Source organism: Zalophus californianus, chromosome 9 (assembly GCF_009762305.2).
Source record: "Zalophus californianus isolate mZalCal1 chromosome 9, mZalCal1.pri.v2, whole genome shotgun sequence".
Lineage (NCBI taxonomy): Eukaryota > Metazoa > Chordata > Mammalia > Carnivora > Otariidae > Zalophus > Zalophus californianus.
The window spans coordinates 97,583,971-97,656,059 of record NC_045603.1 but is presented as its reverse complement, the minus strand read 5'-3'; the positions used below and the strand labels follow the sequence as shown (position 1 = coordinate 97,656,059).

General features: G+C 38.7%; 1 protein-coding gene across 1 annotated transcript; it reads right to left on the bottom strand.

The window, feature by feature from the left end:
- Positions 1-24,236: 24,236 nt before the first annotated feature.
- On the bottom strand, positions 24,237-65,423 carry CD163 (CD163 molecule). Its single transcript, XM_027593900.2, is given in 18 exon segments — positions 24,237-24,449; positions 27,280-27,340; positions 27,343-27,414; positions 28,239-28,349; positions 29,621-29,728; positions 30,149-30,184; positions 30,546-30,854; positions 32,018-32,338; positions 33,488-33,802; positions 34,146-34,238; positions 34,627-34,941; positions 35,040-35,354; positions 45,979-46,299; positions 47,046-47,366; positions 59,262-59,582; positions 62,516-62,836; positions 63,809-63,895; positions 65,266-65,423. Coding segments are annotated over 18 exon segments (3,480 nt in total). The 5' UTR covers positions 65,297-65,423; the 3' UTR covers positions 24,237-24,427.
- Positions 65,424-72,089: the final 6,666 nt, after the last annotated feature.

Genomic DNA, 72,089 nt, shown 5'->3' with positions numbered 1-72,089 from the left:
AGGGAACGTTGGAAGTATCCCCTTTAAATCACAAACAGGAGGGGTGCCTAGGTGATTCAGTCAATTAAGCGTCTGCCTTTGGCTCAGGTCTCAATCTCAGGGTTCTGGGATGGAGCCCCACATCAGGCTCCCTGCTTCTCCCTCTCTCTCTGCTTGCTTCTCTCTCTTCCTCTGCCTGCTAGTCCCCCTGCTTGTGCTCTCTGTCTCTGTCAAATAATAAATAAAATCTTTAAAAAAAAATATCAGAAACACGAAAAAAAGTCTGTTTTCATTGTTTCTATGTAACATTATACTGGAAATTCTGGCCAGTGCAATAAACCAAGAAAAATAAATTAAAAGCTTAAGAATTGCAGAGAAAGAAACTGAATTATCTTTATTTCAGTTAATTTTTTACTTACAAATATATGTCCAACACATTTTTAGATATAATAAGAAAGGCCGTGTGTGGGGCTGGCTAGAATCAATATACCAAAATAAAAATAATAACAACAATTGCATTTCTCTGTTTTAGTATCAGTCAGTGAATATAATTGAAAATAGATACCACTTATAATAGCAATACAACTATTGATACCAAGGAATTAATCTAACAAAAGAAAGATCCACATCCAAAGAATTACATAACATATGGCATATTCAGTAACAAAAAAGTATCCAAATATAATTCTTCCCCAGCTAGCCTATAAATTCAGTATCAGTGAAAATACCAACATGTGATTTTAGGAATTTGTCAAGCAGATTTTAACATTTATGCGGAAAAGTAAGAGTAAGCATTGGCAAGACGTTTCTAAATAAAAAGAATAAATAAAAATATGCAATTAATAAAAAGAATTAATATATACCTAGCCTAGTATATATGAAAACTTATTAGAAAGTGAGAGTAATTAAAACAGTGGAGTATTGATGTAGGGATAGACAACTGGCTAACTGGAAGAAAATGGACTGCCTCTAAAAGTCTCACACTATATGAAACCACAATATATAATATAGATAACATTTCAAGTTAACATGAAAAAGATTCTGTGCAATAAATTATGTGGAGAAAATTGATTACTTACTTGAAAAAATGAAATTAGATCAGTTTTTATTTCATGAGTTAAAAAATCTAATTTGGGGGGGCACCTGGGTGGCACAGTCATTTAAGTGTCTGACTCTTGGTTTTAGCTCAGATTGTGATCTCAGGGTCATGAGATTGAGCCCCGAGTTGGACTCCATTCTCAGCACAGAGTCTGCTTGAGATTCCCTCTCCCTCTGCCCCTCCGCCCTCCCGTTCATGCTCTTTCTCTAAAATAAATAAATCTTTAAAAAAAAACTAACTTGGGGGCCCCTGGGTGGCTCAGTCATTAAGTGTCTGCCTTCGGCTCAGGTCATGATCCCAGGGTCCTGGGACTGAGCCCCACATTGGGCTCCCTGCTCTGTGGGAAGCCTGCTTCTCCCTCTCCCACTCCCCCTGCTTGTGTTCCTTCCCTCGCTTTGTCTCTCTCTGTCAAATAAATAAATAAAAATCTTAAAAAAAAACCAAAACTAATTTGGAAGTTCGCAGACATGTGAAAAGCAATACTTTATAACATTTAGAGGATTAAAAAGCAATATTCATTTGACTTGGGTAAATAACTTTTTCTTAAGCAAGATGCAAAGAGTTCTAATTATTAAAATGATTGATAAACTGGGACACCTGGGTGGCTCAGTCGGTTAAGCATCTGCCTTTGGCTCAGCTCATGATCTCAGGGTCCTGGGATCGAGCCCCATGTCAGGCTCTCTGCTCAGCAGGGGAATCTCCCTCTGACCTTCCCCCCTGCTTGTGCTCTCTCTCACTCTCTCTCTAAATAAAATCTTTAAAATAAATGATTGATAAACTAAGAACTGCTCTTCAAAAGATATCATTTAAAAAGTGAAAAGAAAAGTCACAAACTTGAATATATTTGTAGCGTAAGTTATGATTATGGACTAGTATGTAGATTATATTTTTAAAATACATATATTTATAAAAATATGCAAAATGAGCAAGTGACTTAAACTGACACCTCACAGAAGAGAACAAAAGACCTGACCATTCATATGTGAGAAGATGTTTAAAATCTTTAATATTTAAGAAACTGAGAATTAAGATAACATTATACAGTTTTATGTTCTCCTGATTGGCAAAATAAAGAACCCTGAATATTTCAATGTTAGAGAGGATGTGGATCATTGGAAACACATATACATTGCTGGTGGAATTCATCCTACCTGGAAGGTCGAAGACATATACATCCTAACATCTGTTAATTTCACTCTTACCTGTAGATTTTAGATAAACTTTTACAAATATACACCAGAGACATGTTTGTACCAGCATATTTGTATTTAGAATATTTATACCATCATATTTCATAACAGTAATAATCCAAGTGACTATTGACAAGATAATGTATAAATTCACTGGGGAATATTTATTTATACAAGAAAATATATTTTACATGAGTGAAGACTAAATTAACTATAGCTTTTGTAATGACAGAAATGGAGTTTAGAAATACAAAACTGAAAGAGAAAAGCAATCTCAGAACACTAAATGCAGTTTGATATTTTATAAAGCTTAAAAACAAGCTAAACTAACACATTATTATATATATTATGCATCTATATCTATATATTTTATATTAGTAGACAAGGTAATGAGAAACACACAATTCTGAAGAGAAGTCACCTCTGGAGGTGGTGACAGATGGAAGAGAAGAGGAAAACAGGTAGAAAAAAGAGGTTGCTAAAGATCCAGTTTCCTCGTTGAATGGTAGGTTTATGTACCTTCAGGTTAATAAATTGTGTATATGTAATGAACATTTTTGTCTAATGAAATATATTAAATAAAGGAATTTAAAGCATTTTTAAAAACAAATTAGTGAAATATTTGCAACATATATGACAAGAAGCAATACTAATTTGAAATAAATATAAAGATCTCACACTATTCTAATGTAAAACAAATATTAAAAATGAATGAACTAAGCATTTAATTAAAGTAAATAAGCATTTGAATACCAGGATTCAATGTCAATACATTTAAAATGTTAATTTAAAACAATAAAATGCCATTCAGTCTAAAAGTTTGGCATTAATTAAAATTATCAAAAATATGAAAAATATAGGGGCGTCTCAGTGGGTCAGGTGGTTAAGTGTCTGCCTTTGGCTCAGGTCACGATCTCAGGGTCCTGGGGTGGAGCCCCACTTCAGGCTCCCTGCTCAGTGGGGAGCCTGCTTCTCCCTCTCCCTCTTCAGCTCCCCTTGCTTGTGCTCTCTCATTCTCTCTATCTGTCTCTGTCAAATAAATAAGTAAAATCTTTTAAAAATATGAAAAATATAGAAAAAAGATAATTTCTGTATCAGATTTATAAAAAACAATTTTATTGCAAAATTATTAAAGTAATTACAATATAAAAATTAAATAACTTCAATAATCACTCCTAGAGTCTTATCTAAATCTCTTTGAATGTTTCTAAGTGATGGAAACATACACAGCCAATAAAATTGTGTATCATAAGTGATTATGTGATGTAATAAAAATGTTAAAGAACTATACAGGTAATAACCTGTAACATAGTATAATACTAATTTCCTTTAAAATATTATATTTTAAAGATTTTATTTATTTATTTGAGAGAGAGAGAGAAAACACCAGCGAGGGGGAGGGGCCAAGGGAGAGGGAGAAGCAGACTCCCCACTGAGCAGGGAGCCCACGGGAGGACTCGATCCCAGGACTCTGGGATCATGACCTGAGCTGAAGGCAGGTGCTTAACCAACTGAGCCACCCAGGTGCCCCTAAAATATTATATATTAATATAAAAATATATCACAAATTGGTTTTCAAATTCTTAGGGTGTGTTTATCTCTTGGTGTTAATATTACATACGTTTCTTTATCATGTTCTTCTCTTTGATTTCTGTATTTGTTTTATTAACTTTTTCTAATTTTAAAAATACACTGGGTTCAAATATGCATATTTTTTTCAATGAGACCCTCCAAATTACACATGTTCTATTGACCTCAAAATAATTGTTTTGGGTAGTGATCGGGGGAAGGGGGGGTGAGGGACTGTAGGCCCAAAAGTAATCATCCTATAGAACTCATTAAAACAGCTGGTGAGAAAACAGGAATTCAGGAGCAGGCTATAAATGACCACAGTGGGCAAAAGATTCTGTTGAGCCTTGCATCTGGCAAAATCTGTAGAAACACAATATAGCAAGATGGAATTCCATGCCTCTCTGGGATATGCTAGATGACTTCAGTGATTTAAACACATAACAAGGGAGAAGCAATAAAGAATATTTTACAAAGGAAATGGCACAAAACTTCTTTTATCCTAGGAAAATGTCATAGGATTAGATCTTGTGATGGAAACCACCAAAGGGTTCAGGATATTTTAGCATATGACGTTAAAAGTTTGCCTATGTGTCCAAATTTATTTTGAGGTTTTCAGGGGTGGTTTAATTAGTATTTTCAGGACTACTTATTCTTATGTCTCAACTCCTTGGTCTACTTTCTCTCCAGTTTTATTACCATGCTTCTCCTCCGGTCTTTATCACCCTGCTTTGTTTATTCATTTACTCATTTATTGAGTAGGAGGTATGCACCAGATTTGCTGCTTAATTGTTATGGGCAAAAAAGGAAATAAGTGTTGTTCCCTGCATTCTACTGGGTGGTTTCTGACCGGAAGGTACAAGCAACCCAACCTTTGTAGTTCACTGTAATGAGAACTACTGATGGACATCATGATTATTTACCAAAGTTAGCCGCTTTGCTTGCATCTCACTATTTCTTTTTAATTTAATAACTGCTATTTCTTTCTTCCATTCTTCCTTCCTTTCTTTCCCTCCCTCCTTTCTTTCTTTTCCTTCCTTCCTTCCCTCCTTCCCTTCTCCTTCCTTCCTTCCTTCTCCTTCTTTCTCTTTCTTTCTTCTTTCTTTCTTTCTTTCTTTCTTTCTTTCTTTCTTTCTTTCTTTCTTTCTTTCTTTCTTTCTTTCTTTCTTTCTTTCTTTCTTTCTTTCTTTCTTCCTTTTTTCTTTCTTTCCTTCCTTCCTTCCTTCCTTCCTTCCTTCCTTCCTTCCTTCTTTCTTTCTTTTTCTTTCTCTAAGGATTTTTTAGATGAATAAATTCAGGTCTAACTAGTTAATACTATACTATACATTTGAAATTGGGAAGAGTGTAGATCTTAAATGTTCTCACCCCAAAAAAGAAATGATAACTATATGACATGAGAGAGGTGTTAGCTAATGTTATGGTAGTAATCATTTTGCCATAGATAATTGTATCAAATCAGCAGTTGTACACCTTAAACTTACATGATATGTCAATTGTAGCTCAAAGGAGCATCTCACTATTTCATCTGCAGAATCTGTCACTTTCCTCACTTCTCTCTCCCTTTCCAGTTTGTTCTCAGTTCTGCAACTAGTAAAATTTACATCAGTGTATGCGAAAAGAATAAGTTGAAATAGGCAGAAACAACATACAACTAAAAGGGTCAAGACCTTATTCTGTGAGTCATTTGGAGACTTTAAATAATTTAATCAGGGTATGCTCTATGAAATTAGCATTTTAGAAAGATTATTTTAAATGCAGATCGGAGAGGCGCCTGGGTGGCCCAGTGGTTAAGTGCCTGCCTTCGGCTCAGGTCATGATCCCAGGGTCCTGGGATGGAGCTTGGTGTTGGGCTCCCTGCTCAGTGGGAAGTCTGCTCCCGCCCACTTGTGCTCTCTCATTCTTGCTCTCTCTCAAATAAATAAATAAATAAAATCTTTAAAAAATAAAATAAATGCAGATGGGAGGATTAATGATAGGGATTTATAGGAATAGATGTAAATTTATAAGGGTAATGCACAACAGTGCAGAAGGAGGCTACTTAGCAAGCTGATACCAACATGCAAGAACCGAGAAGTGAACAAATAGCGCAGTAATGAAGACTAGATAGGAGGGACAACTAGTAAAGTATTTTAGCCAGACCTTGTGATCCTCCCTAGACCTAAAGCCATCCTACCAAATTCAACATTTTCAGCTTCCTTGTTCATTTTCTAAAATACATGGCACACAGCATGTTACAGTTTAAATAAAATAATCCTTTAAGTAACACACATGAACTGGGAAGGACTGGAATTCATTAAAGTTGAACTTTGCTAGATAGGAGCTGGCCGTGGCTCTTGAACTATAGTAAGTCTTTCTCAAAAAGATGTCTTTTTTAAAAAGTCAGACATTCTGCTGATTTTCTAGAAACTTGCTGGTCTTCAGGTATAAGCCAAATAGTCACAAAATATTAAATTGACTTGTAGCAATGGCACACTGAGGTATGGTGTGGACACAGCACCAACAGAAGTAATATTACATTTTCAAAAGCCTTGCACAGTTTGGGCCTCAAGTCTCAGATACAGCAGAAAATCCTTCCAGTCCCGGGACCCTTTGCCATTCCTTCTTTCCACTAAATGTCTATGACATGTAACTTCCAAGGTTATCACTAATTTCAAATGTGCTCTGAAATACTTCCTAGCCATATTTTCCTTTGTCCATTTTTACTCTGTAGAGTCCATTAAAGACATGCTCTTTGTTTTCTGCCTTAGAATTTATTTTTACTTTTCTTTACTAAAATTTATAGCAGAAAATTCAAGGGTTTGGACTTAGATGGTCCTGGGTTTAAATTACATTTTGGAATTTACTATATGACCTACATAAATCAGATAGTCTTTATAAACGTTCGTTTTCCATTTAACAATAGGAATGATAATACCTACATTTCAGTTTACTTATGAGAATTAAATTGAAATGATGTAAAGCATTTACTATAGCACTTAGCATTTGGTAACAATAAATATGTGTCTCTCATTTAAACCTCATTTTCATTTTTACAACTTCATATCTTTGTATGACTTCTAATCCACAGCTTTTGTCATTTATTTTTCTTGACTTTATTAGTGATTTTCTCTTTTCTTGGATTCAAATTCTGCCTCCAATATTGCTGTTTCACTAAGTACCACAAAACTTCCAATATTTTTTATATTTTTCATTTCCTCTCGATTTTTGTCCTTACCGCATAATATTTATATCTCTGTGTTGACATACAAACTCCTACCATACCTACTCTCTTCCAAATGGCAGAGCAAAATAAAAGCAAACCCTTACCAATGTGCCAAGAGTTTTGAGGTTGCATCGTTATGAGACTATCTCTTCCTGAGTCTTAAGTAATAATTCCTGGGCACATCTGGGTGGCTTAGTCAGTTAAGTCTCTGACTCTTAATTTCGGCTCAGTCATGATCTCAGGGTCGTGGGATAGAGACCAGGCTCTGTGCTCAGTGCGGAGTCTGCTTGTCCCTCCCCCCTACCCCCCGCCACCACTCTCTCTCTCTCTCTCTCAAATAAATACATAAAATCTTTTTCAAAAATTTTTAAATACATAAAAAAAGACATAATTCCTGGATCCTCTTATGCCTCAGAAGTATACTAATGATGTAAAAACAGATTTGTTCATCGAAAATAAGAAGACTGTAAGATTAAGTTACTGGTACTTGAAAGAAGAAGTCATTATAAAAGCTGAGGTTGTGTTTCCCTTGTTACTTCCTTGTCATGTTAGGATATGGGACAGAAAAGGAAGTTAAAGAATCTGCCTGAAAGCTCTCACAGAGTAAGGGGAACTATACACTGCCAATCTAAACTTTCAGAAAGATTCATATTTTGCGTGAAAATATTTATGTGGATTTTACTTAAAAGGTAAACTATGTCCCCAGGTTTGTTTACTTTAGCATACATATTACAACTGGCTATGGTAAAGAGCTCAGATGGAAATTACAAGACTCACAGCCAGATTTTCTTTCTTTCTTTCTTTTTAAGATTTTATTTGTTTATTTGAGAGAGAGAGTGCACGTGTGAGTACAATTGGGGGGGGTGAAGAAGCAGAGGGAGAAGCAGACTCCCCACTGAGCAGGGAGCCTGACATGGGGCTCGATCTCAGGACCCTGAGATCATGACCTGAGCCAAAGGCAGACACTTCACCGACTGAGCCACCCAGGTGCCCACAGCTGGATTTTCTATGAAAGTTTTGCTGATGTCAACATGAGAATGGATAAACACATTTGAAAATATCCTATAATCTATGAACATGTTTAAAATGGAGTCCTTGGAAAATTAATGTTAATGATCATGGGCCAGAAAATAAAGTTTAGTCATCAAATGAGTTTGGAAAATATGAATTTAAATTATTTAAAACATTTGGTAGAAACTAGCAAAAGTAGCTTCTCAGCTCATAGTGATTGTTATATGTTCTAATGGGCTTATACATGCTTGTTGGGGAAAATTTCTTTTTCTCCCTCATGTTCAATATGTTAATAGAACTCACATCTTCTTATAAGCCCATGTCTCCCTGATTATAGTGACAGGTCCAAGGAAAAGCCAACAAGCCCATCAGTGTACTTGTCTGGATTTTTCATACCATACTTCTATATGGAGTAGGCTGATTAATAAAAATGAAGCTAGGGCCATCTGGGTGGCACAGTTGGCTAAGCATCTGACTCTTGGTTTCAGCTCAGGTCATGATCTCAGAGTCCTGGGATCGAGCCCTGCATTAGGCTCCACACTCAGCCCAGAGTCTGCTTAATATTCTCTCTCTCTCCTTCTGCCCTTCCTCCTCGTGCTGTCTCTCTCTCTCTCTAAATATAAAATAAATAAATCTTTAAAAAAATGAAGCTAACGTAAAGAAATTAAAATGAGACATAAGAAAACAAAGACTTTAAATAACTTAGCCCTTAGAAATTTCCAGTGCTAAATTCAAAAGCTTTGTCCTTCCTTGTTCCTTCCTTGTCAGCCTAGATACATGGCAGACCACATAACAAAGACTAAATAAAATTATGCTACAATGGGGTGCCTGGCTGGTTTAGTCAGTTAAGCATCTGACTCTTTTTTTAAGATTTTATTTATTTATTTGAGAGAGAGAGAGAGTGAGAGAGAGCAAGAGTAGGGTGAGGGGCAGAGGGAGAAACAGACTCCCCGCTGAGCAGGGAGCCCATTGCAGGGCTAGATGCCAAGATTCCGGGATCATGACCTAAGCAGAAGGCAGACGCTTAACTGACTGAGCCACCCAGACACCCCTAAGCATATGACTCTTTATCTCAACTCAGGTCTTGGTCTCAGGGTTGCAAATTCAAGCCCTCCTTTGGGCTCCAGACTGGGCATAGAGCCTACTTAAAAGAAGAAGAAGAAGAAGAAGAAGAAAAGAGGAAGTCTAATTAAATCTCAGTGCTCGCTAGGTAGGAGACAGTTACACCTCTGACATTGTCTCTTTTTCTCTTCTCAGGGCAGAGGTAAATGCCCAAGCCAGAAACAGAAGAAAAACAGGGAGAACCTTTTCTGGAAAAGCTGGAAATGAAACAAGTATTGGAGAAATATAATTTATGGTCCAGCACGAGATCATATGATTGAGATAATGGAGGATACAAAGGGAGGGTACTGAAACTTGGTCTGGTACCTTGTTTCTCAGCCACAACTTCCTGAAATTTTCAAAAGACAGGATAACTGGAAACATTTTCACTTCTTTGACATTTTCATGCTGACACAATCCAGAGTAAACTATTGCTGGTAAATGAGTGAACTTTGATCTTACAGAAGTGAGAACTAAAAACATAGAACAATGAAAACCTGGTTATTGCTATTCTTTGACAAAACATATGTACTGATACTTGCCTTCACAACAAATCTGCTACTGTTTTGGGCTTCCTCCATTTCCAGTCTCCCAAAGTCATCTCCCTCTGATGCACGGTAGCAGTTCCTGATCTAAAGGTTTGAGTCTCTTTCTCACCTTTACAATGAGCAGGTACAATGAATGGGACAAACTTCTCCTTTGGCAGTAGCTGGATATTCTGCCTTAAGGTCTCTCATAAGGCTGTAATCCAGTTGTCAACTGGGGCCATGGTTTCACTTAAAGATTTGACTGAGGAAAGATCTGCTTCCATGGCCACTGTTGTGGACTGAATTGTGTCTCCCCAAAATTTATAGGTTGAAGCTCCAACCCAAAATGTGACTGCATTTGGAGGGCCTTTAGGGAGATAATTAAGGTTAAATGAGGTTATAAGGGTGGGGCCCAGAACCAATAGGATTGGTGTCCCTATACGAAGAGGAGGAGACACCAGAGAGCTGTCTTTTTTGCATGCACACAGAGGAAAGCCTGTATGAGAACTTGATGAGAAGGTAACCATCTGCAAGGCAGGAAGAGCTCTCACCACACACCAGATTTGCCAACACCTTTATCACGGACTTCAGTCTCCTGAAATGTGAGAAAATAAATTTCAGTTGTTTAAGGCACCTGATCTATGGGATTTTTTTATGCAGCCCAAGCAGACTAACATAGTCACTAATAAGGTTGTCAGGAGGATTCAGTGTGTTATGGGATGTTGTATTTGAGGCACACTTTTTCTTGCTCAGACAGAGGTTACATTTAGTTCCTTGCCATATTGACCTCTCCATAGAGAGAGAGAGTCTGAACTCTTACAATGAGAAAGAGAGAATACTAGAAAGATGGAATCACAGTTATTTATAACCTAATCTTCAAAGTGACATCTCAGCATTTTTGCCTTATTTTATTCATTAGAAGCAAGTCCTTAGGTCCAGCCCACCCACAAGGGGACGGGATTACATAAGGCATGATTACTTGAGGACATAATTGGGGAACATTTGGGGAAGAATCTACAACAAAGACTGAACAAAGATAGAACACGACATCCAAAAGCTGTGGGACAATATGTAAGAGTGCAACATACTTGTAATTGGAATACCAGGAGGAAAATGGTGATGGAATGGGGCAGAAGAAATGATGGTCAAGAATTAATGATAGAGGGGGCGGAGCAAGATGGCGGAGGAGTAGGAGACCTGGATTTCGTCTGGTCTCAGGAATTCAGCTGAATAGGGATCAAACCATTCTGAACACCTACGAACTCAACAGGAGATCGATGAGAAGAATAGCAACAACTCTCTGAACAGAAAAGCGACCACTTACTGGAAGGTAGGACGTGCGGAGAAGTGAATCCGAGGCGATATTCGGGAGGATAGACGGCGGGGGAGGGGGCCTCCGTCGGCCGCTTCTGGCAAGTGATAGAGCCGCGGGGCACAAAATCGGAACTTTTAAGAAGTCGGCTCCGCTGAGGGACGTCGCTCCAGTGGCTAAGCTGGGGGTGGAACCCTTGTGGGACAGTGTGGTCTCAGGACCCTCAGGGTCACAGAAAGACTGGGGGTGCCTGAGTGCAGCAGAGCTCCCAGGTATCGGAGCGGGGAAGCCGGCTGCAGAGACGGAGCCGAGATGCGGGCTCTCAGCTCGGGGTTGCCATAAACTGTGATCCACGGCCCAGTCGGGGCACTGCGCCTCCAGCAGGGACCCAACAAGTGGCAGAGCCGGGGAGACTCCCCTCCCTCCCCTGGGAGGAGCGGCGCGGGAGCGCACCGCAGGGATCTGCTGGGTTTGGAGACTCCACACGGGGTCGGGAGCCAGACATAGAAACGCTCGGTCACAGGCCGGGTGAGCACGGAGTGCGGCCGGAGACCGGGGAGATGGGAGTGACTGCTTTTCTCTGGGGGTGCACTGAGGAGCGGGGCCCCGAGTTCTTGGCTCCTCCAGGTGAAGATTGGGAGGCCACCATTTTCACTCTCGTCCTCCAAAGCTGTACCGAGAGCTTGCAGGGAACAAAAGCTCCTGAGAGCAAACCCGAACAGCTTGCTTAGCCCAGACCGACAAGGGTGGGGCAATTCCGCCTCCGGCAAAGACCTTTGGGAACCACGGCAACAGGCCCCTCCCCCAGAAGATCAGCACGAACAGCCAGCCAAGACCAAGTTCACCGGTCAATGAGAACGGGAGAACTCCAGCACTAGGGCAATACTGCACATAGAATTCATGGCTTTTTTACCATGATTCATTAGTTTTTCAAAGTTAATTTTTTTAACTGTTTTTTTTTTTTTGGAATTTTTCTTTTTCCCTTTTTCAACCAACATCTTATCAATCCCTTTTTGAAAAAAAAAACATTTTATTTTTCATTTTTAGAGTCATATTCTATCCCTTCAGAGTAGATACCCTTATTTTTGGCATATATATATAAGTTGTTCTCTCTTTAAAATTTTGAGATACAGTTTCTTCTAACAGATCAAAATATACCCCAAATCACTAGTGTATGGCTTTGTTCTAGTCTCCTACCTGATCACATTCTCTCCCTTTTTTTTTCATTTTTTTAAAATCTTCTTCTTTCTTTTTTCAAACAACTTCTTATCTTATCCTTTTATAATTTTCATCTTTACAGTCATCTTCCATCCCTTCATTGTATCAACCCTTATTTTGTACATATATCTTTCTTTCTTTAAAATTTTAAGAGGCACTTTCTTCTAACAGACCAAAATACACCCAAAATCTAGTGTGTGGCACTCATCTATGCACTAGCCTGATCATATTTGATCATATTCTGGTTTTGTTTTGTTTTGTTCTGTTTTTGTTTGTTTTTATCGTTTTCTTTTTCTTTTTTTCCCCTCTTTCTTTTTTCTTTCTTTCCCTTTCTTTTCCCCTGGTTTCAGGTCTTTTCTGATTTGTTTAGAGTATATTTGCTGGGGACGTTGTTAACCTGTTAGCATTTTGTTCTCTCATTCATCTATTCTCCTCTGGACAAAATGACAAGATGAGAAAAATTACCTCAGCAAAAAGAACAAGAGGTAGTACCGTCTGCCAAGGACCTACTCAAAACGGACATTAGTACGATGTCGGACCTAGAGTTCAGAATCATGATTTTAAAGATACTAGCTGGGCTTGAAAAAAGCATGGACGTTATTAGAGAAACCCTTCCTGGAGAAATAAAAGAACTAAAATCTAACCAAATCGGTATCAAAAAGGCTATTAATGAAGTGCAATAAAAAATGGGGGCACTAACTGCTGGGATAAATGAGGCAGAAGAGAGAATTAGTGATATAGAAGACCAAATGATGGAAAATAAAGAAGCTGAGAAAAAGAGAGATAAACAACTACTGGATCACGAGGGCAGAATTCGAGAGATAAGCGATATGATAAGAAGAAACAACATTAGAAGAATTGGGATCCCAGAAGAAGAAGAAAGAGAGAGAGGGGCAGAAGGTATATTGGAGCAAATCATAGCAGAGAACTTCCCTAATGTGGGGAAGGAAACAGGCATCAAAATCCAGGAGGCACAGAGAACCCCTCTCAAAATCAATAAAAAGAGGACAACACCCTGACATCTAATAGTAAAACTTACATGTCTCAGAGACAAAGAGAAAATCTTGAAAGCAGCTCAGGAGAAGAGATATGTAACCGATAATGGTAGAAACATTAGATTGGCAACAGACCTAGCCACAGAGACCTGGCAGGCCAGAAAGGACTGGCATGATATATTCAGAGCACTAAACGAGAAAAATATGCAGACAAGAATACTATATCCAGCTAGGCTGTCATTGGAAATTGAAGGAGAGATAAAAAGCTTCCAGGACAGACAACAACTAAAGGAATTTGCAAACACGAAACCAGCTCTACAAGAAATATTGAAAGGGGTCCTCTAAGCAAAGAGAGAGCCTAAAAGCAGCATAGACCAGAAAGGAATACAGACAATACACAGTAACAGTCACCTTACAGGCAATACAATGGCATGAAATTCATATCTTTCAATAGTTACCCTGAACGTAAATGGGCTCAATGCCCCATTCAAAAGACACAGACTATCAGATTGGATTAAAAAATAAGACCCATCAATACGCTGTCTGCAAGAGACTCATTTTAGACCCAAAGACACCCCCAGATTGAAAGTGAGGGAGTGGAAAACCATTTACCATGTTAATGGACACCAAAAGAAACCTGCGGTGGCAATCCTTATATCAGACAAATTAGATTTTAAACCAAAAACTATAAGAGATGAGGAAGGACATGATATCCTACTTAAAGGGTCTATCCAACAAGATCTAACAATTGTAAATATCTATGCCCCGAACATGGGAGCAGCCAATTATATAAGGCAATTAATAACAAAAGCAAAGAAACACATTGACAACAATACAATAATAGTGGGGGACTTTAACACCCCCCTGACTGAAATGGACAGATCATCTAAGCAAAAGATCAACAAGGAAATAAAGACTTTAAATGACACACTGGACCAAATGGACTTCACGGACGTATTCAGAACATTCCATCCCAAAGCAACGGAATACACATTCTTCTCTAGTGCCCATGGAACATTCTCCAGAATAGATCACATCCTAGGTCACAAATCAGGTCTCAACTGGTACCAAAAGATTGGGATTATTCCCTGCATATTTTCAGACCACAGTGCTTTGAAACTAGAACTCAATCACAAGAGGAAAGTCGGAAAGAACTCAAATACATGGAGGCTAAAGAGCATCCTACTAAAGAATGAATGGGTCGACCAGGAATTTAAAGAAGAATTAAAAAAATTCATGGAAACAAATGAAAATGAAAACACAACTGTGCAAAATCTTTGGGATGCAGCAAAGGCAGTCCTGAGAGGAAAGTATATAGCACTACAAGCCTTTCTCAAGGAACAAGAAAGGTCTCAAATACACAACCTAAACCTACACCAAAAGGAGCTAGAGGAAAAACAGCAAATAAAGTCTAAACCCAGCAGGAGAAGAGAAATAATAAAGATCAGAGCAGAAATCAATGAAATAGAAACCAAAAGAACAGTAGAACAGATCAACGAAACTAGGAGCTGGTTCTTTGAAAGAATTAACAAGATTGATAAGCCCCTGGCCAGACTTATCAAAAAGAAAAGAGAAATGACCCAAATCAACAAAATCATGAATGAAAGAGGAGAGATCACAACCAACACCAAAGACATACAAACAATTATAAGAACATATTATGAGCAACTATATGCCAGCAAATTAGATAATCTGGAAGAAATGGATGCATTCCTAGAGCTGTATCAACTACCAAAACTGAACCAGGAAGAAATAGAAAACCTGAACAGACCAATAACCACTAAGGAAATGGAAGCAGTCATCAAAAATCTCCCAACAAACAAAAGCCCAGGGCCAGACGGCTTCCCAGGGGAATTCCACCAAACATTTCAAGAAGAATTAATACCTATTCTCCTGAAACTGTTCCAAAAAATAGAAATGGAAGGAAAACTTCCAAACTCATTTTATGAGGCCACCATTACCTTGATCCCCAAACCAGACAAAGACCCCATCAAAAAGGAGAATTACAGACCAATATCCTTGATGAACATGGATGCAAAAATTCTCACCAAAATACTAGCCAATAGGATCCAACAGTACATTAAAAGGATTTTTCACCACGACCAAGTGGGATTTATCCCTGGGCTGCAAGGTTGGTTCAACATCCACAAATCAATCAACCTGATACAGTATATTAACAAAAGAAAGAACAAGAAGCATATGATCCTCTCAATAGATGCAGAAAAAGCATTTGACAAATAACAGCATCCTTTCTTGATCAAAACTCTTCAGAGTATAGGGATAGAGGGTACATACCTCAATATCATAAAAGCCATCTATGAAAAACCTACAGTGAATTGAATATCATTTTCAATGGGGAAAAGCTGAGAGCTTTCCCCCTAAGGTCAGGAACGGGGCAGGGATGTCCACTATCACCACTGCTATTCAACATAGTATTAGAAGTCCTAACCACAGCAATCAGACAACAAAAAGAAATGAAAGGCATCCAAATTGGCAAAGAGGAAGTCAAACTTTCACTGTTTGCAGATGATATGATACTTTATGTGGAAAACCCAGAAGACTCCTCCCCAAAACTGCTAGAACTCATACAGGCATTCAGTAAAGTGGCAGGATATAAAATCAATGCACAGAAATCAGTGGCATTCCTATACACCAACAACAAGACAGAAGAGAGAGAAATTAAGGAGTCGATCCCATTTACAATTGCACCCCAAACCATAAGATACCTAAGAATAAATCTAACCAAAGAGGCAAAGGAGCTGTACTCAGAAAACTATAAAATACTCATGAAAGAAATTGAGGAAGACACAAAGAAATGGAAAAACGTTCCATGCTCATGGATTGGAAGAACAAACATTGTGAAGATGTCAATGCTACCTAGAGCAATCTACACAGTCAATGCAATCCCCATCAAAATACCATCCACTTTTTTCAAAGAAATGGAACAAATAATCCTAAAATTTGTATGGAACCAGAAGACACCCCAAATAGCCAGAGGAATGTTGGAAAAGAAAAGCAAAGCTGGTGGCATCACAATTCCGGACTTCCAGCTCTATTACAAAGCTGTCATCATCAAGACAATATGGTGCTGCACAAAAACAGACACATAGATCAATGGAACAGAATAGAGAGCCCAGAAATGGACCCTCAACTCTATGGTCAACTCATCTTTGACAAAGCAGGAAAGCATGTCCAATGGAAAAAAGACAGTGTCTTCAACAAATGGTGTTGGGAAAATTGGACAGCCACATGCAGAAGAATGAAACTGGACCATTTCCTTACACCACACACAAAAATAGACTCCAAATGGTTGAAAGACCTAAACGCGAGACAGGAGTCCATCAAAATCCTAAAGGAGAACACAGGCAGCGACCTCTTCGACCTCAGCCACAGCAACTTCTTCCTAGAAACATCGCCAAAAGCAAGGGAAGCAAGGGCAAAAATGAACTATTGGGGTTTCATCAAGACAAAAAGCTTTTGCACAGCAAAAGAAACAGTCCACAAAACCAAAAGGCAACCGACAGAATGGGAGAAAATATTTGCAAATGACATATCAGATAAAGGCTAGTATCCCAAATCTATAAAGAACTTATCAAACTCAACACCCAAAGAACAAATAATCCAATCAAGAAATGGGCAGAAGACACGAACAGACATTTTTCCAAAGAAGACAGTCAAATGGCCAACAGACACATGAGAAAGTGCTCAACATCGCTCAGCATCAGGGAAATCCAAATCAAACCTCAATGAGATACCACCTCACACCAGTCAGAATGGATAAAATTAAGAAGTAAGGAAACGACAGATGTTGGCGGGGATGTGGAGAAAGGGGAACCCTTCTACACTGTTGGTGGGAATGCAAGTTGGTGCAACTACTCTGGAAAACAGTATGGGCCTTCCTCAAACAGTTGAAAATAGAGCTACCATATGATCCAGCAATTGCACTACTGGGTATTTACCACAAAGATACAAATGTAGGGATTCGAAGGGGTATGTGCACCCCAATGTTTATAGCAACAATGTCCACAATAGCCAAACTGTGGAAGGAGCCAAGATGTCCATCGACAGATGAATGGCTAAAGAAGAGGTGGTATATATACACAATGGAATATTATGCAGCCATCAAAAGGAATGAGATCTTGCCATTTGCAACGATGTGGATGAAACTGGAGGGTGTTATGCTGAGTGAAATAAGTCAATCAGAGAAAGACATGTTAAATATGACCTCACTGATATGAGGAATTCTTAATCTCAGGAAAGAAACTGAGGGTTGCTGGGGTGGTGTGGGGTGGGAGGGGTGGGGTGGCTGGGTGATAGACATTGGGGAGGGTATGTGCTATGGCGAGTGCTGTGAATTGTGCAAGACTGTTGAATCACAGATCTGTACCTCTGAAACAAATAATGCAATATATGTTAAGAAAAAAAAAGAAGAAGAAGATAGCAGGAAGGGAAGAATAAAGGGGGTAAATCGGAGGGGGAGACGAACCATGAGAGATGATGGACTCTGAAAAACAAACAGGGTTCTAGAGGGGAGGGGGGTGGGGGGATGGGTTAGCCTGGTGATGGGTATTAAAGAGGGCACGTTTTGCGTGGAGCACTGGGTGTTATGCACAAACAATGACTCATGGAACACTACATCCAAAACTAATGATGTAATGTATGGTGATTAACATAACAATAAAAAATAAAAAAAAAAAGAATTAATGATAGACACCAAACCGCAGGTCCGACATACTTAAAGAACACCAAACAAGATGGGAACACACACACAGACACACACGCACACACACACACACACAACTGTATCTTTTATACTATGTTCAATTGCGAAAGGAGGGGGGGTGAGAAAGTTGAAGTCAGGTGTAGAAAAAGTCACATGAATTAGTGTTTCCCTATTCTTTGGGTATATACCCATTAGTGGAATTACTGGATTAAATGGTAGTTCTATTTTTAATTTTTTGAGGAATCTCCATATTGTTTTCACAGTGGCTGCACCAGTTTGCATTCTCACCAACAGTGCAGGAGCGTTCCTTTTTCTCCACATCCTCGCCAACACTTTTTCTTGTATTTTTTATTTTAGCCATTCTGACAGGCATGAGGTGATATCTCATTGTGGTTTTGATTTGCATTTCCCAGATGATGAATGATGTTGAGCATCTGTTCAGGTGTCTGTTGGCCATCTGTATGTCTTCTTTGGAAAAATGTCTGTTTATGTTTTCTGCCCATTTTTAATTGGATTATCCATTTTTGTGCATCTGTTGAGTTGTATAAGTTCTTTAAATATTTTGGATACTAATCCTTATCAGATATGTCTTTTTCAAATATATTCTCCCATTCAGTAAGTTGTCTTTTAGTTTTCTTGATTATTTCCTTTGTTATGCAGAAACTTTTTATTTTGATGTAGTCTCAATAATTTATTTTTGCTTTTGTTTCCCTTGCCTCAGGAGATATATCTAGAAAAATGTTGGTTTGGTTGATGTCAGAGAAATTACTGCCTGTTCTCTCTTCTAGGATTTTTATGGTTTCAGGTCTCACATTAAATGGTCTTTAATCCAGTTTGAGTTTATTTTTGTGTGTGGTGTAAGAAAGTGGTCCAGTTTCATTCTTTTGCACATAGCTTTCCAGTTTTCCCAAGACCGTTTGCTGAAGACACTTTTTCCCATTGCATATTCTTGCCTCCTTTGTCAAATATTAATTGACCATATAATTATGGGCTTATTTCTGGGCTCTCTATTCTGTTCCATTGATCTACGGGTCTGTTCTTGTGCCAGAACCATACTGTTTGAATTACGATGGCTTTGCAGTGTATCTTGAGATCTGGAATTGTGATACCTCTAGTTTGTCCTTTTAAAGATTGCTTTGGTTATTTGGGGTCTTTTGTGGTTCCATACAAATTTGAAGAGTATTTGTTCTAGCTCTGTAAAAAATGCTGGTGGTATTTTGATAGGGATTGCAGTAAATGTGTAGATTGCTTTGGGTAGTATGGACATTTTAACAATATTTGTTCTTCAATCCATTAGCATGGAACATCTTTCCATTTCTTTGTGTCATCTTCAATTTCTTTCATCAATGTTTTATAGTTTTAAGAGTGCAGGTCTTTCATTTCCTTGGTTAAGTTTATTCCTAGGTATTTTATCATTTTTGGTGCAATTGTAATTGAGATGTTTTATTATTTTCTCTTTTTGCTACTTCATTATTAGTGTATAAAATGCAACAGATTTCTGTATATTGATTTTGTATCCTGAGACCTTACCGAATTTATTTATCAGTTCTAGTAGGTTTTTTTTTTGGTAGAGTCTTTAGTTTTCAATATGTGGTATAATGTCATCTGCAAATAGTGGAAGTTTTATTTCTTCCTCATCAATTTGGATGCCTTTTATTTCTTTATGTTGTCTGATTGCTGTGGCTAGGACTTCCAGTACTATGTTGAATAAAAGTGGTGAGAATGGACATCCTCGTCTTGTTACTAGTCTTAGAGGAAAAGCTCTCAGCTTTTCACCATTGAGTATGATGTTAGCTGTGATTTTTTTCATATTTTATTACGTCGATATATGTTCCCTCTAAACTTACTTTGTTGATGGTTTTTATCATCAATGGATGTTTTAGTTTGTCCCATACTTTTTTGTATCTATTGAGATGATCATGATTTTTATCCTTTGTCTTGTTGATGTGATATATCACGTTGATTGATTTGCAAATATTGAACCACACTTTCATCCTGGAAATAAATCCCACTTGATCACGGCAAATGGTTTTTTAAATGTATTGTTGGATTCGGTTTGCTAGTATTTTGTTGAGAATTTTTGCATCTATGTTCATCAGAGATACTGGCCTGTAGTTCTCTTTTTTTGGTGGGTTCTTTACATGGCTTTGGTGTCAGGATAATGCTGGCCTCAAAGAATGAATTTGGAAAATTTTCTTTATCTTCTATTTTTTGGAAAAATTTAAGAAGGATAGGTATTAACTCTTCTTTAGATGTTTGGTAGAATTTGCCTGTGAAGCTATCTGGTCTTGGACTTTTGTTTGTTGGGAGTTTTTTTGATTACTGATTCAACTTCATTGCTGGTAATTAGTCTGTTCAAATTTTCTATTTCTTCTTGATTTAGTTTTGGGAAGTTTCCAGGAATTGATCCATTTCTTCTAAGTTGTGCAGTTTGCTGGCATATAATTTTTCATAATATTCTCATAATCTTTTGTATTTCTGTGGCATCAGTGGTCATTTCTCCCCTTTCAGTTCTGATTTTGTTTATTGAGTCCTCTCTCTCTGTTTTTTTTAAAGATGAATCTGGCCAAAGGTTTATTGATTTTTTTGATCTTTTCAAAGAACCAGGTTTCATTGATCTGTTCTATTGATTTTTTTTTGTTTGTTTCCATTTCATTTCTTTCTGATCTGATCTTTATTATTTTCTTTCTTCTACTGGTTTTGGGTTTGGTTCATTCCTTTTCTAGCTCCTTTAGGTATAAAGTTAGATTTTTTTAATTTGAGATTTTTCTTGTTTCTTGAGGTAGGCTCATATTGCTATAAATTTCTCTCTTAGAACAGCTTTTGCTGCATTCCAAAGATTTTGAACTGTTGTGTTTTCATTTTTATTTGTCTCCATGTATTTTTTTTATTTCCTCTTTGACTTTTTGGTTTACCCACTCATTGTTTAGTAGCATGTTTTTAACCTCCATGCATTTGTAGTTCTTTCCAGATTTTTTTTCTTGTGGTTGATTTCTAGTTTTATGGCATTGTGGTCAGAAAAAATGCATAGTATGACTTCAACCTTTTTGAGACTCGTTTTGTGGCCTAATATGTGATCTGTTCTGGGGAATGTTTCACATGCACTTGAAAAGAATGTGTATTCTGCTGTTTGGGGAATGAATTCTTCTGAAGATACCTGTTAGATCCATTTGGTTCAATGTGTTATTAAAAGCTACTGTTTCCTTGTTGATTTTCTGTTTGGATATTCCATCCATTAATGTAAGTGGGATGTTAAAATCCCCTACTATTATTGTATTACTATCAGTTACTTCCTTTATGCTTGTTATTAGCTGCTTTATGTTTTTCAGTGCTCCCATGTCCAGTGCATAAATATTTGCAATTGTTATATCTTCCTGTTGGATTGCCCTTTTATGATTATGTAGTGTCCCTCTTTGTCTCTTGTTACAGCCTGTTTTAAAGTCTATTTTGTCCAATATAAATATTGCTACCTCAGTTTTCTTTTCACTTCCACTTGCATGATAAATGCTTTTCCATTCTTTCACTTTCAATCTGCCTGTGTCTTTAGGTCTGAAATGAGTCTCTTGTAGGCAGGTTATAGATGTGTCTTTTTTTCTTTTATCCATTTCATCACCCTATGTCTTTTGATTGGAGCACTTAGTCCATTTACATTCAAACTAATCATTGATAGGTATGTTCTTATTGTGATTTGTTACTTGTTTTGTGGTTGTTTTTGTAGTTCTCTGTTTCTTTGTTCTCTTGCTCTCTTCTCTCATGGTTTGCTAGTTATCTTTAGTGATAGACTTGGATTCCTTTCACTTTGTTTTTTGCATATCTGTTACTGGTTTTTGATTTGTGGTTACCACTCAGTTTGCATAAAACATCTTATGCATATAGCAGTCTATATTAAGTTGATGGTCACTTAAGTTTGAACCCATTCTTTACTCCTCTACCCACATGTTTTAGGTGTATGGTGTCATACTTTACATCATTTTATTTTGTGAATCTCTTGACTGATTTTTGTAAGTATACTTAATTTTACTACTTTTGTGCTTCCTGCTTTTCTTACTCCTACTTATGGCCTTTCTTTTCCACTTAAAGAGTCCCCTTTAACATTTCTTGTAGGGCTAGATTAGTGGTGATGAATTCCTTTAGCTTTTGTTTGTCTGGAAAACTCTTTATCTCTTCTTCTATTCTGAATGATAGCCTTGTTGCATAAAGTATTTTGGGCTGTAGATTTTTTCCTTTCAGCGCTTAGAATATATCATGCCACTCTCTTCGGGCCTGCAAAGTTTGTGCTGAAAAATCAGCTGATAGACTTATGGGGTTTCCCTTGTAGATAACTGCTGTCTTTTCTCTTGCTGCTTTTAAAATTCAAAGAATATTATTTTTTAACTAGGTGATTAAAGTGGCCAAGTAATATAGACTTGAAAAATGAGAGCATTTGAGCATCTTGAGAAAGCTAGACTTGGAGCAGAGAGACATAGGCAAAAGTTGAGAGGACAATTTGCTAATATAGATTTGGTCCTTTTCTCTGTTGAGGTGGCCCATACCCTATTCTTGCCCTGTTTCATCAAAGCAAACAGGTTCTCTACAAACAGTATCAGTATCACAAATTACACTTAAGTGGGTATAAGACAATGAAAGTTGGAAATGTCTTCATCCCATATATTTTCACTTTGAAAATTGGTATATATCATATGATGGTTAAGAGCATGGACTCTAGAACCAGAGTATCTGGCCTCAAATTTCAGCTCTGTCACTAACTAGTTGCATTCTTTTTAGGCAAGTTATTTAACTTCTCTGTCCTTCAGTTTTTCCAAATCTAAAATGGGTATTACAACCCATTTCAAATTATTATGAGTATTTACTTGTTAACACATATAAAACATTTAAAGTAGTCTCTGGTGCATAGTAAGTACCATATGGTAACTATTATTACATGGAGTAGAATTTCACCATCCAGGGGACATGTTGAGCAACAGAAGAGGGAGGGTGCATTACTATTAATATTCTCTCAAAAAATTGTGAAAATTCTGAAAGTACCATCACAATTTCCATTTACCTCCTACTAGTGTATTAATAAGAAAGTGTTGTAACAGTTGATGTCTCATACATAATTTGGGTAAAATAAATCTAAATATAAGTAGGAATTCTATTCATATTATATATTACTTTAAAACATGTACATAAATATTTATGTTAAGTGGGGTTCCTACAAGTGTATCCTATAATGATACATATTATATATATACACACATATATGGTACCTGACCTGTAATTAGGAAAATAGTGCATGGCATATAATTGGGTATTTAATGTGCAATGCCTGACAAATAGTAGGTGCTTAGTAAATATTATTGAATAAAAGAGTAAATGATTTAATTAATTTATGTCAAAGATATGTCTAAAATTGACAAGAGGAAGGAAAGAAATGGGAAGTGAGCCAAATTTCATGGTTCTACAAGATAATGGCTTTGAAGCCCTAAATGCCAGAAAAGAGTGTAGGCAATACCAGAATACTGAGAAAAGGCTGAAAATCAATTTGCATCTAACACTGGGAAATTTAACAACAGACTCTAAGCTTAGTGTTGAATTGTTATGTCTTTCTTTGAATGTTATCTTCTGGGGCAACTGCGTAGCTCAGTTGGTTAAGTGTCCACCTTCAGCTCAGGTCATGATCCCGGAATCCTGGGATCAAGCCCCATGTCGGGTTCCCCACTAGACGGGGTGTCTGCTTCTCCCTCTCCCTCTGCCCCTCTCCCTGCTCCTTCTCTCCCAAATAAATAAATAAAATCTTAAAAAAAATAAATGTTATCTTCTATGTTAATATATAATATGGATACGTGATTTTTAATAAAATAGGAATTTTCATTATAACTTACATTTATATAGAAAAGATGTAATTTACACATTCATTTCAGTTTTAGTTACACTGTCCTAAGGAACAAGGAAGTGAGCTATTGAGTCTTTGTACCTTTACCAGGTGTTGCTGTGCATATTTTGTCAGTGAAGTTTACTGACAAATTACAATAACAAAAAGCAATTAAGAACCAATGAGATTCATGCTTTATAGAGGTAACAATATATTATTAACCCTTCAATAATCATTAACTTTCCCTTTCTTTAAAAAAACTAAGAAAAACAAATTTGTTTTAATTTGGTAATAAGAAGAAAATTATTATTTAAACCAAAGTAGAAAACATATATATTATATACAAATGGAAACACTGTCAAATGAAAAGACATCATGTTATAGTTATGAAATCCTGAAAAAGTCAGAAAGGCTACCCAGAAATTCATAAAATCAAGAGCAGGAAGTTAAGACAAATTCAAATCAGCAATATTCCTTTTTATTTAAACCCCCTGAAAGTCTTATAAAGAGCTTTTAATAGTCACATTCACCAATTTAATTTTTATAAATTCAGCAGCAATCTTTGGAACACTAGGAGACAAACGACTGTATTGTAATCTTCAGTGAACAAGGTGGGTTCTTGCTCTCTTCCATAATTCTGGTCTTCATCATGGGATCTTAAAGGCTGAACTGAAACCATAAATAGAAAAACTGTTATTTTCCTCTTTATACACACTTGCACAGAAGAATTATACGATAATGTGATATAATGTGTTATATTACAACACACACACGTGTGCACACACCAAACACACACACACACAAACTCACATGTATTAAAAAGCATACTACTTCCCTGAACAGAAAACTTGAATGCAATGATTTGCAAACTTTAGGATGCATAAGAATTATTTCCATTCCATAGAACTAAGATGGCACCCCAAAATGCCATTTTAAAGTACCCCCACGTGATTCTGAAGCAGTGACTCAGCAATGATTCCTCTTTACAGAAAAAGTAGTTTAATCCTTATTTTGGAATAATATTCATATGTTCAAGATTATAAATCATAAGCCTATTGTAGTCTTAATCTAACAAAGTTTGATTTTTAATGTTTCCATATACATATACATACATATAATCTTATAGGTGTAAACATTTCATTATATTTGATAACAGGAACACATAAATGGAATGAGGCTGCATTTTTGTGGATGATTTTTCCTTTTTCAGTTGGCTGTACCATAATTTTCTAGCCATTAGCTCACAGACATTCATTCTGTTTCTAGCTTTTTGTCACTACTAACAATGCTGTAAAAAGGAATCATTATATATAAGTTCTTACACACTAGTGGCTTTATCTGCAAGGAAGAAATTCTCAGGGATAGAATTTTGCATGAATGGATCTGTGGAACATTTAAAAAAATATTTTATAGACATTCCCAGATTGTTTTCTGCAAAGGCCACCACAGCTCCCATTTCCAATAGCAATGTTTGAAATTACAATTTTCTCTGTATTCCCACCAGCAATAAATATTGGTGCTGTTTTAAATTTTTGGTGGTCTGGTTTACATAAAGTGACATCTCAGTGTTAATTATAATTTGAATTGCCCAGACATACTGGTGAATTTGAGCATTTATAAATGTCTGTCACTTGAAATTCATTCTGTGTGAGTTGTCTTTTCATAGCTTTGCCCAGTGATGCTCCATCAAATGCTATCCTTTAATAATTGTTAAGACATATATTAAGATGCATATAAATGTATATTTATCCCTTTCATGCTATATACAATTTATTACCTTTTACGTGTGTATGTGTATATGTATGATTTAACACTTTACATTTATATACTTTTAAGAGTTCTAACTTTAATCCTGTGTCTCAATCTGTATTTCTTACAAAAAAAAAAACCCATACTTTGGGATATATTTATTATTCCTAAATATATAGTCTTCTAAAAATTGTTTTTTTAATGGAAAAATATATCCACTACCTCATTTCACCATCTTTTCTTTTTAATGTATAACTTAACAAATTTCTTCTGTTATACATTCTGCATGAAAGCAAATTATAAAATGCAAATCTGATTGTGTCTTGCCCCAGCTTAATCTTTCAAAGCCCACTGCCTCCATAATAGTCCCTAAAATAAAATATAAATGTGAAATATAGCAGACAAGGCCATTCATGATAGGGCTGTATGCAGCCTTTTTAGCTTAGATTCTCACCACTTCCTCTCTCTTGAGATTTACATTAAACAATCATGTCTTTGTCAGTAATATCTTTTATGTGTCTTCAGTGCTCAGAACACTACTTGTCACCATAAATATGATCAATACATATTTTTTCCAATGATTATACCATTTTATTTTTTTAAATTTTTTTGGTAGTTAATTTTTTTATTATGTTATATTAATCATTTTTAAGGTTTTTATTTTTAAGTAATTTCTACACCCAACATGGGGCTCAAACTCACAGTCCTGAGAGCAAGAGATGCATGCTCTCCTGAGCAAGCCAGCCAGGCACCCCAGTTCAATTCATATTTTTTTTTCAAAGATTTTATTTACCTGACAGAGAGAGACACAGTGAGAGAGGGAACACAAGCAGGGGGAGTGGCAGAGGCGGAGAAGCAGGCTCCCCACCGAGCAGGGAGCCCCATGTGGGACTCGATCCCAGGACCCTGGGATCATGACCTGAGCCGAAGGCAGGCGCTTAACGACTGAGCCACCCAGGCGCCCCTTCAATACATATTTATGAATGAAAAACTTCTTACTGTTCCCCAAAGATGTGGTTCTTTTCCATGCCTCCATATTTTGTACATGCTGTCCTTGCCCTAAAATTGTCTGTCTTTCAATCATTTAATGTTTGCCTTGAATATCATTATCTTCAGAATTTCCTCCAATTTCTTAGGAAAACTTTCTATGTTCTTATGGCATCTTATACTACCTTTACCATAATGTGCATTATACAAGTGTTGACATAAGTCTTTGCTCTTTCACAAAATGACCGTTACAATATCTTAAAAAGATTTAATCATATAAATGTACCCAGTTTCTCCTTAGCTCCATGATGTACCATTGTTATTGCTTAGAATATATAACTAAGAATTGGGGCGCCTGGGGGCCTCAGTCAGTTGAGCATCTGACTCTTAATTTCAGTTCAGGTCATGATCTCAGGGTCGTGGGATCAAACCCCGAGTCAGGATCCCAGCTCAACCAGGAGTCTGCTTGGGATTCTCTCCCTCTCCCTCCCCCTCTGCCTCTCCCCTTTTCTCTCTCTCTCTCTCTCTTTCAAATAAGTAAATAAATCTTTAAAAATAATAATATATAACTAAGAGTTGGATAAGAGTCACATTTATAAAGAGCTGTTATATATTCTGAATATGGATATACATACATAAATATACATATGTATGGAAATATATGTATATACATTCTTTCTTTGTTTATAATACCAGAGGAGTTCTCAATTTTCAAAAAAATGTACCTGGTTTGAACAACATTGAATAATTTCTCCTCACTCACCTTCTTGGGTTGTAATTCCCATTTTCCTTTTCAGTGTACCTCAGAATGGTCTTCTTTTTCATCCAGAAACAGGAAGAGATTTAGACACAGAAATTAGCCCAACATCATTAAAATCATCTGACTCATTGGGATTTTCTGAAAGGAAGGAAATAATTACTGGGAAATAAATCAGACCTCCCCTCCAGTGCCTTAGAACCTCTTTGAATATTTAGACGCATTGCCCACAGTTAGGAAGGCAAACGTGTGATTTACGGGGCACAGGAAGTCTTTTCCATGCTTTAAATAGGTTTTCCCGACATAGTTGCTGCAAATACCAAGGCCCTGGGATTTAAGAAGTGAGGCAGGCCCTTCTCAGAAGGTAAGGAATACAGAGAAGGTGTTGATCCTTCATGGAGTAGGTGGGTGTTGGGCTATTTCTTCCAACCCAGCAGAATTAGGCCTCCCAGAGGCAGAATTAGTGCATTGGTGCTAAACAGAAGTTGGAGGACAAAGAAAGCCATATAATGTAATGGGAAATAGTGATGGATTCTATGGGAAAAAGATATAGGAACTTTAAGCTTTTAGATTTTTAGGGGAAAATATAAATATCAAGTTAGAGTAAGGAAAGGAGCAGGAAGTAAGAATGGAAGGAATAGTGAAAGAGATGTGAAAAGTGAAACCTTTTAGATTAATTTGTTTCAGTAAGATGAGGTCCAAATCATAATATTCTACTTGCATGGTTCTTTGTACCTCCACCAGAAATCATCATAGACCTCTAAGTCAGATCGCATGATTGCAGTTTTTATGTTCTCTAAGAGTCACTTGTAGGTCATTCCTGCCTTTCTTCCTTATATGCATCATAAGCTTCCTATTACATGTTTGAGATTTCTTTCACAGCTACGCAAAGTACAATGCCTCAGCTGCAACTGTAACTACTGGTCTGAACCCCAGGGCTGTAGACCCTCAAAGAACCCACAGACCTGAGGAAGTCAGCGCATCCAGATCATCTACTTTCAGGCAAGAATTCATCTCCCGGTATTGAACTTGGTGGACAGAATTCTCTCCTCTCGAGGAAACTGACAACAGAGGTCCTAGATTAGGGATCAGCAGATCATAATAAAACTTGCCCTCCCTACCAGTGCTTTTTCCCAGCAGTGCACACATACTCAATCTTTATCCATGCCCTTGTCTTGTTTCCATCCCTTCTACTACCAAGCCTTTCCCTTATAAGGCTACAAACTCAAATGCGGTAGGTTGAGGTGAAACCACCCCTACTGCCATCATATGCCACCCCAATTTTTCCCCCCAAGCAGGCGGCAGTCTTCTCTAATTCGTGGGAGCTTTAAAAAAAAAAACAACTCTCTGAAATCTATCCATCCTCTCTTCTCCATGCTCACTATCAAGTCCTTTTTATCTTTCATGTCAACTATATCAAAATGCTACCCCTGTCAATAATGTAGTCTTCCTACAACCCCTCACATACCCCATCATCAAACAGAACTTTCTAAAAAACAGCTGGACTATTTCACCCTCTCCTACCACATAATACTCTTTGACTAGTCATCTTCTTACCATGAAGTACATGATTCATCCTTTGTTCCCCATTCTTCTACAGCCTTATCAGTAGCTTCTCTCTTTGAACTCAACTTTTTTTACTTCCCCTCGAAATGGCAGGTGGCTGTCCCTTAAGCTTCTCTACATTTGTACATATTTTTCTCTTTCCCTATAATGCACTTTACCTAGTTCTTGGAACTTGATTTTCAAAATGTCTCAAAAGCCTCCTAGAAGCCTCCAATTCTCCCCTTGCCCCTCCCCCTAGTTAATTACTGTCTTCTCTGTGCCACTTGTGTTCCTTATTCACATGAACGTGCAATACTACATGGCACCTTATTGTTTGCATATGTATCTCTTCTGCTAGACTCGAAATTCCATGACTACCAAAACACTTGACTATTGATGTCTATATCTTCAGAGACTAGTACATTGCTTAACAGAATGGTAGAATGAGTACTAAGTATATAGTAAGAGCAAATACATATTTGGGCAATAAAAGATTCCTCCTAAACCATATACACATATTCATTCTAAACTACCAATTCTATAATGTCCCGATTAAACATGCAGCTAGAGTACAGGAATCATCAACCAACCAAAACCCCTTTCTCCTCTGAAATCTTGTTCCCTCTTTTGGAGAAACTGCTTAAACCTCTTCTAGGTTCCATCATTTTGGCTGTTTGATGCTTGAGTCTAATATGCATACACTTGCTTTTAATATGTATATATATTTCAGATAATATGTATTTTATCCCAAGAACTTTCTTATCCCATAGAGACATTAGAAAGACCATAGCTTGGCTCAGACCTGTAAGCCGCTGTTGCTGTCTTCGCCTCTGAATCCACAAGAGGAGAACACCAAGAAAGCCCAACGCAATGACGCCAAGGATCCCAAATGCAACAAGGGATGCGTAACCTAAGTGCAAGTAAGTATCACAAGAGATGATGTCTTTGCTAACAGACTGAGGTCCCTGGTACCATCCCTCTCTTAAATACAGGTTGGCTGAAGTAAGTTTCCCAGTCCTCAGAAAGACTTCTGACCGGGGTGCCTGGGTGGCTCAGTCGTTAAGCGTCTGCCTTTGGCTCAGGTCATGATCCCAGGGTCCTGGGATCGAGCCCCGCATTGGGCTCCCTGCTCCATGGGAAGCCTGCTTCTCCCTCTCCCACTCCCCCTGCTTGTGTTCCCTCTCTCACTGTGTCTCTCTCTGTCAAATAAACAAATAAAATCTTTAAAAAAGAAAAGAAAAGAAAGACTTCTGACCCAAAGTCTCTTAACAAAAAAAGATTCTAAATAATGCAGACAACTGGACCCATGCTCATAAACCCCATGATATACCTCCAGCATTTGATGATCTCTGGGCCATGGCAATTTCTGTAGGAGAACAGAGAAGGAGACTCAATTTGGGGAGTAATGTGTAGAACAAATGTTTCTATTTTTTTATGTGAGCCTTGGTGCCTCTCAACCAAGTAAACTACTCCTTCCCACCTAAAACTAGGGTCCCTTTATCCTTATTCTTCCTGTACAGAGATACATATAAGTTATATGCTTTTCCTTGGTGAAAGTCAATGTATAACAACAAATGTTCTCATCGTTCCTTCAGATTGGAATATCATCATTCTTTCCCCACCAGTTCCCTGTGTTGAGGTGTCCAGTCTTGACACAAGGCACTTCAATGCCCACCCCCTCATTGCTGCCTGAGATTCCAAGCTTACTCCAGGCTCCTGGCACTCACCTGAGCACCTCACAGCAGCATCTTCCTTGTGCCCACAGTCACTGTGGCCCCAGGGTCTGGCAGGACAATCCCACAAGGAAGACTCATTTCCTTTGCATGTCACTTCATTGAGCCATATGGGCCCAGTCCCCTGACCAAACGCTGCCTCTTTTAGTGCCTCTAAGGCTGGGCCACAGCCCACTTGTCGACACACCACCTGCACGTCTTCAAGGTCCCAGGAGTCATCACACACTGTCCCCCAGGAACCTCCATGCCAGAGCTCCACACGTCCAGAACAATTAGAGGTTCCTTCTTGAAGTCTTATCTTGTCTGAAAAATCACAGACACCTAGATCATTTCTGAGAACATAAAAACTTCTAAGAGGTCACAGAGGAAAAGAGATTTGAAATTCTTTTTAGATCTCTATTTTAATACTTTGCTATTTAATGTGCCTTTAAAAATATATTTTTAACAAAATTTATCCTTTATGCAATCCTTTATGCATATCCTTTATCCTTTACCCTTTCAGCAAACTGGGTGTATTTCATCCTGGACATCAGAACATTAGTGTGGGGGCACCTGGGTGGCTCAGTAGGTTAGGCATCAGCCTTTGGCTCAGGTCATGATCCCAGAGTCCTGTGATTGAGCCCCAAGTTGGGGTCCCTAATCAGTGGGGAATCTTCTTCTCCCCTTCCCTCTACCTCTCCCCACTGGTGCACGCTCTCTCTCCCTCTGTCTCTCTCTCCTGCTTACTCTCCCTCTCTCTCTCAAATAAACAAATAAAATATTTTTTTAAAAAAAATAACACTAGTGTGAGTCAGAAAATGTGAAATAAACAAAGTTAACACTGTATAATGTTAATTTCTCTCAAAGAGAAAACGATTTAGGAGATTGCCAGGTACATAAAAAACCTCTTCCAGTTTAAGAAGATGAAGAATGGCAAAATACTCCAGGATCAATATTTTTGACTGCTTCCCTTCTTCTATTACTAAAGCAAGATAATATTTGAAAGAAAAGTGGGAGGGGGGGCGCCTGGGAGGCGCAGTTGGTTGAGCGTCTGCCTTCAGCTCAGGTCATGACCCAGGGGCCCTGGGATTGAGTCCCGCATCGAGCTCTGCTTAACGGGGAGCCTGCTTCTCCCTCTCCCTCTGCTCATGCTCTCTCTCAAATAAATAAAATATTTAAAAGAAAAAAGAAAAGTGGGAACGGTAAGGTAGACCATTCAATAGTCAACTACTGAATTATATATTTTCTGCTCTTCATGTGTTCTCAGAGAAAGCAATTAAATAAAACTTTCAAGAAGACTGTGGGGAGTGTAATGCTTTTTGGACAACTAATCCGTGATCCTGAATACCTATAAGCCAAATTAAATGAAACCAATTACATCATCAGGGTAGAAGAGGTAGCAGAGGTTATTCATTCCTACTTAATGAGATCAGAAGATGATAGTAGAATTAAAAATGGAATTCTCATATCAACCAGTGGATACTCACCGGCACATGTGATCCAAGTCTCCTCTGAAGGGCTGGCCACTCTCTGTTTCCATGGAGCAGATGGACACTGCCATAACGTGTCGGGTCCTTTCGGGCATTGGACATTGTCCACCCACATGTGCCTGGATGTTGGCTTGTCTAAAGATGCAGGGATGATGTCCCCTCTGTCTGCACAGCCCAGCTGCCTGCATACCACCTCCACGGTCGTTGCAGACATACCACTTTTGCCAATGCTGCCCCAAGCTCCATTGTAAAAAACTTCCAGACGCCCTGCACAACTGTGTCTGTTGGTTTCATCAATCAGTCTCAGAGACATGAACTCTGGGGTGAAATACAGAGTTAGTAGTTTCACGTCTTCTCTGAAGATTCACAGGGCTCCCTCCCTTTACTCTAAGGTAGAATGCTTTTAAAAATAGGTATAATATGTCAATTACTAGTCATTCTTTAGTAACTTCTGAATGATTTAGTAGATTTCGGTAAAATGTATTATGTTCTACACTAAATATAGTATAGTTCTATAAATAGCTTATGGTGTTCTAGTATTGGGTTTTGTGCTTAGGGATCTCTTTAGAAGACCACCAATGATTCTAAATTGATTTCTAAATCTTAATCAAGGGCTCAGAGCCTTTTATATCAATCACATAGTTTGTATTTTTCTCCCTAAATTACTGCAATTTTAGCCTCAAGAAATTTATTTCATTAATTTTTTTTTGCAGCTCTCTTGATAGTTAACATTTAGTGAGATACTCAGACACTAAAACCAATGTTGTGTACATTACCTTAAAGAAAAATATTTCCTGTTCTGACTCTTCATAGTTGGCTGCGTATGTCCTCTACCAGTTTATGATATTAAATGCAAATGATATCAAATCACTTCTGGCATATAGAATTTTTCACTTACCTAAGTAATCAAGTCATAGTTCTGTCTTTTGCAATATATTACAACTGAGTACAGTTCTCAACTTCACAATAGTTTCTAAAGCTTGCCATGTATACAGAATAAAAGCAGTGGCTTCTTGTGATAATTTTCGCTCCTATGACAAGTAAGTTTCATTTGCCTATCACGAAAAATTACTTGGGTATGGTAATTATCTTTTGCCCTGTAGAAGGTAGTGCTGGGTTTATTTCTTCTTATCCCTTTTAGTCTACTTCTTTATACAGTGATACCAAGTGGTGCACTGAATGTAGCTCCATATATATTCATAAAAGAAGTTCTCAACCTTAGTTTTATTGTCATGTTCATGATATGCAAGCCTATTTCTGTATTTTTCTCTTTCTGATGTTATACTACCTTGCACATGGGGTAGCATTAATTAATCAAATCCACACGTCGGGACCCTGACTCAAGCAATAGTTCCCTCTAAACCTGCTTCTCAGGGGATTCTCTCAGTTGAATATCCCTCACTCCCCTTGGCTCCTCCTCAGTCCTTTCTTAAGTAATTGTGACCAGAGCTTCTGTGCAGAACTTACCTGAGCAGATAACTCCTGCATCCTCCTTATGCCTGCAGTTGTGCCGCCCCCAGCCATGTGAACGGCATTGCCAAATACGAGATTCTTTTCCATTGCAGTTCACCTCATCCAGCCAGATGGGCCCTGCTCCTTCCCCAAAATGAGCAGAGCCAGTGGCATTAATGGCCATTCCGCAGCCCAGCTGTCTGCACACCACATGGGCATCACTCAGGTCCCAGCTGTCATCACAGATGGTGCCCCAGGAACCCTCATGGTAGATCTCTATTCTCCCAGCACAGCGACCGCCTCCATTTACTAGGCGAAGTTGACCACTCCCTGAAAAGAGAAAATGTTAATAAAAATGATGGGGTGGGGAATCGGAGGGAGAGATGAACCATGAGAGACTATGGACACTGAGAAACAAACAGGGTTTTAGAGGGGAGGGGGGTGGGGGAATGGGTTAGCCCGGTGGTGGGTATCAAGAAGGGCATGTACTGCATGGAGCACTGGATGTTATACGAAAACAATGGAACGTGGATCACCACATCGAAAACTAATGATGCATTGTACGGTGACTAACATAACATAATAAAATTTAAAAGAGTTCAAAATAAATAAATAAATAAGACACATCCATAAGGATTAAGATCATTTTTATAGATTGGTCACTGATTCTCACCTATGCAAGTAACACCACTTTCTTCTGGAATGGTAGATCTTGTTGAGTCCGGAGACGATGAGTTGCATGGCGATAGCGTCTGACTCTGATTTCCTGCAAACACCAAACTGCTCAGTCATACAAGATACAAAAAGTCAGGATGAGGAAGGGAGATCCGATGAAGTGTAAGACAGATGAGCTGAGAACAAACAGCTTTAGAGAGAGGGGAAGGTGGTAGGTCAACCAGGCTGGGAATGAATCAAATGCTTTGAGAATGGCCGGTACATGGTAAGCACCAGATACGTGATTATGAGGTTTGTGAAAGTTAAGTTTACTTTTCCTCTAAAAAAACACATGAGGTTAATATTCTGGCACACTTCTCATGATCCCTTAAAATAGATCATGCCCTTTTACTTTTGTTCTTCATCTCTATAGGTACACTTGCTCTGAAGGCACACCACCATGAGAAACGTTTATCATTGGCTGTCCGTCATCCTCTTACCTGAGCAGATTACAGAGGCCACTTGCCCGGCCAAACATAGTGATGCACCCAGAGCAGTTACAGCACAATCTCCCATATGCTGCTCAGTCCCAGTGCAGTGAAACATGTGCCTCCAGATCGGACCACTTCCTTTCCCAAAATGCGTTCCTCCTGGGGTAGAAAGGGCAACTCCACATTCGAGCTGCTGGCACAAAACATGGGCATCTTCCATGTCCCAATGAGAGTTGCAGAGGGATCCCCAGTTCCCAAGTATCTTAAGCTCCACTCTTCCCTCACATCGGGACTTGCCATTCACCAAACGCATTTCTGTGTATCCTGGAAGGAGACAGGGCTTTTAAAAAGATGTCTGCAATTACCTAACCCCACCCTCTTCACAGTGTGGGGACAACTTGAACATGTTCTCTGGGTCTCACTTGAGCAGAAGACTCCAACATCCCTGCTGTGGCTACAAGTCCCATCTGGCCGGGCAGCTACTGAGCAGAGTGAAAGATGGGACTCCTGCCCCTCACACTGGAATTCTTCAGCCCAGATCTGTCCATTTCCTTCTCCAAAGTGAGCTCCCCCTAGGATGGAGATGACTGTGCCACACTGTAACTCTCTGCACAGCACACTGGCAGCTTCCAGAGAGAAGTCAGAGTCACAGACGGTGCCCCACCTGTCGCCATGTTTCACTTCAACACGACCAGAGCAGGGAACTTCTCCTCCATTGAGTCTGGGTTCCCTGTGGGCTGAAAAATGATACTATTTCAGTGAGAAATGACATGATTCTTAGATTTTCCTTCATGATGTGACTGGAAAGGGGAGGCCGGGGTGTTTAATGGTTTTTCATCCTTGTTTCCCTTGGCTTTTCTGCCTGGAGTTCAGCATAGCAAATTCTAGATCTCCCCATTCCTCAATGGACCAATTCATCTGAGAGAATTTTAGAACTTTGTTTCTTGGCATCAACCATTCCTAGAAGCATGATAACTCTTTCCATTTAATATTTTGTGTACATTATTCATAACACTGGAGACCATAGATGATATATATCTTCTTTTATTTTTTAGCCTTATATTCATTTCTCTATCCACCGCAGTCTGGTGTTGGCCCCAATCTTTTTGAATGGTTTAATATAAAGTGTTGCAGTACACTTCCTGTTTTCAAACTGAACATGGGATTTCTTCTTCCCTTTGATATATGTTACACTTGATACATGAGATACCCCTTTCTCCTGTTTTCTCCTCCTTCCCGTCTGACAGTGCTTTACCAGCACATTTCATGCATTCCCTGACCAAGATTCTGTCCTCAACTCCCTCACCTTCTCTTAAATGCCAATAAATATGTTTTCATCTCTATGTTTCTCTTTAAATTTATATTCATAAACCTATCTACTTGGACATCAGAATATAAGGTGTTCAAAATTGAATGAATTATTTTACTGACAGGACCACAGTATTCTTTACTCAATTAATGACATCCAGGATGTCATTAATTTGGATTCTAATCCAAATTAGAATCACTTAAGAATCGAACCACTTCTTTATCTCATAAATAATGGTAATGATAATGACAGTAGTGAGCATTAAATGAGCACCTATTTTATTTATGGCACTTTACTAAATATTGAGCAAACATGATTTCACCTAATCTTTACAATCTCCTCAGGGGATAATTATTAGTATCACTCCAATTTTACAGACAAGGAAACTGAAACAGAGAGGTGTAGTAATTTGCTGCAATCACATAAGGAGTTACTGAAGGGCCAGGATTTGAAGGCAGGCAGTATGTTCCAGAGCCTAGACTCCCAACCTTCTCAATACACTGCTCATGTGGAACATCACTGTCAGTCCTCCAGGATATTTCTCCTCCTTATTTGTTGCTACTGCTTTTTCTTTTAAGATTTATTTATTTATTTTAGGGGGGGGCAGGGGGAGGGACGGGGGGAGAGAGAGAGAGAATCTCAAGCAGACGCCCTGCTGAGCACGGCACCCAACACAGGGCTCAACCTCACGACCCTGAGATCATGACCTGAGCCAAGAATCAGACGCTTAACTGAGCCACCCAGGCGCCCCTGTTGCTACTGTTTTAATCTAATTTGTCACCTTATGTCGTGTAGACCTTTGCAATGGCTTCCTAAGCAATCTTGTTTCTAAGCCTTCTTTCTAATAAATATATGCCATGCCCACAGATATGTTATTACATTTCAAGTATTTTCACATGATTTCTTTGTCTTCAAGGCAATTCAACGTTTCTTTACTATTTATGCAATAATTTATCATTTCAACAAATAGTATTAAGGACCTACAATGTTTTATGCATTTGGGTGGGCTAAAAATCTGTCACCGTTCAGTCCATCAGTGAACATAGCTACTGCTACTAATAATAGTCATAACCATAGCAGTTAACATGTATTGATCACTTGCTACGTAATTCCTGTGAAGCAAGTATTATAACTACCACTTTTCTTTTGAGGAAATTGAAGCACAGAGAGCTTTGGTAGATACTCCAATGTCACACATCTATTAAAGTTAAAGAAAGATAATAAACAGTAATTTCTTAGCATGCTTGAAAATACTTTATGATGTCACCTTTAAAGCTTTCATGTCTATTACTCTATCAATCATACCTGATGCTCCAGCCTTAAAGAATCCTGGTCATCCCATGTTTCTGGGCCTCTGCAGAAACTTTTCTCTCCACTTATAATGTATTTCCCAACATTTGTACCTGGGAAAAAGCTACTTCTTTTCAAGGCTACTCAAGTTCTCCTTGATCACCCTCTCCCTCAAAAACACACAGGTGAGCTGAAGATATACATGCTCAAATAATGATGAGTCCAGGGGCGCCTGGGTTGCTCAATCTGTTAAGTGTCTGCCTTCAGCTTGGGTCATGATCTCAGGGGCCTGGGATCGAGCCCCATGTTGGGCTCCCTGCTCATGGGGAGTCTGCTTCACCCTCTGCATCTCCCCTGTCCTGGTGCACTCTCTCTTTCTCTCTCTCAAATAAAATATTAAAAAAGCAAATAATGATGTGTCCAAAACTAAAAATATATGTTAGATACAAAACTAATAAATGAAGGAGCCATCAGCCCTGTTTGAGGCTTTGCAGGAAAACGATAGAGAGCGCTATAAGTTCGAGCTGAGTTTTGAAATAAAAAGATAAAGAGTTTGCCAAGTAAGCGATGTGTAAATCCACATTTAATGGATACGGTCATAGGGGCGCCTGAGTGGCTCAGTCGGTTAAGTGTCCTACTCTTGATTTCAGTTCAGATCATGATCTCAGGGTCATGAGATTGAGCCCCACGACAGGCTCTGCACCTAATGTGGAGCTTATTTAAGGTTCTTTTTCTCCCTCTGCCCATCCCCTGCTCTCCCTCTCTTAAAAAAAAAATATATATATATATGTATATATATATATATATATATATATATATATATATATATATATATAAAGGATACAGTCATGAAATGTGGCATAACTGAGGAATTATGAGTAATTTAGTATGAATGGGATTTAAAATGTAAAGAAAAGACACACCAGAAATAAAGCTAACGAAATGGAGCTCAGGTTTTGGGAACACTCTTTGCCAAGTACAACCATCAAGAAAAGTAAGAGTTTCTTTTAACACACTCAGAGATGATTGAAATTATTTGGGCAATACAAAGTATTTCCTTTAATTAATTTTTTAAAGAAAGGAAGTGCATTTGAAGGACCTTCTAAAGGGCATACGTCTTTTAGAAGTGCCTGCTGTCAAACATCACTAATTCCCTTGACATTACTCTCAGCATGACACAGATAGCCTATCAGCACTTGCCAGTTCTGAAAATGTTTTAGATCTGACTATAGTCTCTATTGTAGCAGTATAGAATACCCCAGCACATTAAAATTTCACCACTTATCCATTAAATCTATACAAAGCAAATTTCTACACAAATATGAGTTGAAGAACACATTGCTTTCTAAACACAGCTCCAAGTTTAAAGCAAATAATGTCCCTACCCCACAAATAATGAAAGACTCTTGAGTCCTTAATTTCTTCTTGTTAAATCATTATCTGAGCATGAAATTCCTCTAAGAAGGCAGTTTCTTAGACTGAGCCAAAGTCAGCTTTCTTGTAACCTCTTGCTCTCTCATCTGGATCCATCTCGAACGAAATAAAACACGGCTGATGCCAAAACAAACCAAAAAATGAAACCGGACCAAATAATTTTCTCTTTCATGGTGAAAACTTGTGAAGCACTCGAAAACAGTTCCCTTCTATAAATATTCTCTTGTTTCCTTTTTTCCTAAAATGTTTGAATCCTGAGCAAAAGGAGAGTTTTCCATTCAGAAATGACTTGGGAGATTCCGTTCTAGCTTTCTTTTTTTTTCATGAATCTGTTAGCAACACATTAATCTACACCATGAGTTGGCTTCCTTATATCGTTTACTCTGGGTACATGGTTAGACTATTCACAATTTACTCCTTTAAGAGATTTCTTTCCTGCTAAACCTGTGACTGCATTTTAACATAAAAGCCATTAATTTGATTTTTGTACTTGTATTTAGCTCCTTTGATCAATAATTTAGACTTTCCCCTGGCATAAGTAACTGAATTTGTATTTCTTTCTTTCTCTAAAAGTAAATAAATGAAGACAGAAGAACAAATATAAGAATTCATTAGAATTACTTCCTTTTGTTTAGTAATAGATAAAATACACAATATGATTTAAAGAAGCATTAACACATTTTTATCATTTATTCCTTTCCAGACTCTGAAGAAGTATAAATCATTCTAGTATCAAAACTTATTTCTCAAACCTTAGTAAATACAGGGGCGTCTGGATGGCACAGTTGGTTAAGGGACTGACTCTTGGTTTTGGCTCAGGTTGTGATCTCAGGGCTGTGGGATCCAACTTGGGGTCAGGCTCTGTTCTCAGTGCTTAGTCTGCTTGGGATTCTCCCTCCCTCTGCCCCTCCCCCCCACAACCCTGTGCTCTCTTTCTCTCTCTAAAAAATAAAAATAAATCTTAAAAATAAAAAACCTTAGTAAATACAGCACAAATCATATGAACTGATGCTAAAGTTCAGATGTTCTCTGTGGCACATACACAGCCATCACAAACAAAATGTCTGGGACTCAAAGTAATTTTGTAGCCAATTTTCTTAGACCAGTTTGTGGCTGGTTTATAGAAACTGCACATCAGAGATAAACTGTTGCTTTATCTTTCTAGTCTTCCTGTTTTGTTGAGTTCTTTGGCCCTTTTCAGCCCGAAAGTCCTGTGCTCTACAAAACTAAGAACTCTAAGAATTTAAACAGATAATGGAATTTGTAGTTTGAATTTGGCAGGCACAGAGATAGTATTTCCATGATCTCCCCCCCACCCCTGGAAATCTTCTGAAAGTACCAAGAAATCAAGAAACAAAATTACAGGGGTGGCTAGATGGCTCAGTCAATTAAGTGACCAACTCTTGGTTTGGGCTCAGGTCATGATTTCATGGGTTGTGGGATCAAGCCCACTTCCATTTCGGGTTCCCTGCTCAGCAGGAAGTCGCCTTGAGATCCTCTGCCTCTGCCCCTCCCCCCACTTGTACTTGCTAGCTCACTCTCTCTCATAAATAAATCTTTCAAAAAAGAAACAAAATTACAAATTCTATTTCTAGCAAAACAAGAAGAGTGCTAACACCTAGGTACCCACTAAGTAGAAGAGCTTCTAAACACTGCCCGAATGTAACAAAAGAGTTTACAAAAGAAGACAAAGAGCACACACAACATACTTAGCAAACAAAAATATAGTTCTGTAAACAGAAGGGCCCACCTTCTGCTGCAAATTTATGCTATTTGGGATTTCTATTATATGCAGTTGAATAGAATCCTAAATAATTCAGAATGTTACCAAAACTGTGTGTTCTAGTAGTAAAGTCTAAATTTTGGATGTGGTTGAATGGAATGGTTGGAAAAAATATATAATAACTCAGATACTATAGCCTGGAAAGCTAATGTCTTGTTATCCATGGTAAGATAGTTGGACAAGTGTCACCTTGAAAAGAAAACAATGTGTGCTCTGAAGCTGAAAAATCAGAGAGTGTACTTGGAGAACAAAAGAAAACTGGAAAAAAAAATCAGAATGCTGGCATGACATAAATCCTCCTTGCCACTTTCAGCATTTAACAAGGGAGAGATGAACTCAGACTTAAAGTAGTCACACTGCAAGAAGAAAATGGAAGGAAAAATACCAATTTTGTAAGGGAGGTATGTTCTGCCTGCAGCTACTACATAATGAAATGAGAGACCTATAATTGGGAACTTGCAGGATTGAAAAAAAACAAAACAAAACCCTAAGCATCCCTATCCCCCAAACTGAGGTGGTGATAAAACTGTAGGCTTAGCAGAAAATAGAATTGATACTGCACAAAGTCCATGAGCCTACCAGCAAAGACAGGACTTTGGTCTTGCTTTTTCTCCCAAAGCCCAGGTTTCAAATGACCTTAGGGCAGTGAAGGAGCTGCTCATAGCAAAGATCAAAGTTTATAAATATATTCCTTGACTCTGGTTACTTTCAAGTGGCATTACCATGAAAGAAAATTGACCAGAAGGATTCTAAGTTTGGAGAGAATTATTTCACTGACTTTGAGGACAGCTGACAGCAGCCAACAATAACTCAACTCGTAAAGCAATCCAAGGGTCCCTGAACCAAAGTCAGCAGAAAGTGGGTTGTGAAAGGTGTGCAGCCCCCAAACTGCACTTAGATATGACTTGGAGAGCCTGCAGTAGAAGGAACTGGCCCAAGAATAGCACCTGGGCCCATGAAGGACAATGGACAGAGGACAGCTTCTCAGAGGGCAGAACCTGGCCCATCAGATTGGCTTACCAGGAAGCTCACTCAGTTGCAGGGCAACTTATCATTCTTAACCAATAGGACTTGATAATTACCTCAGAGAAACAACTCTAGGCACTTCTTGGTGACCACAGAACCACCCAAACAGCCTTAAACTGCTTACCTATTTGACTTATTTTAGTGAGAAAGAAGTAAAATTTTCTTCATCCACTCTTATTTGGCTTTCTTTTGGATGCTGCTAAACTAAATGCTAACTAATATAAAACAGAATTAATAGGAAAATATTTAGAAGAAAATGATCAGACATAAAATAATGCTTACATATGCCCAAACATAAGCAAAGTTCCCCCCAAAAAAGTTATGTAGAGAAATATAGGTCATAGGTGTAGCATGATACATGATGACAATAAATATTATGGATACATAATATGACAACAAAAAATGCATAATATGACTAAGTTAAGGTCAAATATGTCTCTCATCTCTCAAAAGTAATCCAGAGTTCTTTTTAAAATAAATCTGAATTCTAGGATGAATACAACTGGTACACCTAGAACAAAATGATTCATAAAGGTTGAAAATAAGAGAATAGAAAATAAATAAAGCAATAGTTGTGATATTAATATCAGACAAGTTTGGGGGTGCCTGGGTGCCTCGGTGTGTTAAGCGTCTGCCTTCGGCTCAGGTCATGACCCCAGGGTCCTGGGATCAAGCCCCACATCGGGTTCCCTGCTCAGAAGGAAGCCTGCTTCTCCCTCTCCCACTCCCCCTGCCTGTGTTCCTTCTCTTTCTGTGTCTCTCTGTCAAATAAATAAAATCTTTAAAAAGAAATATCAGACAAGTTTGATTCAGAACAAAAACCATTCAACCATAGAAAAGGGGAAACTTTATAATATGAAAAAGAACAATTCATAATGACCACATAACAGTTGTAGGAAGATATATGTCCCAGATTCACAGAGCAGCAATTCGTCAATTATATGAGGCAATCACTGGTATACTCAGTGGACAACCTATAACCTCACGTATTTATATTAATAACTAGGAAAGAATCAACATTAATTAAGCACTGAACTCAAAGAGTTAAATCAGTCAGAAACCAGAAAGGAATTAACAGAAAGAAAAACAAATTATAATGAATTAGAAAATGAAAATATTATTGATCTTAAAAAATCCAAATGCTGGTTCATTAAAAGAAAGCAAAACCAAGCTAATTTTATCTAATAAAAGAAATTAAAAGTATAAATAAAGTCACACAGTAATACATGATAAGAAAAGAAATGTCATGGATAGAGAAGTAATTTCAGAAAGGTCTTTAAATATTGCTATGAAATTACGGTCAAGATATTTTACCAAGTGAATACTAAGGTACAGAACAATTTATATAATATACCCTCACTTGAACAACAAAATGAGGTGAAACTTATATATGGATTTGTTTGTATTTACATAAAATATCTCCTAAAGAATATATATATAAATATATATTTGTGAATATATATATATGTGAAGAATAGAACTGGACAGCTGGGGATAATTTTTGGGAAGAGCTTACACTTTCAATTCAAAGTGTGAACCATAAAAAAAAACCACACACACACATACACACACACACACACAAATTGTGAACCATGTGAATATATTGTCTAATCAAGAAATCTCTTTAAAAAAGAAAAGAAGAATGGTTGAAAAGCAGATATGTATATTCAAATTTGTACCTTATAAGATTGTCTTTTTCCAGTCAGAGGATAATTTCTATGTAACTAAAGGTAGACACAATTTGTAACATCAGGTAATGCACATAGGAGCACATCTAAATTAGGATGTATCTGAAGTAAAACCATTGGTTAGTGGACATGGAGCACCACATGACCACATCTCTATATGGTTAACAGTTTTGTTCTTAGGTTGCTTTCCTTAAAATCTTTCTTTTACCATATCAGTAATAGTTATGTCAATATGTTACCTTACAGTTGTTAAAAAAGGCATCACTTTTCAACAACATTAACATTTGTGTAAATGTGATTAGCATAAAATACTAGAGATTTTCCTTAAAACTGGCCAACTCACAGCTCACTTTGGAACTGCTAAAAGAAGTTGCAGTGAAATACACAAAAACATTCAGAAAGAAGAAATTCTTGCATAGTCATGCCCGTTTATCCAACATATTTTTTAAATTTATTTTATTATGTTATGTTAGTCACCATACATTACATCATTAGTTTTTGATGCAGTGTTCCATGATTCCTTGTTTCTGTATAACACCCAGTGCTCCATTCAATATGTGCCTTCCTTAATACCCATCACTGGGCTAACCCATCCCCCCACCCCTCTCCCCTCTAGAACCCTCAGTTTGCTTCTCAGAGTCCATTGTCTCTCATGGTTCATCTCCCCCTCTGATTTCCCCCCCTTCATTTTTCCCTTCCTACTATCTTTTTTTTTTTTTGACATATAATGTATAATTTGTTTCAGAGGTACAGATCTGTGATTCATCAGTCTTACACAATTCACACCACTCACCATAACACATACCCTCCCCAATGTCTATCACCCAGCCACCCCATCCCTCCCACCCCCACCACTCCAGCAACCCTCAGTTTATTTCCTGAGATTAAGAATTCCTCATATCAGTGAGATCATATGATACTCGTCTTTCTCTGACTGACTTCTTTCATGTAGCATATAACCCTCTAGTTCCATCCATGTTGTTGCAAATGGCAAGATTTTGTTTTTTGATGGCTGCATAATATTCCATTGTGTGTGTGTGTGTGTGTGTGTGTGTGTGTGTGTGTGTGTGTGTATCACATCTTCTTTATCCATTCATCTGTTGATGGACATCTCGGCTCTTTCCATAGTTTGGCTATTGTGGACATTGCTGCTATAAACATTGGGGTGCATGTACCCCTTTGGATCACTATATTTGTATCTTTGGGGTAAATACCCAGTAGTGCAATTGCTGACTTGTAGGGTAGCTCTATTTTCAACTTTTTGAGGAACCTCCATACTGTTTTCCAGAGTGGCTGCACCAGCTTGCATTCCCACCAACAGTGGAGGAGGGTTCCCCTTTCTCCTCATCCCCGCCAACATCTGTCGTTTCCTGACTTGTTAATTTTAGGCATCTCTGACTGATGTGAGGTGGTATCTCATTGAGGTTTTGATTTGGATTTCCCTGATGCCGAGCGATGTTGAGCACTTTTTCATGTGTCTGTTGGCCATTTGGACGTCTTCTTTGGAAAAATGTCTGTTCATGTCTTCTGCCCATTTCTTGATTGGATTATTTGTTCTTTGGGTGTTGAGTTTGATAAGTTCTTTATAGATTTTGGATACTAGCCCTTTATCTGATCTGTCATTTGCAAGTGTCTTCTCCCATTCTGTCGGTTGTCTTTTGGTTTTGTGGACTGTTTCCTTTGCTGTGCAAACCTTTTTATCTTGATGAGGTCCCAATAGTTCATTTTTGCCCTTGCTTCCCTTGCCTTTAGCGATGTTTCTGGGAGAAAGTTGCTAAGAAGAAGAGGTCGAAGAGGTTGCTGCCTGTATTCTCCTCTAGGATTTTGATGGAGTCCTGTCTCACATTTTTTTAAAATCATTTGGAGACATTCCCATGAAAGACATAATTAAGCTCTACCTTCAAAATTTTAATCCTTCTTAATCTTTCAGTACTTCCATGGATTTAAAAATGACTCAATTGTTTTGTTTCTTAATCAACAAGCATAGGGAAAAGAAGGGAGAGGGGCAAACTAATAAACAGACTCTTAACTATAGAAAACAAATTGATGGTTACCAGAGGGGAGGTGGGACGGATGAGATTGAGGAGGGCACTTGTGAAGAGCACTGGGTGTTCTTTGTAAGTGTTGAATCACTAATTGGTACATCGGAAACTAATATTATACTGTATGTTAACTAATTTATATTTTTTAAGATTTTATTTATTCATTTAAAGAGAGAGAGAGCTGAGGGAGGGTCAGAGGGAGAGGGAGAGAGAGAATCCCAAGCAGACACCCCAACGAGCGCAACGCAGGGCTGATCTCATGAATGTGAGATCATGACCTGAGCAGAAATCAAGAGGTGGTTGCTCAATCAACTAAGCCATCCAGGTGCCCCTAAACTAACTGTTATTTAAATAAAAACAAAAACAGGGGCGCCTGGGTGGTGCAGTCGGTTAAGCATCCAACTCTTGGTTTCGGCTCAGGTCGTGATCTCAGGGTTGTGAGATTGAGCTCTGCACTCAGTGGGGAGTCTGCTTGGGATTCCTTCTCCCTCTCCCATTGCCCCTTCCTCTGCTCGATCTCTCTCTTTCACTCATATAATTAAATCTTAAAAAAAAAAATTCCTGAAAAGCTAAAGTGAACAAAAACAAAATAAAACAAGACACACCCTTGACCAAGGCACAAAATGAATCATAATTTCATCTGAAACTCACACAACGGAATAGGCATTTTCTAGTTTCTGGAGTGAGATCTACTCATAAGTAGCAATGTTTCTCATCAGTTTCAAGGATCTTACTGGAAATTTATACCCCTGGAATTCAACTTCTTAACACATTGATTGAAAGTCTTACCTGAGCAGGTAACTTTAGCTTCTTCATAGTGATCACAGCTAAGTCCACCCCACTGCCAGTTCTTGCAGTCCCAAAGAGAAGTTTCATTTCCAACACAGCTGCTTAAAAACAGCCATGTGTCTGTTGCCTTAACTTTGGAATAAATCTGATAGGACGTTTTGAGGGCAGATCCACATCCCAACTGCCTGCAAACCACATCGGCTTCTTTCAGTCCCCAGCCTCTGTCACATACTTTCCCTATCAGTTTCTGAATTTCCACCTCCACTGTCCCAGCACAACGGCTGCCTCCACCGACAAGTCTCACCTCCAGATCGGATCCATCTACAAAAGAAACTTAAGCTTAGTCCATAGATACATATGGAGGTTAGCTCCCAAAGGATAGATTTTTTTTATCTTGCTCCTTCCTAGATACTGAGGCATTGGAAAGGATGATTTATCCATCTCTTGGCTTTTTTTTAAACAGCCAGTATAGGCCATGGATTTGGTTAGAAACAGGATTATAGTTGCAAGGGTTAATAAAAATTGTCACTGGCAGAAAAATATGAGCAGCCAGAGATTTTTTAAAAAGACATAACATTTTGTGTCTTGGAGCTCCAGGTAGATTTAGACCCTGAAATGTGGTCCCTAACAGCAGCCTGAATAATCACTACAGAAAATAGTCAGACAAGCCTCCAAACTAGTCAAATAAAGAATGGGGATGTCTGGGTGGCTCAGTTGGTTGAGTGTCCAACTCTTGGTTTCAGCTCAGGTCATGATCTCGGGGTTGTGATTTTGGGATCCTGATCTCGGGGTTGTGGAGCTGAGCCCCACGTTGGGTTCTGCACTCAGTGTGGAGTTTGCTTGAGGATTCTCTCTCTCCCTCTCCCTCTGCTCATACTCTCTAAATAGATAGATAGATGATAGATAGATAACACCTTTTTAAAAAGAAAGAAAAAAAAAGAATGTGTTTAAGATTCCTTACAACAAGGAAATTATTAGTTATTCCTCTCTCTCCCATCTCACACCCATTCCTACTCCTAAAGAACACAGGTCCTTCCTTCTCTGTTTTTCTTTTTATTTTAACTTACCAGAACATATCACACCAGCATCTTCATTATGATTGCAATAATGCTTTCCCCATTCGCGGTGTCTACACTGCCAGAGAGCAGATTCGTGTCCATGGCAGGAAACACTGTCAAGCCAAATGTGTCCAGTTCCCTCGGTGGAATTAACTCGACCAGTGGCAGTGATGGCAGTTGGGCATCCCAGTTGCTTACATACCACAGCGGCATCATTACTATCCCAGCCATCATCACACACTGTCCCCCATTCCCCTTGGAATTTTACTTCTAATCTTCCTGAACATTCAGTGACTCCATCTACCAGTCTCAGGCTGAGATCTGCTCCATCTGTAAGAGAGACACAAAACAAATCATAATAAAGAAACAAGAATAAGGGGGGGGGACTATAAGTAGAGACAGAGAAAACAGTGACATAATACCACTGAAAAATCATTAAAGGTGGAGAAAGAGTGGCTTGGGCAAGAAGACAGGACTTTCCAGAATGGCTTGTATCAAAAAGATAAGAAATAACAAGTCTGGTGAAGAGGCGGAGAAAGGGGCACCCTCTCGTACTGTTGGTGGGAACGCAAACTGGTGCAGCCACCATGGAAAACGGTATAGAGGTTCCTCAAAAAATTACAAATAGAACTACCTTATGATCCAGGAATTGCACTACTGGGTATTTCCCCCCAAAACACAAAAACACTAATTTGAAGGGATGTATGAACCCCTATGTTTATAGCAGCATTATTTATGATAGCCAAATTATGGAAGCAGCCCCCTTGGGCTGTCCATCGATAGATGAATAGATAAAGAAGGTGTGGTGTATATATATATGGTGGAATATTATTTGGCCATAAAAAGAATAAAATCTTGCCATTTGTAATAACATGGATAGAGCTAGAGTGTATATAATGTTAAGTAAAATAAGTCAATCAAAGAAAGACAAATACCATATGATTTCCTTTAAATGTGGAATTTAAGAAACAAACAAATGAGCAAAGGGAAAAAAAAAAGAGAGACAGGCAAACCAAGAAGCAGACTCTTAACTATAGAGGACCAATGGTTACCAGAGGGAAGGTGGGTGGGGGGATGGGTGAAGGGGATTGAGTACACTTATCATGATGAGCATTGAGTAAAGTATAGGATTGTTGAATCACCAGTTTGTACACTTAAAACTAATATAACACTATGTTAACTACACTAGAATTAAAATATAAAACAATAAAAAAATTAAAAATAGAAATACCATATGATCCAGTAATTCCACTAATGGTTATTTACCCAAAGAAAATGAAAATGCTAATTTGAAAAAATATATGTACTTCTGTTTATTGCAGCATTATTTACAATAGTCAAGATATGGAAACAGCCCAAGTGTCCATCTACAGATGAATGGATAAAGAAGATGGTATATTACTCAGCCATCAAAAAGAATGAGTTCTTGCCATTTGTAACAATATGGATGGACCTATAGGATATAATGCTTAGTGAAATAAGCCAGACAAAGAAAGGCAAATATCATATGATTTCATTTATATGTGGAGTCTAAAAAACAAAACAAATGAACAGACTCTTAACTATAGAGAACAAACTGGTAGTTGCCAGAGGTGAGGTGGTCAGGGGGATGGGTGAAATGGATGAAGGGGGTCAAGAGGTACAAACTTCTAGTTATAAAATAAGCCAGAGGAAGAGCAAGATGGCAGAGGAATAGGAGACCTGGATTTCGTCTGGTCCCAGGAATTCAGCTGGATAGGGATCAAACCATTCTGAACACCTACAAACTCAACAGGAGATCGAAGAAAAGAATACCAGCAACTCTCTGAACAGAAAAGCGACCACTTTCTGGAAGGTAGGACGTGTGGGGAAGTGAATCCGAGGCGATATTTGGGAGGATAGACGGTGGGGGAGGGGGCCTCCGTTGGCCACTACTGGCAAGTGATAGAGAAGCAGAGCACAAAATCGGAACTTTTAGAAATTGGCTCTGCTGAGGGACGTAGCTCCAGTGGCTAAGCAGGGGGTGGAACCCTCGCGGGACAGTGTGATCTCAGGACCCTCGGGGTCACAGAAAGACCCGGGGTGCCTGAGTGTGGCAGAGCTGAGCAGGGAAGCCGGCTGCAGAGACAGAGCCAAGGCGCGGGCTCTCAGCTTGGGGTTGCCATAAACTGTGATCCACGGCACAGTTGGGCCACTGCATCTCCAGCAGGGACCCAACAATTGGCAGATCCGGGAGACTCCCCTTCCTCCCCTGGGAGGAGCGGTGCGGGAGTGCACCGCAGGGATCTGCTGGGTTTGGAGGCTCCACACGGATTTGGGTGCCAGAGATAGAAATGCTCGGTCACAGGCTGGGTGAGCACGGAATGTAGCTGGAGACCAGGGAGACGGGAATGACTGACTGCTTTTCTCAGGGGGCGCACTGAGGAGTGGGGCCCCAAGTTCTCCGCTCCTCCTGGGCAGAGATTGGGAGGCTGCCATTTTCACTCTCATCCTCCAAAGCTGTATGGAAAGCTTGCAGGGAACAAAAGCTCCCGAGAGCAAACCCGAGCAGCTTGCTTAGCCCGGACCGACAAGGGCGGGGCAATTCAGCCTCCGGCAAAGACATCTGGAAACCTCGGCAACAGGCCCCTCCCCCAGAAGATCAGTGAGAACAGCCAGCCAATAAAATTAACAAGTCAGGAAACTACAGATGTTGGTGGGGTTGTGGAGAAAGGAGAGCCCTCCTGCACTGTTGGTGGGAAGGCAAGCTGGTGCAGCCACTCTGGAAAACAGTATGGAGGTTCCTCAAAAAGTTGTTGAAAATAGAGCTACCATATGATCCAGCAATTGCACTACTGGGTATTTACCACAAAGATACAAATGTAGGGATCTGAAGGGGTACATGCACCCTGATGTTTAGAGCAGCAATGTCCACAATAGCCAAACTGTGGAAAGAGCCAAGATGTCCATCAGCAGATGAATGGATAAAGAAGATGTGATATATGGAATATTATGCGGCCATCAAAAGGAATAAAATCTTGCCATTTGCAACAACATGGATGGAACTAGAGGGTATTATGCTGAGCAAAATAAGTCAATCAGAGAAAGACATTTATCATATGACCTCACTAATATAAGGAATTCTTAATCTCAGGAAACAAACTGAGGGTTGCTGGAGTGGTGGGGGGTGAGAGGGATGGGTTGCCTGGGGGATAGACATTGGAGAGGGTATGTGCTATGGTGAGTGCTATGAATTGTGTAAGACTGTTGAATCACAGACCTGTACCTCCGAAACAAATAATACATTATATGTTAAAAAGAAGAAGAAGAAGAAGAAGATAGCAGGAGGGGAAGAATGAAGGGGGGAAATCGGAGGGGGAGACAAACCATGAGAGACTATGGACTCTGAAAAACAAACTGAGGGTTCTAGAGGGGAGGGGGTGGGGGATGGGTTAGCCTGGTGATGGGTATTAAGGAGGGCACGTTCTGCATGGAGCACTGGGTGTTATATGCAAACGATGAATCATGGAACACTACATCAAAAACTAATGATGTAATGTATGGTGATTAACATAAAAAAAAAAAAAACAGCCAGCCAAGACCAAGTTTACCAATCAATGAGAATGGCAGAACTCCAGTGCTAGGGGACTACTGCACATAGAATTCATGGCTTTATTCCCATGATTCTTTAGTCTTTCAAAGTTAATTCTTTTAACTTTTTTTTGAATTTTTATTTTCCCTTTTTCAACCAACATCTTATCAATCCCTTTTTAAAAAAATCTTTTTTATTTTTCATTTTTAGAGTCATATTTTATCCCTTCATAGTAGTTAATCTTATTTTTGGCATATATATATATATATATATATATATATATATATATATAAAAGTTGTTCTTTCTTTAAAATTTTGGGATACAGTTTCTTCTAATAGATCAAAATATACCATAAATCACCAGTGTATGGTTTTGTTCTAGTCTCCTGCCTAATCACATTCTCTCCCTTTTTTTAAAAAAATCCTCTTCTTTCTTTTTTCAACCAAATTCTATCAATTCCTTTTATAAAATCTTTTATAATTTTCATCTTTAGAGTTATATTCCATCCCTTCATCGTATTAACCCTTATTTGTGTACATATATAAGTTTTTCTTTCGTTAAAATTTTGGGAGGTACTTTCTTCTAACAGACCAAAATACACCCAAAATCTAGTCTGTGGCACTGATCTATGCACCAGCCTGATCATATTTGATCATACTCTGTTTTTTGTTTTGTTTTTATCTTCTTCTTTTTTCTTTCTTTCCCTTTCTTTCCCCCCAGTTTCAGGTCTTTTCTGATTTGTTTAGTGTATATTTTGGGGGGATGTTGTTACCCTGTTACCATTTTGTTCTCTCATTAATCTATTCTCCTCTGGACAAAATGACAAGATGGAAAAAATCACCTCAACATAAAGAACAAGAGGCAGTACCGACTGCCAGGGACCTAATCAATACAGACATTAGTAAGATGTCAGAACAAGAGTTCAGAATGATGATTTTAAAGATACTAGCTGGGCTTGAAAAAAAGCATGGAAGTTATTAGAGAAACCCTCTCTGGAGAAATAAAATAACTAAAATCTAACCAAGTCAAAATCAAAAAGGCTATATTAATGAGGTGCAATAAAAAAAGGAGGCACTAACTGCTCGGATAAATGAGGCAGAAGAGAGAATCAGCGATATAGAAGACCAAATGATGGAAAATAAAGAAGCTGAGAGAAAGAGAGATAAACAACTACTGGATCACGAGGGAGAATTTGAGAGATAAGTGATACCATAAGATGAAACATTAGAATAATTGGGATCCCAGAAGAAAATTAAAGAGAGAGAGGGGCAGAAGGTATACTGGAACAAATTATAGCAGAGAACTTCCCTAATTTGGGGAAGGAAAAAGCGTCAAAATCCAGGAGGCACAGAGAACCCCTCTCAAAAATCAATAAAAATAGGTCAAATTCCCAACATCTAATAGTAAGACTTACGAGTCTCAGAAACAAAGAGAAAACCCTGAAAGCAGCTCAGGAGAAGAGATCTGTCACCTACAATGGTAGAAACATTAGACTGGCAACAGACCTAGCCACAGAGACCTGGCGGGCCAGAAAAAATGGGCATGATATATTGAGAGCACTAAATGAGAAAAATATGCAGCCAAGAATACTACATCCAGCTAGGCTGTCATTGAAAATAGATGGAGAGATAAAAAGCTTCCAGGAAAAACAAAAACTAAAGGAAATTGCAAACACGAAACCAGCCCTACAAGAACTATTGAAAAGGGTCCTCTAAGCAAAGAGAGAGCCTAAAAGCAGGATAGATCGTAAAGGAACACAGACAATATACAGTCACAGTCACCTTACAGGCAATACAATGGCACTAAATTCATATCATTCAATAGTTACCCTGAATGTAAATGGGCTCAATGCCCCAATCAAAAGACACAGGCTATCAGATTGGATTAAAAAACAAGCCCCATCGATGTGCTGTCTACAATAGACTCATTTTAGACCCAGAGACACCCCCGCATTGAAAGTGAAGGGGTGGAAAACCATTTACCATGCTAATGGACACCAAAAGAAACCTGCGGTGGCAATCCTTATATCAGACAAATTAGATTTTAAAGCAAAGACTGTAATAAGAGATGAGAAAGGACACGATATCCTACTTAAAGGGTCTATCCAACAAGAAGATCTAACAATTGTAAATATCTATGCCCCTAACATGGGAGCAGCCAATTATATAAGGCAATTAATAACAAAAGCAAAGAAACACATTGACAACAACACAATAATAGTAGGGGGATTTAACACCCCCCTGACTGAAATGGACAGATCATCTAAGCAAAAGATCAACAAGGAAATAAAGACTTTAAATGACACACTGGACCAAATGGACTTCACAGACATATTCAGAACATTCCATCCCAATGCAACGGAACACACATTCTTCTCTAGTGCCCATGGAACATTCTCCAGAATAGATCACATCCTAGGTCACAAATCAGGTCTCAACTGGTACCAAAAGATTGGGATCATTCCCTGCATATTTTCAGACCACAATGCTCTGGAACTACTACTCAATCACAAGAGGAAAGTCGGAAAGAACTCAAATAATGGAGATTAAAGAGCATCCTACTAAAGAATGAATGGGTCAACCAGGAAATTAAAGAAGAATTTAAAAAATTCATGGAAACAAATGAAAATGAAAACACAACTGTGTAAAATCTTTGGGATGCAGCAAAGGCAGTCCTAAGAGGAAAGCATATAGCAATACAAGCCTTTCTCAAGAAATAAGAAAGGTCTCAAATACACAACCTTACCCTACACCTAAAGGAGCTGGAGAGAGAACAGCAAATAAAGTCTAAACCCAGCAGGAGAAGAGAAATAATAAAGATCAGAGCAGAAATCAATGAAATAGAAACCAAAGAACAGTGGAACAGATCAACGAAACTAGGAGCTGGTTCTTTGAAAGAATTAACAAGATTGATGAACCCCTGGCCAGACTTATCAAAAAGAAAAGAGAAATGACCCAAATAAATAAAATCATGAATGAAAGAGGAGAGATCACAACCAACACCAAAGAAATACAAACAATTATAAGAACATATTATGAGCAACTATATGCCAGCAAATTAGATAATCTGGAAGAAATGGATGCATTCCTAGAGATGTATCAACTACCAAAACTGAATCCGGAATAGAAAACCTGAACAGACCTATAACCACTAAGGAAATGGAAGCAGTCATCAAAACTCTCCCAGGAACCAAAGCCCAGGGCCAGATGGCTTCCCAGGGGAATTCCACCAAACATTTAAAGAAGAATTAATACCTATTCTCCTGAAACTGTTCCAAAAAATAGAAATGGAAGGAAAACTTCCAAACTCGTTTTATGAGGCCACCATTACCTTGATCCCCAAACCAGACAAAGACCCCATCAAAAAGGAGAATTACAGACCAATATCCTTCATGAACATGGATGAAAAAATTCTCACCAAAATACTAGCCAATAGGATACAACACTATATTAACAGGATTATTCACCACGACCCAGTGGGATTTATCCCTGGGCTGCAAGGTTGGTTCAATATCCACAAATGAATCAACGTGATATAATACATTAACAAAAGAAAGAACAATAACCATATGATCCTCTCAATAGATGCAGAAAAAGCATTTGACAAAGTACAGCATCTTTTCTTGATCAAAACTCTTCAGAGTATAGAGATAGAGGATATGTACCTCAATATCATAAAAGCTATCTATGAAAAACCCACAGTGAATATCATTCTCAATGGGGAAAAACTGAGAGCTTTCCCCCTAAAGGTCAGGAATGCAGCAGGGATGTCCACTCTCACCACTGCTATTCAACATAGTATTAGAAGTCCTAGCCACAGCAATCAGACAACAAAAAGAAATCAAAGGCATCCAAATCGGCAAAGAAGAAGTCAAACTCTCACTCTTTGCAGATGATACTTCCTGTGGAAAACCCAAAACACTCCACTCCAAAACTGCTAGAACTCATACAGGCATTCAGTAAAGTGGCAGGATATAAAATCAATGCACAGAAATCAGTGGCATTCCTATACACCAACAACAAGACAGAAGAGAGAGAAATGAAGGAGTCGATCCCATTTACAATTGCACTCAAAACCATAAGATACCCAGGAATAAATCTAACCAAAGAGGCAAAGATCTGTACTCAGAAAACTATAAAATACTCATGAAAGAAATTGAAGAAGACACAAAGAAATGCAAAAACATTCCATGCTCATGGATTGGAAGAACAAATATTGTGAAGATGCAAATGTTGCCTAGAGCAATCTACACATTCTATGCAATCCCCATCAAAATACCATCCACCTTTTTCAAAGAAATGGAACAAATAATCCTAAAATTTGTATGGAACCAGAAAAGACCCCGAATTGCCAGAGGAATGTTGAAAAAGAAAAGCAAAGCTGGCAGCATCACAATTCCAGACTTCTAGCTCTATTACAAAGCTGTCATCATCAAGACAGTATGGTACTGGCACAAAAACAGACATATAGATCAATGGAACAGAATAGAGAGCCCAGAAATGGACCCTCAACTCTATGGTCAACTCATCTTTGACAAAGCAGGAAAGAATATCCAATGGCAAAAAGACAGTCTCTTCAACAAATGGTGTTGGGAAAATTGGACAGCCACATGCAGAAGAATGAAACTGGACCATTTCCTTACACCACACAGAAAAATAGACTCCAAATGGTTGAAAGACCTAGATGTGAAACAGGAGTCCATCAAAATCCTAAAGGAGAACACAGGCAGCAACCCCTTCAACCTCAGCCTCAGCAACTTCTTCCTAGAAACATCGCCAAAGGCAAGGGAAGCAAAGGCAAAAATGAACTATTGGGATTTCATCAAGATAAAAAGCTTTTGCACAGAAAAAGGAACAGTCAACAAAACCAGAAGACAACTGACAGAATGGGAGAAGATATTTGCAAATGACATATCAGATAAAGGGCTAGTATCCAAAATCTATATAGAACATATCAAACTCAACACCCAAAGAACAAATGATCCAATCAAGAAATGGGCAGAAGACACGAACAGACATTTCTCTAAAGAAGACGTCCAAATGGCCAACAGAACACGTGAAAAAGTGCTCAACATCGCTCGGCATCAGGGAAGTCCAAATCAAAACCTCAATGAGATACCACCTCATACCAGTCAGAATGCATAAAATTAACAAGTCAGGGAATGACAGATGTTGGCGGGGATGTGGAGAAAGGGGAACACTCCTACACTGTTGGTGGGAATGCAAGCTGGTGCAGCCCCTCTGGAATACAGTATGGAGGTTCCTTAAAAAGTTGAAAATAGAGCTACCATATGATCCAGCAATTGCACTACTGGGTATTTACCCCAAAGATACAAATGTAGGGATCTGAATGGGTACGTGCACCCCGATGTTTATCAGCAGCAATGTCCACAATAGCCAAACTGGAAAGAGCCAGATGGCCATTGAAAGATGAATGGATAAAGAAGATGTGGTATATATCTACAATGGAATATTATGCAGCCATCAAAAGGAATGAAATCTTGCCATTTGCAACGATGTGGATGGAACTGGAGGGTATTATGCTGAGCGAAATTAGTCAATCAAAGAAAGACATTTATCATATTACCTCACTAATATGAGGAATTCTTAATCTCAGTAAACAAACTGAGGGTTGCTGGAGTGGTGGGGGGTGGGAGGGATGGGGTGGCTGGGTGATAGACATTGGGGAGGGTATGTGCTATGGTGAGCGCTGTGAATTGTTGAAAACTGTTGAATAACAGACCTGTACCTCTGAAAGAAATAATACATTATATGTAAAAAAAAAAAAAAGGAAAATAACAGGAGGGGAAGAATGAAGGGGGGGAATCAGAGGAGAGACGAACCATGAGAGACTATGGACTCAGAAACAAACTGAGGGTTCTAGAGGGAAGGGGGGTGGGGGGATGTGTTAGCCTGGTGATGGGTATTAAAGAGGGCATGTATTGAATGGTGCACTAGGTGTTATACGCAAAAAATAAATCATGGAACACTACATCAAAAACTAATGATGTAATGTATGGCGATTAACATAACATAATAAAAATAAATAAATAAATAATCAGAGCGATGAAAAGTATAGCATAGGAAATATAGTCAGTAACACTGTAATAACTTTGTATGGTGACCGCACTTATTGTGGTGAACAGCCAATAATTTATGGAATTGTTGAACCAATATGTTGTACACCTGAAACTAATATAACATTTATGTCAATGATGCTTCAATGATAACTTTTTTAGAAAAAGGAGACAGGGGGCACCTGGGTGGCTCAGTCGTTAAACGTCTGTCTTCGGCTCAGGTCATGATCCCAGGGTCCTGGGATCGAGCCCCGCATTGGGCTCCCTGCTCAGCAGGGAGCCTGCTTCTCCCTCTCCCTCTTCCCTGCTTGTGTTCCCTCTCACTGTGTCTCTCTCTGTCAAATAAATAAATAAAATCTCTAAAAAAAAAAAAAAAAAGAAGACAGGACTTTTCAGTACAGAGAACATGTACTATAAAAAGAGTTTCTGGGGCGCCTAGGTTGCTCAATCAGTTAAATATCTGACTTCAGCTCATCTCATGTCTCAGGGTCCTGGGATCGGGCCCCAAGTGGGGCACCCCGCTCAAAGGAGAGTCTGCTTCTCCCCCTCCCTTTAGCCTTCCCCCTACTCTCTCTCCCTCTCCCAAATAAATAAACGAAATCTTTTTTTAAAAAAAAAGGGGCGGGGGACCTGGGTGGCTCAGTCATTAAGGGTCTGTCTTTGGCTCAGGTCACGACCCCAGGTCCTGGGATCGAGCCCCACATCGGGCTCCCTGCTCGGCAGGAGGCCTGCTTCTCCCTTTCCCACCCCCCTGCTTGTGTTCCCTCTCTTGTTATGTCTCTCTCTGTCAAATAAATAAATAAAATCTTAAAAAAAAAAAAAAAAAAGGAAAACGTTCCTAACAGGAGATCTAGGGGCCACATTTTATCTAGAGGTTTGTTTGACTATCACAGAGTTTTTATTGGAATTGTTTATTTTTCTTGTTAAATATATATTTGCATGTGTTTAGGTGGTATGCACACACTCCGGTTTGCCCAGGACTCAACACTGATTCATTACCTGTCTATGACTACCCGGTTTGCGTTATACACCTGGCCCCTTTGTGACCACTTCTTTAGTCTAAAAGCAAGCAAAGAGAAAAGGGAACCTCATCATTACCACTTTCACCTCCCCCAATAAATATTCCTCAAAAAACAGAGCTTGATCCTGAGCCATCTCTTATAATAAATAAGTTGCCCCTTTCTTCTGGTAGGTTTAGCATTTGCTGCCACAATACAGTTTACTGGGAGTCCTCAGCATTGAGAAGAAATGTGCTGATTGGGGACCTAGAAAGATTTTGGTGCGTGAAGGAGAATGGAAGGTAACTCCTGTGCTTTTTTTGATCCCCAATCCCTCTTGCTTTCTTCAGCTAACAAATTCCATCTCTGCTGTAGGAATCCCATTCTTTGTAGTTCAAACAATAGATGGTCATGTTGTCCAACAACAACAAAAGGCCAATGTAAGAAATAGAAAAAAAGCCAGAACCCCCATGACACTGTTTCAGTGTTTGAATCCAGCCAAACCTGAAGCCAACAGTACCTCTGGATTTCCCAGTTTTCTGAGTCAGTATCCTCTTTCCTTAAAGTTAATTAGTTAAAGTTTGAATTGAGTTTTTGTCATTGGAAAAAAAGAAGATATCTGGTGAATACAGGGACATTTTTACTCTATTACATTTTTCTGAATTTTCTCTGGGGTTCAGGACCTACTAAGCTTCAAACTAAGAATTCAAGTGAAGTCTTCACACAGTGTCATCTTACAACTGTACTGAGCTTTGACAACTCACTTAAGAATCATGAGCTTTAAAACAAACAAACAAACAAACTTTTTAAATATTTGCATTGTTTTGAAGTGAATTCTTTTACATGGAGAGCTCTCCTAATCACTGAGATGTATATTTAACAGGGAGTTCTATATGTTGGTCCAAACAACCTTGCTAATAATTCTGGTGAATGTTGCTGTAATTATTATTAAAGTCCTTAAACACTGAAAAAAAAAGAATTCAAGTGAAAAAAGGGGTGTCATCCCTGCACACACAAATCCACTGTCCCTGTTCCCTGAGCAAGCCTGGAACACGAAAGTCTCTAGACACAGAGTCTGTTCAAACCATAGCACTAGCATAAATGAGGTTTTAGTAGAAAACCAAACTCTTTTTTATCATTTGATTCTGTGAATTTGAACTAATATTTTGGGAAGGGGTGGGTTAAACCTTTTGCAGGTAGAGGATGATAAAGAAGGTGATTTGTTTTTAAAACTCATCCCAAAAGTACAATTTGCTAGTTCAGCTGGGTTTTTTTTTTCCTTTTCTCTTTTTCTTTCTTCTCTTTTTTGGGGGGGTTGGGGGGAAGAGGAAGGATTGGATTATTCTCTAAACACCTCCTTCTATCCTCATGACTGGGATCTCAGTTTCCCTGTTCATCCCTCCTCCCTAACCTAGTTATTCTCATTTCAGTTAAGATAAAATCTCCGCAGGTATCAGATGGGGAACCTGAAATTAGTTCATAATAAGGTGACTAAGGAAGCAGGCTTCATTCTGTTTTTAAGAGTTCAGGCTTTTCAGATGCCTACTCCCTTTCTTTTGTCCTCTCAGGAAGAACAGAACAAACCCAGATCAGTCCTTACCCAAGCAAATCACTCCAACATCCTCAGAGTGATCACAGTTATGCTTTCCCCATCCTTCGTGCTTGCAGTTCCAGAGAGCTGACTCATTTCCACTGCATATAAGATCATCAAACCAGATTGGTCCAAAACCTTCTCCAAAATTAGCTGAACCAGAGAAACTGACAGCACTTCCACATTCGAGCTGTTTACAAACCACAGAAGCATGATCTATGTTGAAGTTATCATCACACACTGTTCCCCACTGTCCTTGGAACTTGACCTCTATTCTTCCAGAACACTGGTTTCCTCCATTCATCAGCCTTATCTCCAAGTTGGATCCATCTAGAGCAGAGAAAAGACCATAGTTCAGAAGTGATATTCATTCAGAAGTGACTTTAGGAAATAAGATTTCTCTGGACGTTTGAGATTTGATGCTGTCCTTAAAAATGATGCCTCATTTTAGATGCTGCCCATCTTTACATATGGGGAAATTTTAATCTTTTAAAGACCGGCTAACAATGAGGACTTTCATCTACACCTACTTACCAAGGAAAATGTTTTACAGATTAAAATTTGCTTTCTGTTTTGTTTTATTTCCTTCCATTATTAAGGCAAAGTAAGCACTCTTTTATATAGAAATTGATAAATTTGACTTAATGCACTTATTTTAAAAACTAGAGAAAATAAAATTAGCTCATCTAACAAAGTAGCAAAAATGGAAAACTGGTCGTTTGTTGAACATTTAAAATCTTTTTTAATCTGTCTTTATTATGTACAGTTCAGAGCATGAAAAATTGCCTGAAGTCAAATATAAAATTAGAAAACAGGAAAAAGGGGGAAATAAAAATGCCTAAGCATGCACAATAGTTTGCAAAAGCATCCTATGGTATACCAAATTAATAAAAATTAAAAAAATAAGTCAAAATAATTCATTTCTTACCAATCTCCTGTTCGAATCAAAGCTTCCCCTCCCCCAAAGCATCTGGTACCATTTTTTAGCAAAGAACAGCTTTTTCATAAAGGAAATTCTCTCTATACACTCTTCCCTAGATTTTCTATGAGGACTAAAATACCCAAGAAAAGGAGATTTGGGATGAAATCTGGGGACACGTGAAAAACAAAAACTGTTTGGGCTTGAACAAAATGTTTAGAGGCTCTCTTTTTGAGAAAGGGATTCACTTTTAAAAGCTCTAAATACCAGGCAAATACCTCTACTTAACAGGATTTTTTATTCTGGACAATTAATAATCATAAAAGTAGTAGTTCACAATTAAAATATGCATCTTAGTGTATCACCTAAGCTATCAATCTTAACAACATTGAGTATTATGTGTTATTCCCACTGTCCCTACTTCACAGATAAGCATTCTCAGTTTGCCTAATTGTCACAGGATCAAACACCTAGAAAATAGTAGAGTCAGGAGGTTAAGAGAAAAAGCAGTCTAACACCAGCCTTTACTCTCCTGATTGTTATACTATATTGTCCTTGCGCGTGTGATGATAACATAACCTCCCAACGGGTAGAGGATCTAAGGATTGAGCATTAGCCAGGGTGGGGAAATCTCAGAAACATAGCCTCTGAAACCTCATGAAACTAGGGAGTCCTTGGGTGACTAGGCATGTACCAGTTGGAGCATTCACTGTATAAACTTCAAAGAGCAAATTTGATTAATTCTATCCTTAAGTATGAAAAAACAGGAAACAAGAGTTAAAAATGCTACACTGATATCTTAGCTTAAACAGCTCTGTAGGCTGCAATAATTATGGTAAGAGTCTGGCAAGAGTTTTTTTTTTTTTTTAAGATTTTATGTATTCGTTTATTTGAGAGAGAGAGAGTAGGGAGGAGCAGAGGGAGAGAGACAAGCCGACTCTGCGCTGAGTGTGGAGCCAGACTGAGGCTCAATACCATCACCCCAAGATCATGACCTGAACCAAAATCAAGAGTCTGACACTCAACTGACTGAGCCACCCAGGATCCCTGAGCCTGGCAAGATTTATTAGGATTTTTAACTTCGCCGTACGGGCTCGATGTAGATGTTACTATTGTTATTCCCTATCTTTCCCCTGTGATGATTAACAATAAAAGACAAGAAGAGGGAGGAGGGGGAGGAGGGGGAGGAACAGGAGGAGTGGGGAAGCGCGAGGATGGAAGGAAGGAAAAAGGAAAAAGTAGAGCTCTACATGTATTAAAGCACTGAGTTTTCAGAAACTGAAGTTTAGAAAAATTTAACAATTTGCTCAAAATAACATTCATGAGCAGCTGAGTTGGAATTTAGTCCCGCATTTTTCTAGATAATGGCCTGTGTTGTTCCCAATACCCCCCAATGCCTGGAGAGAGACTAGGCCTTTCTAAAAATCAGTCCCATGGAGGAGACGGTCTCCAAGAAAGAGGCTAGCAGAGAGAGGCCAGTGAAATGAACAAGGAGAAATGGGAAGCCCAAGAATCTGAATTGGGTCATAAATATGACCCCAGGATTTATAGCAGAAAGGTCTGATGCAGAACTTTCTGAGTTATTGTAAGGTCAACTGAGATAAAAGTTATGAAATGTTTTAGAAATCGAAACTGCCATGGGGCACCTGGGTGGCTCAGTTGATTAGGCATCTGACTTGATTTCGTCTCAGGTCATGATCTGAGATCGACCCTGTGTTGAGCTCCATGCTCAGTGAGGAGTCTGTTTGAGAATTCTCTCTATATTCTCTCCCTCTTCTTCTCCCTCTGTCCTTCCCCCAGCTCTCTCTCTCTCTCAAATAAAATAAATAAATAAATCTTAAAAAAAAAAAAACCCACAACAAACCACCATTAAATAAAATGAACGGCATTATACACCGGAAAAAGCGATTATACTTGGCAAAACATCCTTCCTCCAACAAAGGATTAGTGCTAGGAATATTTATTTCTCGATTCAGTAAGTTGAATATCAGTGAATGGACAAAAAGGTCAATGCACAAAAGCAGCACATTACTGAGAAAGAGGACAAAGAATTCACTTAGATATCATACTCTTATGTAGGAGCAGAGACTTATAGTAAGATTACTGACTGTAAAATTGAGGCTAGTCCCTTCCTTATTGATTGTGGTTTTCAGAATCTCTTTTGATTTTTTAATGGGGTTTGTCATACATCTTCTGGTCTTTTAGCAATGGATTGGGTGATTTTATATATGAACTAGATGACTTACAGAAGAAAACTGGCTCCTTTTCGTTTTTAACCCATCTCCATATTCTTCCCCACACACAAAGCATTTCATGTCGAGGCTTTGACTTTTGTAAGTCCTACCTGAGCATGTTACTCCAACATCTTGTTGATGAGTGCAGTTATGCTTTCCCCATCCATCATGTTTGCAGTCCCAGAGAGCAGATTCATTCCCTCGACAAGAAACATGATCCATCCAAATGCGTCCAGAGCCTGCCCTGGAATTAGCCCATCCAGTGGCTTTGATAGCAGTGGGACATCCCAGCTGCCTGCAAATCACAGAGACCTCATTCATGCCCCAGCCATTATTACACACAGTTCCCCATTCCTCCTGGACTTTCACCTCCACTCTCCCGGTGCACTTGTCTTCACCATCCGTTAGCCTCAGCTCCTTCTCTGTTCCCCCTGCAACAATGCGTAAAGGCAGCGATTGGTCGGGATCCAGAGCGAGTGGAGAATTATTATTCCTTAGATTACTTATTTTTCAAAGCCAAATTTGAGAAACATTCTGGACTCATCCATGGAACAATAGAAGTATGCTATTTCATGGGAATGCAAGTACAAATATCAGCATCACAGGCTTCAGATGAAGCAAGGACATAAAACCAGTTAAGCTAAGTAACGCAATTGTGAGATTCTTTCTAATGTCGATTTATATAATCTCCACAGAGAGTTTACTATGTAAATAATATATTACAAAATTTTATAGGTATGAGCTATGTAAGTTTCTCCAAGTTCCTAAGATTGATAGAAAGAAGGCTCATGATAAGGATGAAGAGATCAGTCTTAAGGAATTTAACGCCCATTACACACACATATGGAAAACACCAAGACTTCTTAAAATACTAGTTGATATCTGGCTGAAACTTTTCTACTTAAATGGAAGTTGAGATGGAGATATTTTCCTATTATCTCCTATCATGAAAAAAATCCCTCTCCCTCCCCCAAGCCACCCACCCCCCAAATGTCTCAGCTACCATCCTATGATTACTTTAACTAACATAGGAACCTGTGGTCTCACTGATATCTATCTGACCTCCCTCAATACATTTTAAGGTAAATTTTGGCATTTGATTTTATTAAAGTGTTCCTCAAATTCCATTTCATCCCAATAATTCCGAGGTTTTTACTCTTCTGTATTGTTCCCTATTTTTTAGGTAGACATTATTTTAAATCTTTAAGCAAAATGCACATTTTTTCCCCAGTGAAAGTTAATTTTATTTTGGGGGAAACCATGCTATTTTGTTCCTATTTTGGTGTCACATGGTTAGGACCGTATTTTGTGCTTTTAATATCTGATCCTTTGAAGTCATGAAGCATGTTTTTAAATGCTGTTGAGCCTTCAGGAGAATTATTTGCATTTGACAAAGCACTCACCGAGAGAACTGGTGATCAAACAGGCACTGAGAACTGAGACCACAGCCACAGTGGAGGGGCTCAAGAGGGTGAAACATCTTCTACAGTCTGTGAAAAAAGAAAAAAAAGTAGAAAAGGAAAAGGACAAAAGTACTGCCTTCCCAAAAAAGAGACTTTGGAGAAGACAGATGGTTTCAGAGATTTGAGGTCAACAAGGAAAATCGAACCAAGACAAAAAACCCTTCCTTCTAAAAGGCAAGGTGGACAGGAAACATTCATACCCAGGATCATGTAGTCTCAGCGAAATAGCTTTGGAAATGTTCATTTTAGAGGCGACCTAGGGGTGAGTAATTAGGAGGAAGCTGTGGATGGAAAAGAATTTTAAGAGCAGACCTTAAAACCTGGAAAATCGAAAAAGCATCGATGAAGCTTAGCAGGGGCACAGAACGGTAGTCAACTACTGAGGTCCCTGTCTCCAAGCCCACTGGACCCAGCTGGTTAGGTGTTAAGTTCCAGGAGGGAACGGATTCTATGTATCAGGCTCAGCACTACTTCACCAGTACCTGGCACAGTACCTGCTAAATAGTAGCTGAACATTGATGGAATAAAGTTATAATGTTTATATCTGAAAAAACCAAATACTAGATCTTTTCCCTAGATAGAGCATAAAGCTCTAAAGCTTTCATTACTCTCACTTCTTGTTCTTACTCTAACCCGACACTCATGTAAAAGCAAGAATGCATTGGTAGCCACATAGGAGCATGCGCTTTGGGATAAGTCACTGAACTGTGCACTTAGGACTTGTGCTTTCATGTGGTATCCTATACTATGATTAAAAAGCTTTGAATAAAGGGCCCCTCAGTGGCTCAGTTGGTTAAGCATTGGCCTTCGGCTCAGGTCATGATCCTGGGGTCCTGGGATCCAGTTCCAAATTGGGCTCCCTGCTCAACAAAGAGTCTGCTTCTCCCTCTCCCACTGCTTGTTCTCTCTCTCTCTCTCAAATAAAGAAATAAAATATTTAAAAAAAAATAAGCTCTGGAAAAAATAAAAAATGCGAAAGGAGTTTAACACATCCATGTAAATCATGAAGTAGATTTCAACATTCAGGGATGCTGTTCTAAATTTCCGTATGTGATCAACTTGAAATCAATATTCATTCCTGTATGATCTATCTATGTTTTCTAACAATTATTGTTTTCCTACTCAACACTGTTCAGTTCGTTTCAGCTCCTTTCTTAATTTCACCTCAGCAGTTTTACAAAATTGATGCCAAATCTAATCTTTTTTTATACCAAATCTAATCTTTATCCCCCATCTTCAATTTTGAATCTATGGCAGATAAAAGTTACTGCCATAAAATCTTGATGCCCATTTCCCATTCCTTACTCTCCCAATGCCAATCACTATTAAATAAGATCCATTGACTGTTAACTTTATACTACATTAAAAGGCAAATGTAGACTAAAAGAAATGTTTACCAGCAGATCCAGAGTTTCCATGTGGGACCATTCTGAATTTGTCCAGTCCAAAGTTTTAATGATTTCTAAATCGTCTTGTATTTTTCCTTTGAAATGTTCTGCTAAAGAGGAGGACCACTAAGACTTCTAAAAATCATCTCACTTCCACAAAACAAAACAAAAAAAACCAGAAAGGCTACATAATGGAGGTGGAGTCAGTCAACGAAAAAAAAGGAAGTCATTCATAAACTGAGGTTCCCTTTCATGCTCATGTTTTCTTCAATATGGGACATGAAACAGCCAAAAGAAACTGAGAAACATTTACTACCGATTTATAAAAATTAAGGGGAAATATTAACTCATGTCCTATTGCTATTGAAATGAATATTTAGATTTCAGTATTTTGTTTTGGACTAATAGAAACAAGAATGACAATCATTATGTAGTTATGTCAAAAAACCTAAAGTGAAAGAAGCAAAGCATAATTTAATAATATTTTATCATTATAATCACTTGTAATACTATTACCATAATCAAATGTGCCAAATGAATAAATCTGTAGACTGTCTACGGACAGCACTTGCTTTTTCTTTTCTAATGAGATGAATAAAATTAGCCATGACCATTACAGATTCTACAAAGGGTGCAATACAAATTTATAAGACATAACTTTATCTCTAAATAACTCAAATTCAAGTGAGAGAAACACACATGTTAACAATAATAAACAGAGGTTCAAAGCACAGTGTGAAAAATAGAGAAAAAAATGGTCATATCAACTGGGAGACAGGAATGAGCGGTCAGAAAACTCTTTTCTGTGAGAAGATGCTCATGTTCTATCCTAAAATACGAGAAGGGCTTTGCCCCAAAGAAAAAGGATAAAGGGATTTTAGGCATAAGAAATGACACATACAAAACAATACAGCCATATGAAAACATGGAAATTTGATGGTCCATGATAGTATAAACATTCTCAGGTATAAGTGGTGTGCCAGAATAGGGGAGTTTAAGAAGCATCTCCCATCTTGCAAGGAGATACTACAATCAGGTCAACAAAGGCATGCTGGCTTCTTTCCATTTCTTGGACATAACTAACCTCTTACACACATTGTTCCTTCTGTGTGTATTGCTTCCCGCCACTGTCTTTCCGGAGCTAACCCTTACTCATCTAGCTTTTAGTTCTTCGTTAAACACCACTTCACTGGGAAAAATAACCTTAACCTTGAATTACTCAGGAAAATGTGCACTCACAGTAACCTGTGCTTTGAAGATTATAACTCATACTTTTTATAATTATTTATTGTTCATCTTACTAGCTGGTCTTAAAACACCAAGGATAGGAAGCGTGTCTTCTTTTTCAACAAGACATCCACCAGCCCTTGCCAAGGGGTAGGCACTTGATAATACCTATTTTTTGTTACTGTGACAAATGTTGTTGATAATGTTGTTATTGTTGCAGAGCTAAACTGCAACATGAAGTTTACATGAAAAAGGGCATCCTGTACCATGCTAAAGAATTTGAACTTTATATTATAAAGGCCTACTCCTTGGCAAAGAAATTCTCTCAAGGCAACAAACTAGAGCAATCATTGAGCTTAACCTGTTGGTTTCTCATCTCTCATGGATCACTGTCTTTTGTTGCCTGATATTCAGTGTCTTGAAAATTGTCGCTTCACCTATTTTGTCTGTTTTTCAGTTATTTCAGGTGGGAAAATAAATGCACTTCCTTTTTCTTCATTCTTAATGGAAGCAGAAATTTTTTGCTCACTAGGATTTTTCTCTTTTGAATTTTGCACTGGTCTATTCCTTCCATTCCCCTATTTTTTTTTTTTTCAATTAGGCTCTTCTTATACTCTTAATAGATTTAAAAAACAACATTCTACTTTCACTGCATTTTACTCTTGCCTTCCTTTCTATTACCACACTGCCTCCAATCATCCTCAATATTGCTACCAAGATAAAATGTAAAACACAAAACATCTTGGGGTGCCTGGGTGATGCTGTTGGGTAAGCATCCGACTCTTGGTTTCAGCTCAAGTCATGATCTGAGGGTGGTAAGACTGAGCCCCGTGCATTGGGCTCTGTGCTCAGTGGGGAGTCTGCTTGAAAATTCTTGCCCTCTGCCCTTCCCCCACTTCTCTCTCTCTCTCTCTCTCTCTAAAATAAATAAATCTCTAAAAAACACACAGAAAAAAACATCTTTTTGATACTCCAATTTTGAAAAACATTTCCTGTCATTATTTGTCTGTCATATAACCTGTACTTTGAAAATTGTAACTTGTACTTTTTATAATTATTGTTCATCTTACTTGCTAGTCTTAATATACCAAGGATAGGAAGAGTGTCTTCTTTTTCAACAAGTTGAATGTATGACTCCTCTATTTGTTATTTCTTGTGACTTTCATTTTTTCCCTTTGCCCTTCAGTCCTGCTGCTGCACCCTTTTCTCTCCCAGCTCTTGTCATGGACCAACACTCCAGTATTTGATGCAGATCCTCAACTATACATACATGCAGCCTTGTAAAATGAGTTTTGCCTGCTTGTGTTTTTAAATTACATAAATGACATGTTATAATTAAAAAGTAAGAGAGGCACCTGGGTGGCTCAGTCAGTTAAGCATCTGACTATTGATGTCAGCTTAGGTCATGATCTCAGGGTCATGAGATCAAGCCCCATGTTCAAGTGTGGAGCCTGCCCAAGATTCTCTCTCTCCTTCTCCCTCTGCTCCCCCTCCTTCCCTCTCTGAAAAAATAAATAAGAAAAGATAATAATAACAATAATAACACAAAGGATAAGTAGACAAATGGAAGAATATTATTATAAAATTATGTACTATATATATAAAGTAGCAAAATATCTTTTGAAGGTAGACTACGATGAGCTACATTGTATACTATAAACCTAAAGAAGCCACTAGAATAACAAAACAGAGTGGTAGCTAGTAAGCCAACAAAGTAGATTAAGTGGAATCAAAGGTATTTAATCCAAAAGAAGTCATAAAGAGAGAAAAAAAGGAACAAAGAATAGATTGGACAAATAGAAAACAAAGAGCAAGATAATAGATTTGGACTCAACTATATTTATAATTACATTAAATGCAAATGGTCTAGGCATACCCAATTAAAAGGCATAAATTAACAGCTTGAATTAAAAACACAATTCAGGGGGGCGGAGCAAGATGGCGGAGGAGTAGGAGACCTGGATTTCGTCTGGTCTCAGGAATTCAGCTGAATAGGGATCAAACCATTCTGAACACCTACGAACTCAACAGGAGACCGAAGAAGAGAGTAGCAACAACTCTCTGAACAGAGAAGCGACCACTTACTGGAAGGTAGGACGTGCGGAGAAGTGAATCCGAGGCGATATTAAGGAGGATAGACGGCGGGGGAGGGGGCCTCCGTCGGCCGCTTCTGGCAAGTGATAGAGCTGCGGAGCACAAAATTGGAACTTTTAGAAGTCAGCTCCGCTGAGGGATATTGCTCCAGTGGCTAAGCGGGGGGTGGAAACCTCGTGGGACAGTGTGGTCTCAGGAACCTCGGGGTCACAGAAAAACCGGGGGTGCCTGAGTGCAGCAGAGCTCCCAGGTAGCGGAGTGGGGAAGCCGGCTGCAGAGACGGAGCCGAGGCGCGGGCTCTCAGCTCGGGGTTGCCATAAACCGTGATCCGCAGCCCAGTCGGGCCACTGCGCCTCCAGCAGGGACCCAACAAGTGGCAGAGCCGGGGAGACTCCCCTTCCTCCCCCAGGAGGAGCGGTGCAGAAGCGCACCGCAGGGATCAGCTGGGTTTCGAGACTCCACACGGGGTCCAGTGCCAGAGAGAGAAACGCTCAGTCACAGGCCGGGTGAGCACGGAGTGCGGCCAGAGACCAGAGAGACGGGAGTGACTGCTTTTCTCTGGGGGCGCACTGATGACCTGGGCCCCAAGTTCTCAGCTCCTCCGGGTGGAGATTGGGAGGCCACCATTTTCACCCTGGCCCTCCAAAGCTGTACCAGAGCTTGCAGGGAACAAAAGCTCCTGAGAGCAAACCCAAGCAGCTTGCTTAACCCCGACCGAGAAGGGCGGGGCACTTCCGCCTCCGGCAAAGACATTTGGGAACCACGGCAACAGGCCCCTCCCCCAGAAGATCAGCACGAACAGCCAGCAAGCCAAGACCAAGTTTACTGATCAAGGAGAACTGGAGAACTCCAGCACTAGGGGAATACTGCACATAGAATTCATGGCTTTTTTTTACCATGATTCATTAGTTTTTCAAAGTTAATTTTTTAACTCTTTTTTTTAATTTTTCTTTTTCCCTTTTTCAATCAACATCTTATCAATCCCTTTTTTAAAAAAAACATTTTTTATTTTTCATTTTTAGAGTCATATTTTATCCCTTCACAGTAGTTACCCTTATTTTTGGCATATATATATATATATATATATATAAGTTGTTCTCTCTTTAAAATTTTGAGATACAGTTTCTTCTAACAGATCAAAATATACCCTAAATCACTAGTGTATGGCTTTGGTCTAGTCTCCTGCCTGATCACATTCTCTCCTTTTTTTTTTCTCTCTTTTTTAAATCTTCTTTCTTTTTTCAAACAACTTCTTATCTTATCAATTCCTTTTATAAAATCTTTTATAATTTTCATCTTTACAGTCATCTTCCATCCCTTCATTGTATCAACCCTTATTTTGTACATATATAAGTCTTTCTTCCTTTAAAATTTTAGGAGGCACTTTTTTCTAACAGACCAAAATATGCCCAAAATCTAGTGTGTGGCACTGATCTATGCACTAGCATGATCATATTTGATCATATTCTGGTTTTTTTGTATTGTTCTGTTTTTGTTTTTATCTTTTTGTTTTTGTTTTTGTTTTTCTTTTCTCTTTCTTTTTTCTTTCTTTCCCTTTCTTTTCCCATGGTTTCAGGTCTTTTCTGATTTGTATAGAGTATATTTGCTGGGGACGTTGTTAACCTGTTAGCATTTTGTTCTCTCATTCATCTATTCTCCTCTGGACAAAATGACAAGATGAAAAAAATCACCTCAGCAAAAAGAACAAGAGGTAGTACCGTCAGCCAGGGACCTACTCAATACAGACCTTAGTACGATGTCGGACCTAGAGTTCAGAATCATGACTCAGAAGATACAAGTTGGGCTTGAAAAAAGCTTGGAAGTTATTAGGGAAACCCTTTCTGGAGAAATAAAAGAACTAAAATCTAACCAAGTTGGAATCAAAAAGGCTATTAATGAGGTGCAATAAAAAATGGGGGCACTAACTGCTAGGATAAATGAGGCAGAAGAGAGAATCAGCGATATAGAAGACCAAATGATGGAAAATAAAGAGGCTGAGAAAAAGAGAGATAAACAACTACAGGATCACGAGGGCAGAATTCGAGAGATAAGTGATACGATAAGACGAAACAACATTAGAATAATTGGGATCCCAGAAGAAGAAGAAAGGGAGAGAGGGGCAGAAGGTATATTGGAGCAAATTATAGCAGAGAACTTCCCTAATGTGAGGAAGGAAACAGACATCAAAATCCAGGAGGCACAGAGAACCCCTCTCAAAATCAATAAAAATAAGGTCAATACCCCCACATCTAATAGTAAAACTTACAAGTCTCAGAGACAAAGAGAAAACCCTGAAAGCAGCTCGGGAGAAAAGATATGTAATCAACAATGGGAGAAATATTAGATTGGCAACAGACCTATCCACAGAGACCTGGCAGGCCAGAAAGGACTGGCCTGATATCTTCAGAGCACTAAACGAGAAAAATATGCAGCCAAGAATACTATATCCAGCTAGGCTGTCATTGAAAATTGAAGGAGAGATAAAAAGCTTCCAGGACAGACAACAACTAAAGGAATTTGCAAACACGAAACCAGCCCTCCAAGAAATATTGAAAGGGGTCCTCTAAGCAAAGAGAGAGCCTAAAAGCAGCATAGATCAGAAAGGAACACAGACAATATACAGTCACAGTCACCTTATAGGCAATACAATGGCACTAAATTCATACCTTTCAATAGTTACCCTGAATGTAAATGGGCTAAATGCCCCATTCAAAAGACACAGGCTATCAGATTGGATTAAAAAACAAGACCCATCGATATACTGTCTGCAAGAGACTCATTTTACACCCAAGACACCCCCAGATTGAAAGTGAGGGGTGGAAAACCATTTACCATGCTAATGAACACCAAAAGAAAGCTGGGGTGGCAATCCTTATATCAGACAAATTAGATTTTAAAACAAAGACTGTAATAAAAGATGAAGAAGGACACTATATCCTACTTAAAGGGTCTATCCAACAAGAAGATCTAACAATTGTAAATATCTATGCCCCTAACACGGGAGCAGCCAATTATATAAGGCAATTAATAACAAAAGCAAAGAAACACATTGCCAACAACACAATAATAGTAGGGGACTTTAACACCCCCCCTCACTGAAATAGATGGATCATCTAAGCAAAAGATCAACAAGGAAATAAAGACTTTAAATGACACACTGGACCAAATGGACTTCACAGACATATTCAGAACATTTCATCCCAAAGCAACGGAATACACATTCTTCTCTAGTGCCCATGGAACATTCTCCAGAATTGATCACATCCTAGGTCACAAATCAGGGCTCAGCCGGTACCAAAAGATTGGGATGATTCCCTGCATATTTTCAGACCACAATGCTTTGAAACTAGAACTCAATCACAAGAGGAAAGTCGGAAAGAACTCAAATACATGGAGGCTAAAGAGCATCCTACTAAAGAATGAATGGGTCAACCAGGAAATTAAAGAAGAATTTAAAAAATTCATGGAAACCAATGAAAATGAAAACACAACTGTGCAAAATCTTTGGGATA